Source organism: Theropithecus gelada, chromosome 2 (genome assembly GCF_003255815.1).
Source record: "Theropithecus gelada isolate Dixy chromosome 2, Tgel_1.0, whole genome shotgun sequence".
NCBI lineage: Eukaryota > Metazoa > Chordata > Mammalia > Primates > Cercopithecidae > Theropithecus > Theropithecus gelada.
The window spans coordinates 192,802,961-192,860,414 of record NC_037669.1 but is presented as its reverse complement, the minus strand read 5'-3'; the positions used below and the strand labels follow the sequence as shown (position 1 = coordinate 192,860,414).

General features: G+C 42.7%; 3 protein-coding genes, 1 non-coding gene and 1 pseudogene across 6 annotated transcripts in view; 2 read left to right on the top strand and 3 right to left on the bottom strand.

Moving 5' to 3' along the window:
- Positions 1–8,617: 8,617 nt before the first annotated feature.
- On the bottom strand, positions 8,618–14,859 carry CEP19 (centrosomal protein 19). Its single transcript, XM_025377273.1, has 3 exons — positions 14,533–14,859; positions 11,221–11,420; positions 8,618–10,314 (listed from the first exon to the last, which is right to left on the bottom strand). The coding sequence occupies exons 2-3, from the start codon at positions 11,360–11,362 to the stop codon at positions 9,953–9,955; spliced, it is 504 nt and encodes a 167-aa protein (XP_025233058.1). The 5' UTR covers positions 11,363–11,420; positions 14,533–14,859; the 3' UTR covers positions 8,618–9,952.
- On the bottom strand, positions 11,553–11,658 carry LOC112619817. The gene has a single exon (XR_003118319.1). It is a non-coding gene; the product is annotated as a U6 spliceosomal RNA (small nuclear RNA).
- A 151-nt stretch (positions 14,860–15,010) lies between the features above and the next one.
- PIGX (phosphatidylinositol glycan anchor biosynthesis class X) lies at positions 15,011–39,332 on the top strand. Of its 2 annotated transcripts, XM_025377271.1 has the most exons (7): positions 15,011–15,238; positions 20,416–20,479; positions 26,405–26,546; positions 32,857–33,070; positions 33,634–33,687; positions 36,149–36,249; positions 38,862–39,332. In XM_025377271.1, exons 2-7 carry the CDS (start codon positions 20,427–20,429, stop codon positions 39,003–39,005), a joined length of 708 nt encoding a protein of 235 aa, XP_025233056.1. In that variant the 5' UTR covers positions 15,011–15,238; positions 20,416–20,426; the 3' UTR covers positions 39,006–39,332. The 2 variants fall into 2 exon arrangements, with proteins under 2 accessions (XP_025233056.1, XP_025233057.1); XM_025377272.1 differs by lacking the exon at positions 33,634–33,687 and having other exon boundaries at positions 15,019–15,238.
- On the bottom strand, positions 18,461–18,497 carry LOC112619900 (annotated as a pseudogene).
- Positions 39,333–44,927: 5,595 nt separating the features above from the next.
- The window catches only part of PAK2 (p21 (RAC1) activated kinase 2), a 95,120-nt gene continuing 82,593 nt past the window's right edge, over positions 44,928–57,454 (top strand). Inside the window, exon 1 of one of the 2 annotated variants that reach the window (XM_025375607.1) lies at positions 44,928–45,223. The gene's annotated coding sequence lies outside the window, so the exon portion shown is untranslated. The remainder of the gene's footprint in view (positions 45,224–57,454) is intronic. The other variant, XM_025375608.1, reaches the window with a different exon arrangement.

Genomic DNA, 57,454 nt, shown 5'->3' with positions numbered 1-57,454 from the left:
TTCCAACTACATTGCAGTTCTCTCAGCTACCACTCACACACCCCAACCTTTCCAACTACATTGCAGTTCTCTCAGCTACCACTCACACACCCCAACCTTTCCAACTATGTTGCAATTCTCTCAGCTATCACCCACACACCCCAACCTTCCAACTAGGTTGCAATTCTCTCAACTACCACCCACACACCCCACCCTTCCAACNCCTTCCAACTAGGTTGCAATTCTCTCAACTACCACCCACACACCCCACCCTTCCAACTACATTGCAATTCTCTTAGCTACTACCCACACACCCCAACCTTCAAACTAGATTGCTGCCCCTGGCCTCTTTTTTTTTTTTTTTTTTTTTGAGACGGAGTTTCACTCTGTCGCCCAGGTTGAAGTGCAGTGGCGCAGTCTTGGCTTGCTGCAACCTCCGCCTCCCAAATTCAAGTGCTTCTCCTGCCTCAGCCTCCTGAGTAGCTGGGATTACAGGGGCGCACCACAATGCCCGGTTAATTTTGTAGTTTTAGTAGAGATGGGGTTTCACCATGTTGGTCAGGCTGGTCTCGAACTCCTGACTTCAGATGATCCGCTCGCCTCAGCCTCCCAAAGTGCTGGGATTACAGGCGTGAGCCACCGCACCTGGCCCTAGGCTCTCTTACATAGAAATTCTAGAACCCCACTGATTAACTTGGCAGTGCTAGTGTAGGCCTGTCCAGACGCAGTGTCAGGAAGATAGTGACACAGCTTGCTTACTTGTGCCAGCTGGGATCCAGAGGCAGGTAACCCCGTCTGGCTTCTCAACTTGACCTCTTCTTTTTTTTTGCCTCCAATTTGCTGCTCTTTCCTGCTTCCATTCTACCTGTCAGCTCCTCTCATAGGTAGAAATGTGGAAAATGTAAAATATGCTAGTCCGTTGCATCAATAGCATACCCCAAAAGGGGGGTTGGGTGTGGTATCTCATGCCTGTAATCTCAGCACTTTGGGAGACCAAAGCAGGTGGATTACCTGAGCTCAGGAGTTTGAGACCAGCCTGGCCAACTTGGTGAAACTCCATTTCTACTAAAAATACAAAAATTAGCTGGGCATGGTGGTGTGTGCCTGTAGTCCCAGCTCTTTGGGAGGCTAACCTTCCTAATCTTTTGGGAGGCTAACCTTCCTAATCTTTTATCACTTCTCTCCTCTGTATTTTTTCTTTCCTTTTTCCTAAACATCTACTATAATTCCATCTTTTTACATTTTCTTCTTCAAATTGTTGGTGCAGTTGCCAAAACCGTAGTAAGCATTTTGTACCCACCCAAGTGACATTAGGATCTGGCTGATTTTATTCTCCCTTTTGCCGCTCATCAATGTTTCCAGGATCTTTCAACATCTAAGCTGTTGCTCCTTTAGACTCCTTGATTTCACAAGACTCTATAACTTTCTTGATTTCCTTTACTTCCGTCTTTATCTTTCTTGGTTTGGAACGTGCAGAGGCCGGATCTCATTAGCACCAGGGCTTATAAACTTCCGAGATCTCTTAACTCAGCATTCCCCTTCTCTGACCCAATTGCTTTATCTGTTTTCTCCCAAGCAAACCTGACACAACTTGCTAAATCTGTCCTGGTGCAATGAGTCAGTCCCTATCATTTTACTCACTGCCTCCTGGCTCCACAGGACTCTATTCAGCTTTAGATTCCAAGGTCCACTGCTTTGCGCTGCCCTTGCCAGTTTCCTGGCCTTCCTCAATCCCTTATGCCTGCTCTGTCCACTGTATCAATCTCTTCCCAGAGGTCTCCGGGCCTATTCTTGAGACACAGTTGGTTCATATTGTGTCCAGAGATGGAAGAGGCTAATGGAAAAGGCTTATTCTCTTGTTAACGGAATTTTTTGCTGCAAGAAACAGAAAAATACCAATTTAAATTGTTTTTTATTTTATTTATTTGTTTATTTATTTATTTATTGGGACGTTCTTGCTCTGTCTCCACGCTGGAGTGCAATGGCACGATCTGGGATCACTGCAACTCCACCTCCCAGGTTCAAGCGATTCTCCTGCCTCAGTCTCCTGAGTAGGTGGGACTACAGGCATGCTCCAATATGTCCAGCCAATTTGTGTATTTTTAGTAGAGATGGGGTTTCACCATATTGGCCAAGCTGGTCTCGAACTCTTGACCTAAGGTGATCCGCCTGCCTTGGCCTCCCACAGTGCTGGGATTACAGGTGTGAGCCACTGTGTCTGGCCTAAATTGGTTTTTAAAATGTGAAATTTGACTGGTTGCAATGGCTCCTCGGGGTGAGCAGATCACAAGGTCAGGAGTTCCAGACCAACCAGGCCAACATAGTGAAATCCCGTCTCTACTAAAAATACAAAATTTCTGGGTGTGGCGGTGGGTGCCTATAATCCTAGCTACTTGGGAGGCTGAGGCAGGAGAATTGCTTGAGCCTGGGAGGCGGAGGTTGCAGTGAGCTGAGATTGTACTACTGCACTCCAGCCTGGGCAACAGAGCAAGACTCCGTCTCAATCAGTCAATCAATCAATCAGATGGGAAATTTGTTATTTCATATTACAAGGTAGGACAGCCTCCATGTGCAGTGCATCAGGGCTCTGTATCCTTCTTTCTGTGATTCTCTTTGTTCTGCCCTCATTAATAATGACTGTCATCCTCAGCTGGCAACAAAACGACCACAGTATTTCCCGATACCACATTCAGACACAATCACGTCTAGAGAAGAAGAGGGGCCTTTTCTTTTCTCCCACAAATACAGAACACCTTTCTACCATTGATCTCAGCCAGAAGGCAGAGAAGAAATCTAGAACATCTTTCTCACAAGTCCTTGTAGACGCTTTCACATCTCATTGGTCAGAACCAGGTAATGGGTCCATCTCTGAACAAATCATAGACAATGGAATGGGATCACTGGTATTTATGATTCATTTTTAAATTTTATTCTTTATTTCTTTTTTTTTTGAGACAGAGTTTCACTCTTGTTGCCCAGGCTGGAGTGCAATGGCACGATCTCGGCTCACTGCAACATCTGTCTCCTGGGTTCAAGCGATTCTCCTGCCTCAGCCTCCCGAGTATCTGGGATTACAGGCACCCGCCACCACGCCCGGCTAATTTTGTATTTTTAGTAGAGACGGGGTTTCTCCATGTTGGCCAGGCTGGTCTCGAACTCCCAACCTCAGGTGATCTGCCCACCTCAGCCTCCCAAAGTGCTAGGATTATAGGCGTGAGCCACGGCACCCGGCCTATTCTTTCTTTTAGAGACAGGGTCATTCTGTCACCCAGGCTGGAGTACAGTTGCATCATCATAGCTCACTGCGGCCTTGAACTCCTGGCTCAAGCAATTCCTCCTTCCCCAGCCTCCCAAGTAGTTGGAACTACAGGTGTGCACTACCATGCCTGGCTAATTTTTAAAAATTTCTGTAGAGATGGATGGGGGGCACCCTCACTATGTTGCCCAGGCTGGTCTTGAACTCCAGGTCCTCAAGCAATCCTCTTCCCTCGGTTTCTCAAAGTGCTGGGATTACAGGCATGAGCATACTACACCCAGAGATTTATTTAGATCAGTCAGGATTTGCCTCTGGATCTGAGACTTGTGTGAGAGGCTTATACTTGAACAACAAAATTGGATTTCTGCAGGCAATAAAGGAGATTAAGGATGTTGAGTAGGTAATCAGCAGTATCTGCTATAGTGTGAAATGGTGGACCATTGAGAGGAAGACTTCATAAATACTTTTGAGCTTGAAGGTCGCTAATTTAACCATTAACGGTCTCTTGTAAATGTGACCATGGGAAGTTCTTTTGTTAGTTTGTCAGTTGTTTTTTCAGGGGAGATGGTGAGGATGGGGGAGATTCTCTTTAATTTGTAACTCCTGGCCAGTTGCGGTGGCTCATGCCTGGAATCCCAGCCCTTTGGGAGGCCGAGGCGGGCGGATCACAAGGTCAGGAGTTTGAGATCAGCCTGACTAGTATGGTGAAACCACGTCTCTATTAAAAATACAAAATTAACTGGGCGCGGTGGTTCATGCCTGGAATCCCAGCACTTTGGGAGGCCCAGGCAGGTGAATCACTTGAGGTTAGGAGTTCGATACCAGCCTGACCAACATGGTGAAACCACATCTCTACTAAAAATACAAAAATTAGCCAGGCGTGGTGGCGGGTGCCTGTAATCAATTCCAGCTACTCGGGAGGCTGAGGCCGGAGAATCACTGAACCTGGGAGGTGGAGGTTGCAATGAGCCAAGATCTCACCACTGTACTCCAGCCTGGGTGACAAAGTTAGATTCCATCTCAAAAAAAAATTGTAACTCCTGGATTATCCATTTTTGTTTGACACCCCCAGAATATACTTTCTCCATCTATGTTGAACATATCCAATCTTAGCCTTCCATCTGAAAAAAGGTCCTCTGCTCACCTGCTCTTTTCATCCTAACTACTCCCTCTCTCCTATGCTTCTTCCCGTCTCGCTCTAATCCCATGGCTCTGGTTGCACCATTTAGGGGAAAACAGAAAACGTTTAACCTCAACCAGCTCTTCGCATCATAAACTGGCCTGACCATAACTACATCAGTCTTTTGTCTTGTTCTTCCTTCTCCTTGAAAGCTGTCTGTTTCCAGACATCCTGGGGAGTTTCCACAGAGTAAATACTCAAAAGTGTTTACTGAATAAATGCATTTATTCTGTCCCTTCTCCAGCCTTTTTCAACCTCCACCTTTGTGTGGGCGCAAGGAAGTTTTACATGTATCTTTGGTTCCCCTTGCTCAGTCTTAAAACAACGGTCTGCAGACATTTGTTTCCTATTTTTTAACAGCTTTATCGAGACATAATTTATATAGCTCAATATATGCCATAACATTTACCTGTTTTTAAGTGCACAAATCAATTACAGTTAATTTATAGAACTGTGAAAACAAGACACAATCCAGTTTTAAAGTGTTTGCATCAACTCCCAAAATATCATCTCCCATCCCCACCTGCAGTCAGTTCCCATCCTCAGCCCCAGGCAGCCATAATCAGGTCCCAGCCTCAGCCCCAGGCAGCCATAATCAATTCCCAGCCTCAGCCCCAGGCAGCCGTCATCTTCTTTCTGTCTCTATAGAGCTGCCTTAAAAAAAAAAAAAAAAAAAAAAAAAATTTCATGGCCGGGCGCGGTGGCTCACGCCTGTAATCCCTGCACTTTGGGAGGCTGAGGCAGGCGGATCACGAGGTCAGGCGATCGAGACCATCCTGGCTAACACGGTGAAACCCCGTCTCTACTAAAAATACAAAAATTAGCCGGGCGTGGTGGTGGGCGCCTGTAGTCCCAGCTACTCGGGAGGCTGAGGCAGGAGAATGGCGGGAACCCGGGAGGCGGAGCTTGCAGTGAGCCCAGATCGCGCCACCGCGCTCCAGCCTGGGTGACTGAGCCAGACTCGTCTCAAAAAGAAAAAACAAAACACGAATTGGGAAGTGTGGTGCAGATGATGATAACATCATTAAAAGGTAACTATTTGATGCATGTGGGAATTTAGTATATGAGAAAGATGATATTTCAAATCAATAATCTTGACAGGGAGCGGTGGCTGCCCTTTGGGGGGCCCAGGCCGAGGCGGGTGAATCACCTGAGGTCAGGAGTTTGAGACCAGCCTGGCCAACATGGCGAAACCGTCTCTTCCAAAAATACAGGCGTGGTGGCGGCGCCTGTAGTCCCAGCTACTGGAGAGGCTGAGGCAGGAGAATCGCTTGAACCTGGGAGGCAGAGCTTGCAGTGAGCCAAGATCGTGTCACTACACTCCAGCCTGGGCAACAGAGTGAGTCTCCATCTCAAAAAAAAAAAAAAAAAAAAAAAAAAATCTTGTGGGGAATGTTTTTCTACATATGACAAGAGGTGCAGATGTGTAGAGAAAAATATTCATACATTTTACTACATTAAAACATTCTAGGCCGGGCGCGGTGGCTCAAGCCTGTAATCCCAGCACTTTGGGAGGCCGAGGCGGGTGGATCACGAGGTCAGGAGATCGAGACCATCCTGGCTAACATGGTGAAACCCCGTCTCTACTAAAAATACAAAAAACTAGCCGGGCGTGGTGGCGGGCGCCTGTAGTCCCAGCTACTCTGAGGCTGAGGCGGGAGAATGGCGTGAACCCGGGAGGCGGAGCTTGCAGTGAGCTGAGATCCGGCCACTGCACTCCAGCCTGGGCGACACAGCGAGACTCCGTCTCAAAAAAAAAAAAACAAAAAAAAAAAAAAAAAAAAAAAAAAACATTCTACCTGGAAAAAATATCAAACTTTTTAAAATGACAAGGTGGAAATATTTGCAACTTATATCATAGACTAAGAACTAATTTCCTTAATAAACAACTTTAATAAACCTGTAAGGAAAAGACCAGCAACCCACCAAAAAAATGAACAAAGTACTTAAGTTATTTAATAAAAAATGGCTCTTGGCTGTGTGTGGTGGCTCACGCCTGTAATCCCAGCAATTTGGGAGTCCAAGGTGGGCAGATCATGAGGTCAAGAGATCGAGACCATCCTGGCCAACCAACATGATGAAGCCCCGTCTCTACTAAAAATACAAAAATTAGCCTGGCATGGTGGTGTATGCCTGTAGTCCCAGCTACTCAGGCAGCTGGGGTGGGAGAATTGCTTGAATCCAGGGCGTGGAGGTTGCAGGGAGCTGAGATTGTGCCACTGCACTCCGGCCTGGCGACAGAGACTCAGTCTTTAAAAAAAAAAAAAAAGGCTCTTAAATGTATGATACTCAGACCCCCTCAAAATAAGATAAATGCAAATCAAAACTATGAGATACCACTTTTATATTACAAAATTGGCAAAACTTGAAAAGTTTGTAACATTCTCCATTGATGAGTATATGGGGGAAATGGGGGTACTCAAATGTATTGCTGATAGTTTAAGTTGGTACAACCTTCATGGTAAGTACTACGCATTGGTAAAACGCACTCCAACCTCATCTCCTACCGTTTCTTCTCTTGCACAATTTGTATTAGCCACATTGGCCTCCTGCTCCTCCTCAAACATGCAAGGCACACTCCAGCCCCAGGGCTAGCGCACTTACCTTTCCCTGCTAATCCTGAAATGCATACCAATTTTCCCTTACCTCCTTCAGGCCTTTGCTCATCACATGATCTAAAACAGTGGCTCCCATCCCCTCTATCATTCTCCTTTTCACCCTGTTTTCTTTTGAGCACTTATCATCTGATGACACTATTCTATGCATTTATGTCTCTGCTCCCCAACTGTAAACCCAGGACTTTGTTGTATATACTGCTGTAACCCAAACTCCAGAACAGTACAGGCTTAGAATGTAGTAGGTGCTCATTATCTACAAATACTTAATGAATGAATGGATGAACATCCATTGAAGACAACTTAGTATCTATTAAAACTTAGAATGCACATACTTAGTAATTCCCCTTTAGGCATTTATCTAATAGCTATCCTTGCATATGTGCAAAACAGAGAATGTACAAGGTTATTTCCTGTAGCACTGTTTGTAGTCATGAAAGGAGAAAACAACGACAATTTTTTTTGGGGGGGGGATGGGATTTCACTCTTGTTGCTCAGGATGGAGTGAAATGGTGTGACCTTGGCTCACTGCAACCTCCACCTCCCGGGTTCAAGTGATTCTCCTGCCTCAGCCTCCCGAGTAGCTGGGATTACAGGCATGCACCACCACACCTGGCTAATTTTGCATTTTTAGTAGAGATGGGGTTTCTCCATGTTGGTCAGGCTGGTCTCGAACTCCTGACCTCAGGTGATCCGCCCGCCTTGGCCTCCCAAAGTCCTGGGATTATAGGTGTGAGCCACCGCACCCAGCAACCCAAGGACAAATTTTAAAATAAGTTACCTATAGCCAGGCGCAGTGGCTCGTCTGTAATCCTAGCACTTTGGTAGGCTGAGGCGGATCACTTGAGCCCAGGAGCTCGAGACCAGCCTGGGCAACATGGTGAAACTCTGTCTCTACAAAAAATACAGAAATTAGCCAGGTGTGGTGACAGGCACCTGTATTCTCAGCTACTTGGGAGGCTGAGGGGGGAGACTCACTTGAGCCCAGGAGGTTGAAGCTGTGGTGAGCCGTGATCATGCCACTGCACTCCAGCCTGGGTGAGAGTGAGACCCTGTCTCAAATAAAAAATAAACTACCGGCCGGGCGCGGTGGCTCAAGCCTGTAATCCCAGCACTTTGGGAGGCCGAGACGGGTGGATCACGAGGTCAGGAGATCGAGACCATCCTGGTGAACACGGTGAAACCCCGTCTCTACTGAAAAATATAAAAAACTAGCCGGGCGAGGTGGCGGGCGCCTGTGGTCCCAGCTACTCGGGAGGCTGAGGCAGGAGAATGGCCTAAGCCCGGGAGGCGGAGCTTGCAGTGAGCCGAGATCGCGCCACTGCACTCCAGCCTGGGCGACAGAGCGAGACTCCGCCTCAAAAAAAAAAAAAATAAATAAATAAACTACCTATATCTATACAACAGAATAAAGGAATACTATGTAGATATGGAAAAATCTCTAATTCAGAAAATTATTTGGCTCCCTTTGGCTACTATATGTATGAGATCTGACTATTTCAAAACTCTGGTGATATCACAAGAATGAGCTCCCTTTTAATGAAGCGCTTACTGGTAAGGAGAGTGGAAGTGAACAGGTAGAAACAGTGAGTAATTATTTTCAGTTTTATTTAATAAACATCAATTTCCTTGTAGAAAACAGAATTTCTACCAATTATACAATACTGTAATAAGGATAAACGTATCAAATCACAGACGTTGTTAAACGAAGATGCCCTCTTGCAGATCCAGTCATGAACAGACCTAAACTGGCAGTGCCTATTGTTCATTTATTATGGGTGGATTTCCCATTTTACAAACAAACCTTTTATTTAAGGGAAGAGGTTCAGCATTTCACAATGTCCTTAATATATAATTTCCTGATACCGGAGGGGCAGAATTCCCCTCTGTCCATCAAGTGACATCTGCTTGCAGCTGTAGGGAATTTTGCAGGGCACGCTTTTCCAGAGATAAATACATATAAAGATATAACACATACGAGGTAATGCCCTGGTAACCATATATGCCCCCCAATCTTGTCAAACTATAATTTGCTTATCATTCCTCAAAAAAAATTGTTTCTTGTCCCTTTACTACTTCCCCTCTCCTTCTTTTCAGTTGCTCTTATTAGGAATCCACACAAGCATATACCTAAACACTACTATGTCAAGGGCCAGGCCAACTCCTATCTCTTTACTAAAGGACAAAGCCTTCCCTTACTATTCTACTCTACAGTAATATACGCTCTGGCCTTCTTTAGCCTTTATCATGCATTTGGCTCTAATGTTTTTGTTGCTTAATACTGCTAATTAGTTTTTCACAAGTTTTGACATCTTCAGGTAGATTGTAAGCTCCTTTTTTTTTTTTTTTGAGACAGAGTTTTGCTCGTCGCCCAGGCTGGAGTAGAATGGCGCGATCTCAGCTCACTGCAACCTCCGCCTCCTGGGTTCAAGCGATTCTCCTGCCTCAGCCTCCCGAGTAGCTGGGATTACAGGCACCCGCCACCACGCCTGGCTAATTTTTGTATTTTTAGTAGAGACGAGGTTTCACCATGTCGGCCAGGCTGGTCTTGAACTCCTGACCTTAGGTGATCCACCCGCCTCAGCCTCCCAAAGTGCTGGGATTACAGGTGTGAGCCACCACACCCGGCATGATTGTAAACTCCTTAAAGGCAGATTCCTTTATTCTATTTTTCACACATTCCTCCTGCACCTACCTAGTAGATGCTTTAAATGTCCTGGTTTTGAAAAGTAACATGGTCAATCCCCTATAACCCCACATATGTATTTAGTATTCTTTAAAGCTTTTTCCAGAACCAGTCTGGTAATGAACATGGATATTCTGCTGGCCCGATGCATGTTTTGAGGGTTTGGTATCATAACTCATCGGCTGACTCTGACACGGATGTTCTGCTGGCCCGATGCATGTTTTGAGTGGTTGGTGTCAGAACTCATCGGTTGACTCTGTGTCCCAGCCACAGGACTGCAGTTGATCGTCCTGTGGGAATTCAACCTCAATGTCATAAACAAAATTTGGATCATCCTTCTTCTTCTGATTTTTCTCAAAAAGTTCATCCATGATGCTCTTCCTTTTGGCAAGCTCCTTGTCATCTAGTTTGTTCAGGTCTTCCTCAGGATCAATGGTTGTTTCCCTTTGAATTTGTTCCATTGTTTCTGCCAAACTCTGCCCTGACAAGTAACCTCGTAAAAAACTGAATAGCTTCTCTAGCTGCCTCAGGGATACTTGTTCTAGGTAACTCTTGTGTCGAGGATTATTCTTTAATTGTTCAGCAGCTCTGGTGCAATCTGGGAGAGAGAAGAAAACTATATACCACATACATCATATACGCCACAAACTACTGCAACAGCCAAAATAGAACAAAAACTCTGAACCCTGAAAGCATTATCTCCATATAGTCAAGTAGCTAAATGGCTTGATTGAAATGAATTATTTTGTAGAACTATTCTTTTTTTTTTTTTTTTTTTTGAGACGGAGTCTCGCTCTGTCGCCCAGGCTGGAGTGCAGTGGCGTGATCTCCACTCACTGCAAGCTCCGCCTCCCGGGTTCACGCCATTCTCCTGCCTCAGCCTCCCGTGTAGCTGGGACTACAGGCGCCCGCCACCACGCCTGGCTAATTTTTTGTATTTTCAGTAGAGACGGGGTTTCACTGTGTTAGCCAGGATGGTCTCGATCTCCTGACCTCGTGATCTGCCCATCTAGGCCTTCCAAAGTACTGGGATTACAGGCGTGAGCCACTGCGCCCGGCCGAACTATTCTTTTATATTGAGCTTTCAGTGTGGTGGGAGAAGGCGAGATATAGTTTCGACTTCTTTAACTTAAAAATCACTTTGTAGAGATACTAAACACTTTCAACTGGAGAATATGTCTGAGAAGAAAAGTGATATTATAACTTTTAGATAGCAGTAGTGGTATTAATAAAATATTAAGACTACAAATAAAAAACATTTGGAAGGAGAGAAGGGAATTAATATTATTGCATAATGCTATATCATTTAACCTAGGTAGCAATCCCAAAAAGATTATTAATTATCAAACTGGAAAAAAAATTCCCTTTTATAGATTAGGAAACTGAAGCTCATTGACACTAAGTAATTCATCCAGTGTCACACATCCAATCCCTGACAGAGTCATGATGTGAACCTGTATTTAGAGAATATTTGAGACAGGAGGCAAGATAAGACAAAAGTTACCTGAAAACTTTGAAAAGTTTCGAACTGGCATAATGCGCTGGCGAATTTTCCCCTTGATTTCACTCTCATAGATTAAGACAATAGCTGGAGGCTGAAACCTAATCCCACATTTCTTGGCAGTGCACATCATTCCCACGTACATGTCAGGGTAAGTCAGAGGAAATCTGATGAAAATGTGTAAGTTGCATAATGACTTCCTGCTACAGGGAAAAAACAACTAGGTGTTGGATAAATGTCATTCATTCCCCTCACCCCTTTGCCCCAGAAGATCCGATTCTAGTCCAGCTCTGGCCACAGATGCTCAGCCTGTGAAGCTCAATATTTTTTTAAAATTAAAATGTGGAATCTTCATGAATTTGTGTGTCATCCTTGCGCAGGGGCCATGCTAATCTTCTCTGTATCATCCCAATTGTGGTGTATGTGTGCTGAAGCGACCACAAAGAGAGCTTCCTATTTTGAGAGCTGCCCTGAAGGTTCAGTTTGGTCCTGGGTTAGTTTCAATCTGTTGGATCCCTAAGGCTCTCTGGTGTTCTCAAGGATATAGACTTGTTCATATGTGAATCTGGGGATGCAATCCAGTGTGAACCTCTTAGTGTACTGCACTCTTACCGAAGATTGAATATGAACCCCTAAGTCAGTCCAATAGCTGACCTATAGGGTCTTTACTATTTATCAATTAAAAAAGGGCATATCAAGCATCCTCGGTATCAAGGTACTATGAGTTTTTTAACCTTAATCATTTTGTCCTGAGAGGTTCACCAGTCCAGAGCTGTCTCCTTTGTACTTTCCCAATTATTTTACTAGAGTTTTTCGTTATTATTTATTTAATCATCTATCTTCCCTTCTAGTCAATATGGTATATGAGGGTGGGGGCATATTCATTTTTCACCACAATATCTCAGCATAATACCTGTAAAGTAGTAGGCATTCCATACATTGTTTAATGCTATGAATTAAAATGATGCTACCTGTACATTTTCGTAAGCATTTACAGTCTAGAAGCCTGATCAAAAAGCAGACCTGATGCAGAATCAGCTTCTTCATATACAAGTCAGTAACGTCTGCACGGCTTTTATTTTGGCCTACGTGTCTCACTATATGATATTCTTCTAGCTACAAGAAGCACAGCTATTAGTAGATGAATACTTACTATTCTCTCTTCCTTTCCCCACCCTCAATGCCCAAATAATACACTTAATCTCCTAAGCAGTGCTTTAGATGTGACTATGACATTCTCAGAAAGATTTGTAAATGTTAAGAAACATTGAGGTAAAGTGGCATAGGGTATGATATCTTCGTGAACTCAGTTCTGCTGAAGAATCACTATTAGGAACATACTTTTAATAAAATACTTAGCAGTGATTATACACCTTCATTGTAGAATACTGGGGGCAAAGGAGAGGGGAAACATATAGAAAATAATCACCCTTAATTGTGTCCAGTCTTTTTTCTAGGCATATAGTTTAAGTATGTTTCACACATGGTCGTACAAGCTATTTCCTGAAGTTCAAATTTAACAACATATGTTATTATTTTGTCATTAAATGTTTTACTACAATGTAACATTTTATACGACTGCTAAGTATTGTATTTTATGGATGTACTAAAATCATATTATTCACACTTATTGTTGGACATGAGAATTTTTACTCTTAGAAAATTAATCACGTATAAGCCCAGGCACAGTGGCTCACCCCAGTCAGCACTTTGGGAGGCTGAGGTGGGCAGATCACTTGAGGTCAGGAGTTCGAGACCAGCCTGGCCAACATGGTGAAACCACGTCCCTACTAAAAATCCAAAAATTAGCTGGGCATAGTGGCAGGTGCCTGTAATCCCAGCTACTTGAGAGGCCGAGGCAGGAGACTCACTTGAACCTGGGAGGTGGAGGTCACAGTGAGCCGAGACGGTACCACTGCATTCCAGCCTCAGTGACAGAGCAAGATTCCATCTCAAAAAGATGGAAGCAGGCATGGTGGCTCAGGCCTGTAATCCCAACACTTTGGGAGGCCAAGGAGGGAAGATCCCTTGAGGCCTGGAGTTTGAGACCAGCCTGGGCAACACAGTGAGACCATGACCATGTCTCTACAAAAAATTTAAAAATTGGCCAGGCATGGCAGCATGCACCTGTAGTCCCAGATACTCCAAAGGCCAAGGTGGGAGAATCGCTTGAACCCAGGAGTTTGAGGCTGCAGTGAGTTGAGATGGTGCCACTGCACAACAGCCTCTCCAAAGCGTGATAAGCCTATTCTAAAAAAAAAAAAAACCTTTAAAAAATTACTGTGCTCTACCTCTAATCTGATGCAATGATCCCACACCATTTTCTCCTTCTTTTCCTTCTCTTTTCTTTTTTTTTTTTTTTTCAACGAATACTACTCCCAATTCACCTGACTAAAATTTGATGTTAGTAAACTAGAACCTACTGGGCACAATATAAACTACACACACAGACGCAATGGCTGTACTCCTCAAAGATGTATGCAGTTGGTGCTCAAATAATGTAGTTTTTTTTACTAGACTCTTTTTAAAATTTAACTTTAATTTTTGCTAAAGTAATGTTTGTATTTGGAATATAAAATAATTCTGTAAGGCTTATAACAACAAACTATAGTCCTTGGCCCTACTCCTCTTCATACGGAGCCAGATTGAATTTTAAAAAGCATGCCTTCCAAAATTTCTCTCTCCATTTCTTAAGAAACATGCTTATACTACCATTTTCAGTTTTTATTTTTTTGAAACAAGTCTCGCTCTGTCGCCCAGGCTGCAGTGCAGTGGTGTGATCTTGGCTCACTGCAACCTCCACCTCCCGGGTTCAAGCGATTCTCGTGCCTCAGCCTCCCAAGTAGCTGGAATTACAGGTGCCTACCACCACGCCCAGCGAATTGTTGTATTTTCAGTAGCGACGCGGTTTCGCCATGTTGGCCAGGCTGGTCTCGAACTCCTGACCTCAGGTGATTCGCCCAAAGTGCTGAGACTATAGGCGTGAGCCACCTTGCCCGGCTATTTTCAGTTTTGGATAGTGTCTTTTGACATACATTGTTTCCCCTTTGAGACACCAGCTCTAGAGCCCTCTATTCCACTCCAAACCGCCTGTGCTCTCTTGGCCTGCTTACAGATTCCACTCTGTTCAGGAAGAAGAAGGCCACGTTTATACAATTATTCTTCCTGGACACGAATACTCCTCTCTCCGGAGATCAGGAACTGCCTACAATCTTGTTAGGAAGCCCCACAGCACCTAAGGGTACGGATGTCCCCAAACGGTAGACGATTCTCTCCCTACTCACGTCTCCACTAGTGCAAGGCTGGCTTTCTTACCCTTAGAGAAATACAGAAATGACATCTTCTGCAGGCCAACGTCTAAACACCCAGGAGTGGGTTTTTCCACCCAACCGCAGCGCACGGAAAGCACCTAAGTCGACTTTGAGGCCGGGCGGAGTCTGGCGCTGCAGGAAGAGGCCACAGCCACAGCCCTACTGACGAGCCCGAGGGGTGAACTCCCCGGCCGGAGGCCCGAACCCTCAAACACCGGGAAGCGGAGGTGGGGCCGGCCGGGGGCACCGTCCACCGGCTCCCACCTCGGCGTGCAGGGATTCCGGGGGGCGCTGGCCGAGCCGTTTCCACAGCAACAGGCCGGGCGCGCGTCCTCGCGCGTGCGCAGCTCCTCGCCCGCCCCCGGGTGGGCGGAGAGGGGAACGGCGGGGCCGGGACGGCCGCCTCACGCCGCGCGGGAACCTGTGGGGGACGGGGCTACAGGCCGCGGGGAACCGCGGGCGCCAGGGGCGCAGCCAGCCCTCTGTCCCGGTCGGTAAATCTGGGGCAGCGCGCGGTAGGAGCTGCGGGCGGCCAGGCCCCTTCCTGCGTCCGCACCTGGCCCCGCGCGCCCCTCTCGGGCGTCCGGCCTCCGGCGTCCTGGCGGCTCGGGTGGCGGCGGTTCGGGCGGTCGCCTGGCTGCTCCTCGGGGCGGCGACCGGGCTCACGCGCGGGCCCCCAGCGGCCCTCAGCGCCGCGCGCTCTGACGCGGGTAAGGGGCGGGGCTGCGGAATGCGGGCGGGGCTTGGGGGCCGGAGCGTGGGGAGCGGTCGCGGCTCCCCGGCCTCTCCGCGGGTTGCGGGGATGTGGGGACCCGGCGCGGGACTTAGATCAGCAGGGCCAGCCGGAGGAGGTCAAACACTAGAGCCGCGTGCCCTCCTCCCGCCCCCGGCGCTCCCGTGCGCTTTGCTCTGCGGCGGATCCCGGGTCTCCGGAGAGTGGGGCTCGGGCCCTGCGGTTCCCAGGCTGGACTGGCCGCCCTGTCACTAAGGTTCTGAGAAGGAAAGTCAGCCGTCAGGCGTCTTGGGACGCTCTTGGGTTGCACGAAGCTTCTGATCACCAAGGGGCCAGCAAGGCCTTAGCGCCCTGTGAGGCCTGAGAATGCCTAAACCGAATATAGGACTGCGTGCAAACTGCTAGTTGTTCGTGCAAGTGGTAGTTGGCAAACTGCTTGTACTACTGAGGCAGGCAAGTGCGGGAGTAATTACAGTAAAGTGGTAAGGTTTGACGGGAGGAAAGCACAAACCCGGCAAGTTTCTCCGTCTGTAAAATGAGGATGTTTCTGTCATCCTTGGTACCATTTAGATCCATTTAGTGTGTGTCAATCAGTGCAGTTCTGCTTGTGTGTTTCCATACTGGGTTTTCAAGTTTATCTAAACAAAGGATTATGAGGCCAAGAATTTCTTTTTTTTTTTTTGAGATGGAGTCTCACTTGCCCAGGCTGGAGTGCAATGGCGCGATCTCGGCTCACTGCAACCTCCGCCTCCCAAGTTCAAGCAATTCTTCTGCCTCAACCTCGCAAGTAGCTGGGATTATTACAGGCGCCCGCCACCATGCCCAGCTAATTTTTTGTATTTTTTTTTTTTTTTTTTTGAGACTGAGTCTGGCTCTGTCGCCCAGGCTGGAGTGCAGTGGCCGGATCTCAGCTCACTGCAAGCTCCGCCTCCCGGGTTTACGCCATTCTCCTGCCTCAGCCTCCCGAGTAGCTGGGACCACAGGCGCCCGCCACTTCGCCCGGCTAGTTTTTTTGTATTTTTTAGTAGAGACGGGGTTTCACCGTGTTAGCCAGGATGGTCTCGATCTCCTGACCTCGTGATCCACCCGTCTCGGCCTCCCAAAGTGCTGGGATTACAGGCTTGAGCCACCGCGCCCGGCCAATTTTTTGTATTTTTAGTAGAGACGGGGTTTTGCCATATTGGTCAGGCTGGTCTTGAACTCCTGACCTCAGGTGGTCCACCCTCCTCAGCCTCCCAAAGTGCCGGGATTACAGGCGTGAACCACCATGCCCGGCCAGAAGAATTTTTAAACAGTTGGATTTGGTCATCTCTAGAGGCTTCCAGAATTGGCATTTTATAATTTAAAAGGGGTCAAAATTAGCCGGGCCTGATGGCGTGGGCCTGTAATCCCAGCTACTCGGGAGGCTAAGACAGGAGAATCGCTTGAACTAGGGAGGCCAAGGTTGCAGTGAGCTGAGATCGCGCCGTTGCACTCCAGTCTGGGTGACAGAAGGAGACTCTGTCTCAAAAAGAAAAAAAGTAAAAAGGAGTCAATTGGCCGGGCGCGGTGGCTCAAGCCTGTAATCCCAGCACTTTGGGAGGCCGAGACGGGCGGATCACGAGGTCAGGAGATTGAGACCATCCTGGCTAACCCGGTGAAACCCCGTCTCTACTAAAAAATACAGAAAACTAGCCGGGCGCCTGTAGTCCCAGCTACTTGGGAGGCTGAGGCAGGAGAATGGCGGGAACCCGGGAGGCGGAGCTTGCAGTGAGCTGAGATCCGGCCACTGCACTCCAGCCTGGGCGACAGAGTGAGACTCCGTCTCAAAAAAAAAAAAAAAAAAAAGAGTCAATTTCCAGAGCCAGTTCACCACAACCAAAGTAATATTTAAGAGGAAAAATGTTGAAGGTAAATTCATATCCAACAAATTCTTTTTAAAAGTGGTACTTTTGCCTTTAAAGTCATAATATTCTAGTATTTGCTATACTATTTGTAAATTAGCCTTTCTCCGGTCCCAGTGATCAACTGCTGTCTGGTGTACATACCGATAGAATTTAAACCTGTTAATAATTTTTCTTCTAATTTAATTTATAGTTGGATAGTAGCCCTCACTTCCCACCCTACCCCTGTTAAAATTAAATATGATGAAGAAAAATCTGGATTTGTGCTGGGTACAGCGACTCACACCTGAAATTCTAACACATTGGGAGGCTGAGGTGGGAGGATTGCTTGAGGCCAAGAGTTCAAGACCAGCCTGGAAAACATAGCAAGACCCTGTCTCTACAAAAAAATGTAAAAGTAGCCAGGTGTGGTGGCGTGGGCCTGTAATCCTAGCTACTTGGGAGGCTGACATAGGAGGATTGCTTGAGCCCAGAGGTTCAAGGCTGCAGTGAGCTGTGATCATGCCACTGCACTCCAGCTTGTGTGACAGAGTAAGGCCCTGTCTCTCTTTTTTTTTTTTTTTTTGAGACGGAGTCTCGCTCTGTCGCCAGGCTGGAGTGCGGTGGCATGATATCAGCTCATTACAACCTCCACCTCCCAGGTTCAAGTGATTCTTCTGCCTCAGCCCTCCAAGTAGCTGGGACTACAGGTGCACACCACCACACCTGGCTAATTTTTTGTATTTTGGTAAAGACAGAGTTTCACCATGTTGGCCAGCATGGTCTCAAACTCTTGACCTTGTGATCTGTCCACCTCGCCCTCCCAGAGTGCTGGGATTGCGGGCATAAGTCACGACGCCTGGGCTCTTTGTTCTTTTTTTTAAGAGGTAGAGCCTTGGCTGGGTGCTGTTGCCCACGCCTGTAATCCTGGCATTTGGGAGGCCGAGGCGGGCAGATCACCAGGTCAAGAGATCGAGACCAGCCTGGCTAACACGGTGAAACCCCATCTCTACTAAAAATACAAGAATTAGCTGGGCGTGATGGTGGGTGCCCGTAGTCCCAGCTACTCCTGAGGCTGAGGCAGGAGAATCACTTGAACCCGGGAGGCAGAGGTTACAGTGAGCCGAGATCGTGCCACTGCACTGCAGCCTGGCGACAAAGTGAGACTCCGTCTCAAAAAAATAAAATAAAAATAAAAATAAAAAAAGAACAAATAAAAATCTGGATTAGTATAAGATACATATGGGATTTGGGGATTTGTTTATTTGGGAAAAGATCATATGCTTCTCCAAAGCAAATACAATTTCTTTTTTGAGGGTTGGAGGTTTTCCAGTGAAATGTAACTAGACAAATTCTAAAAGAGCTGTAACACTAAAATCTCTTTCAATTTTAGTGTTGAAAGTGGAAGTATTTTAGGCTTTAAAAGTCAGGCATACCTTTCTTCTATTCGGTCAGGTAGTTAGTTGTATGACCCAGGGCCATTTACTAATGCTTTAGAAGTTCAAGTTTCCTTCTGCAAACAAATGGCAGTAATTTTGCTTATTTTGCTATAGATTGTGAAAGTTAAAACACATACGAAAGCATCAAGTAGAGGATCTCTAGCACGTTAGATGTTATTTTAAAAATGTTATTTTTTTCTATTCTTTTCTCATTCCTTCAGATAGTTTCACCTTCGCATCGTTTTTCTTAATATATCTTTTCAGAAATACATCGAATGGATTCAGCAATATGCAACGATAATAACAGGATTATGCAAATAATATATAGTAATATATAGTTTTCTCTGTGTGTGTGTGTTTTGTTGGTTTTGTTTTGTTTTGTTTTGAGACAAGATCTGGCTTTGTCACCCAGGCTGGAGTGAAGTGGTACAGTCTCTGCTCACTGCAGCCTCCCTCTGCCTCCTGGCCTTAAGCCATCCTCCCACCTAAGCCTCCTAAGTAGCTAATTTTTGTATTTTTCTTAATGGAGATGGAGTCTTGCTATGTTGTCCAGGCTTGTGTGTTTTTTAAATGTTCTTCCCACAGATTTACAGCTTTTAAAATGGGACAAAGTTCCATAGCAAATGCCTGGCAGAGTTGCTGGTCAATAGTAACTGAATTTTGAGTTTTAAGATGCTTACATTGAGTAATAGTTTTCTTTTTTTGTGTTTAGAGACAAGGTCTCTCTCTGTCACCCAGGCTTGAGTGCAGTGGTATAATCGTAGCTCACTGCAGTCCCCATCCCGTGGGTTCAAGCAATCCTCCCACCTCAGGTGCAAGCTGGCACACCTGGCTGTGAGTAACAGCTTGAATGTCTGGAGTCTGGATGAAGTCAGTGTACTGAGATTTCTGGTTATTCTGAGTTTACAGTGGAACCCATTGAAGCTTTAAGTGCCTCCAGCTTTCTTTCTTTCTTTTTTTTTTAAACCTTCCAGCATCTCCACAAGGCATAAATGTACCATTTTCCTGGTTTTGTAGGCATGGATGTTAGAATATAGAAGTTGCCAGTATGTATCTATCTGATACACAGTTTCGGTGAACTAGGGCCAAAATGGAGATTTCCTGGCTCTTTAGCCGTCCTGTTCCTTTTTGGCATCTTGGGATCACCTGAATAAAGTAATATTAATAACAAACACTTATATAGAACACTTAATATGTATTCTTACTGCTGTTCTAAGTGCTTCTACATATATATTAAATTCTTATGACAGCTAGTAGAGAGATAAACTATCTTGCCCAAAGTTGACACGGCTATTAAGTTGCAGACTGGGATTTGAAATCAGGCAATCTAACTTCAGAGTCATTGTTCTTTTTTTTTTTTTTTTTTTTTGGAGACGGAGTCTCGCTCTGTCGCCCAGGCTGGAGTGCAGTGGCCGGATCTCAGCTCACTGCACGCTCCGCCTCCTGGGTTTACGCCATTCTCCTGCCTCAGCCTCCCGAGTAGCTGGGACTACAGGCGCCCGCCACCTCGCCCGGCTAGTTTTTTTGTATTTTTTAGTAGAGACGGGGTTTCACTGTGTTAGCCAGGATGGTCTCGATCTCCTGACCTCGTGATCCACCCGTCTCGGCCTCCCAAAGTGCTAGGATTACAGGCTTGAGCCACCGCGCCCGGCCAAGAGAGTCATTGTTCTTAACCACAGTGCTATATTGCAAGTATATATATCTCAAATTGCTTAAATTTTAGAAGTTTTTTTTTTAGGTTGGTTAGATTTTCTAGGCAAGTAAAGCCTACTAAAATAACTCTTTTCTAATTATTTAAATATTATTTTATTCAGTGCTTTTATTTTTTAAAAAATATCTTTTGGCTCTTATAGGCACAAGGGCCATGTGCTCTGAAATTATTTTGAGGCAAGAAGTTTTGAAAGATGGTTTCCACAGGTAAGTTGCCCATTGATTTCTATTTCTATTAAAATAATGTCTCATATAATTGAGAGCAAAAAATCGATGGTTGAAATATGTATAAGTTGAAAAATCAGGCCGGATGCGGTGGCTCTCATCTGTAATCCCAACACTTTGGGAGGCCGAGGTGGGCAGATCACAAGGTCAGGAGTTCGAGACCAGCCTGGCCAACATAGTGAAACCCTGTGTCTACTAAAAATACAAAAATTAGTTGGGCATGGTGGTGCACACACCTGTAGTCCCAGCTACTCCGGAGGCTGAGGCAGGAGAATCGCTTGAACCCAGGAGGTGGAGGTTGTGGTGAGCTGAAATCATGCCACTGTACTCCAGCCTGGGCAACAGAGCAAGACTCTGTCTCAAAAAGAAAAGAGAAAAATCACTTGCTTCCTCACAGTTACTCAGTGATGGCATATGTGGTCCACATTTTGAAATAATGATTAATTGAGTGGAGCAAAGAAGAAAACAAATATGTATTGTTTACCACGTGCAATTGTCCCTTGGTATCTGAGGGGATTGGTTCCTCCTGGACCTCCCCCGAGGACACCAAAATCCTCAGATGCTTAAGTACCCTATATCAAATAGCATAGTATTTGTTTTTTTTTTTTGAGACGGAGTCTCACTCTGTCGCCCAGGCTGGAGTGCAGTGGCCGGATCTCAGCTCACTGCAAGCTCCGCCTCCCGGGTTCCCGCCATTCTCCTGCCTCAGCCTCCCGAGTAGCTGGGACTACAGGCGCGCGCCACCTCGCCCGGCTAGTTTTTTGTATTTTTTAGTAGAGACGGGGTTTCACCGTGTTAGCCAGGATGGTCTCGATCTCCTGACCTCGTGATCCACCCGTCTCGGCCTCCCAAAGTGCTGGGATTACAGGCTTGAGCCACCGCGCCCGGCCTCAAATAGCATAGTATTTGTATAGAACCTACACACACCGTCTCATATACAGTATATTTTTATATATACAACCAGTGCCTATGTATACAATATTCCATTTAATCTTCACAATGGCATGAGATAGATGATTTTTTCTTATTTTTCAGATGAGGGAGGTAGAGCTCAAAGAATTTAAATAATTTGGTAGAAATTAGGGTGATAGAGCTCTGACTCAGATTTAGTACTAGTATACTTCAAAGCCATCTCAAGTACTATGATACACTACTCTAAGTCACTATTTCTTCCTACTGTTGATTCTAAATGACCAAGCTGTTTCCAAAAAAGAAACTATCTTCAAAAGATGAATATTTGCCTATATTGAAGATCTTTAAAAGTCTGGCAAAAGGGTGTGGAAACCATTTCTCAAGAAAACTTCCCCAAACTGAAGCTTCTCAAGGTGATTATTTTGAAATGATTCTCAGATACTTGATATATAAATTCTGATTCATTTATTTTTTTTTTAAATTTTTTTTATGCCGGGTGCAGTGGCTCACGCCTGTAATCCCAGCACTTTGGGAGGCCGAGGCCGGCAGATCACGAGATCGGGAGTTCAAGACCAACCTGGCCAACATGGTGAAACCCCATCTCTACTAAAAATACAAAACATTAGCCGAGTGTGGTGGCGGCGCCTGTAATCCCAGCTACTCAGGAGGCTGAGGCCGGAGAATCACTTGAACCCGGGAGGCGGAGGCTGCAGTGAGCCGAGATTGTGCCACTACACAGAGTGAGACTCTGTCTAAAAAAAAAAAAGGGGGAAGGGTATAGTTATTTCACCATGAAGTATATTTGGGTTAGGTTTTTTGTAGATAGCTTTTTATGAGTTGAGGACTTTCTCTTAAGTTTCTGGTTTCCTGAGAGTTTTTTTTTTTTTTTTTTTCTCTTTTCCCATGATTGGGTGTTAAATTTTGTCAGATACTTCTTCTTCCTCTGTTTTGAGAGGATCATACAATTCTTATATTTTATTCTGTTAATATGATGAAGTACATTGATGTTTCCAATAGTGAACCTACTCCTTGGTCATGCGATATTATCTTCTTGAAATAGATCTGGATTTGTTTTGCTAATAACTTGCTGGGTATTTTCACTTGTATGTTCACGAAGGCTGCTGGCCCATGACTCTGTTGTGGTGCCTTATTCTGGTTTCGCTGTCAGGGCATTGCTGGCCTTATCAATGGGGAAACATTTTCTTCTTCTCTAGTTTCTGCTTGTGTAGCATTGGTATTATTTATTCCTTTAATGTTTAATAGAATTTAACAATGACTATGTGAAGCTGTTTTTGGGTGTGTATGCTACACTTAGGATTGTTCTTGATGCTCTTGATATGTTCTTGATGAACTGGATGAATTGACCCCTTTATCTTTGTGTAATGTCTTTCTTTACGACTGACAATATTCCTTGTTCTGGAGTCTCCTCATTCTACTATTAATATAGCCATCCCATATTTATTATTAATATTTGCATATCTTTTTTATCCTTTTACTTGTATCGCCTTTATCGTCAGTGTGTTTTCTGTAGATAGCATATAGTTAAGGGTGGCCTTTTTTTTCTTTCCAAATCCCAAGAGCCTGTGAAAGGAGTTGCTGTTTTATCCATCTGTCAGTCTCTGCATTCTAACTGGAGTGATTAGAACATTTATTTTTAATGTAAATATTAATGTGATTGGTTTGGTTTAAATATATCTAGCTACTTTTTTTTTCTATTTGTTTTTCTCTTTGTTGCATCTAGTCTTCTTTTTTTCTTGCCTTATTTTGGATACATTGAGTATTTATTAAGCATTCTGTTTTATCTCAAGTGTTGGCTAATTAGCCATCTCTCTCTGGTTTTAATTTGCTGCTTTAGGGTTTACAATGTGCAATCATTACCTATCACAGTCTACCTTCAAATAATTTTATTCCATGTCACAGATACTGTTTTATCAGGACAGTTTCATCTCCTTCTCTTTTCTATGCTGTTGTTATCACATATTTTACTTTATTTTTTACTTGCATTATGAGCCCCACAATATATTGTTATTGGTTTTTCTTTAAGCAGTCACTTTTTACATTATTTATTTTAATTGTGATAAAATACCCATAACATAAAATTGACAATTTTAACTTTTTTTATTTTTTATTTTTTGAGATGGAGTCTCGCTCTGTCGCCCAGGCTAGAGTGCAGTGGCGCGATCTCGGCTCACTGCAACCTCTGACTCCCACGTTCAAGCGATTCTCCTGCCTCAGCCCCCGGATTACAGGCACATGCCAGCACGCCTAGATAATTTTTGTGGGACAGGGTTTCACCATGTTGGCCAGGATGGTCTCCATCTCCTGACCACATGATCCGCCTGCTTCAGCCTCCCAAAGTACTGGGATTACAGGCGTGAGCCACCACGCCCAGCCTAATTTTAACTATTTTTAAGTGTACAATTCAGTGGCATCAAGTACATTCACATTATTGTGCTACCATCACCACCATTCATTTGCAGAACTGTTTATTTTGTACAACTGAAATTCTTTGCCTATTAAGCAATAACTACTCATTTCTCCTTCTCCCAGCTCCTGGCAACCAGCATTCTTGTCGCTGTGAATTTGACTCCTCTGGGTACCTCATATAAGTAGAATCATATAATATTTGTGACTAGCTTATTTCACTGAGCATAATGTTCTCACCGTTCCTTCGTGTTTTAGGGTATGTCAGAGTTTCCCTTCTTTTTAAAGCTGAATACATTCCATTGTATGTTGATACCACATTCTGCTTGTCCGTTCATTGTTGACGGGCACTTTGGTGGCTCCTGCCTTTTGGCTGTTGCCTCTTTTTTTTTTTTTTTTTGAGACGGAGTCTCGCTCTGTCACCCAGGCTGGAGTGCAGTGGCGTGATCTCAGCTCACTGCAAGCTCCGCCTCCCGGGTTCACGCCATTCTCCTGCCTCAGCCTCCCGGGTAGCTGGGACTACAGGCGCCCGCCGCCACGCCCGGCTAAGTTTTTGTATTTTTAGTAGAGACGGGGTTTCACCGTGTTAGCCAGGATGGTCTCGATCTCCTGACCTCGTGATCCGCCCGTCTCGGCCTCCCAAAGTGCTGGGATTACAGGCTTGAGCCACCGCGCCCGGCCTGGCTGTTGCCTCTTAAATGCCTGCTTTCATGTACCCAGAAGTGGAATTGCTGGATCATATGATAATTCTGTGTTTTTGAAAAATTGTCATAGAGTTTTCCATAGTGGCCATATCATTTTACATTCCCACCAGCAATGCTCAAGGGCTCCAATTTGTCTAGCAATCATATTTGAAAGCAATTAAAACATGAGAAAAAAGTATTTTATATTCCCCCACATAGTTACCATTTCAGGTCTCTTCTTTCTTATAGATTTATGTTTCTATTTAGTATCATTTACTTTCTGTCATTTCTTGCAGTGACAAATTCTCTTAGTTTTGTTTGTCTGAATCTTTATTTTGCCTTTATTTTTGAAAGATTTTCCTCCTGGATATAAAATTTCTAGATTGACAGCCGCTTTTCTTTTACTACTTTAAATAAGTTGCTCCATTATCTTCTAGCTTATTCTTATCTTTGTTAATCTCTACATAATTATTGATAACTTTTAAGATTGTTTTCCGTTGACTGGATAATAATATGCCTTGATGTGATTTTCTTTGTATTTATCCTGCTTGGAGTTGGTTGGGCTTCTTAGATTTGTAGACTCACAATTTTTATGAAATTCAGAAAGTGTTCAGCCATTCTATCTTCATTTTTTTTTTCTGTTACCTTCTCTTCTCTGTTTTAGGAGCTCCAAATCTATGTACTAGACTCTACCTGACACTGTTTAAAGGCCTCGGAGGCTGTTCTTGTTTTCTCCCTGGTCTTTTTCTTCTCTGGGTTTCAGCGTGGATAGTTTCTGTTGCTCTGTCTCCAAGTCACTGGTCTTTTCTTCTTCAGCATCTAATGGCTTTTAATTACGTCTGAGTAAGTTTTTATTTCAGAAATTATATTCTTCATCTCTTAAAGTTGCATTTAGCTTTTTAAAAATATGTATCTTCTCTCTCTGTCTCTCTCTCTTTTTTTTTTTTTCTTGAGACAGGGTCTTGTTTCTGTCCCCCAAGTGCTATCAGAGCTCACTGCAGCCTTGACCTCCAGGGCTCAAAAGATTCTCCTACCACACCCTCCCTTGTAGTTGGGACTGTAGGCACACATCACCACGCCTGGCTAATTTTTAAACTTCTTTTAGTGACGGGTCTCTCCATATTGCTTAGGCTGGTCTCAAACTCCTGGCTTCAAACAATCCTCCTGCATCAGCCTCCCAAAGTGCTGGGATTACAGGCATGAGCCACCATCCTCGGCCTATTTTTTTCTTTTTTCTTTTTTTTAGGTGGGGATTTGCTCTGTCACCCAGGCTGGAGTACAGGGGCATGATCTTGGTTCACTGCACCCTCTACCTCCCAGGCTCAAGAGATTCTCCTGCCTCAGCCTCCTGAGTAGCTGGACCACAGGCATGTGCCACCATGCCCGGCTAATTTTTGTATTTTTGGTAGAGACTGGGTCTCGCCATGTTACCCAGGCTGGTCTCAAACTCCTGAGATCAGGCAGTACACCTGCCTCAGCCTTCCAAAGTGCTAGGATTATAGGCATGAACCACCATGCCTGCCTTGTGGCCTATTTTTTTCTATGTAAATATCCAGTTGTTTCAGTACCATTTGTTGAAAAGACTATCCTTTCCCCATTAAATTACGTTGGTAACCTTTATTGAAAATTGTGTGAGTGTTACTGGATTCCATTCCTTTCCATTGATCTTTGTCTATTTTTACAATAATGCTATAGTGGCTTATGACATGAATTATGAAAGATCTAATGGATGATTCTGACATGTTATAAATATTTCATTTGACCTTATGATCTACTTTTGGAAAATGAATTTTGAAATACAGTGTTTTCACTAATAGGAATACAGTGTTATGTTATCTCATTTAACAGTTGAATGAAGAGATTTACTTTAAATGTACTTGTCTTACAGAGACCTTTTAATCAAAGTGAAGTTTGGAGAAAGCATTGAGGACTTACAGACCTGCCGACTCTTAATTAAACAGGACATTCCTGCAGGACTTTTTGTGGATCCATATGAGTTGGCTTCATTACGAGAGAGAAACATAACAGAGGTACAGTTATTAGGGGATTTTTTGGGAGAGAAATTAATTTAGGGGTGCTATAGTTTGGACTAAGGAAAAATAGCAGGTTTCCTTTTCATTTTCTTAAAGTGTGTAAAGTGACATTTTTAGAGATAGAATGGGCATAGTCTTTGTCAAGTGAGTGACTCTTATCAGGAATAAGCCAACTAAACTGAGCTAGTTAAATGCTTTTTAGCAAGGTGGTTCACAGCTCAGTGACTAAGCAAATTATCTGTGTGTATGTGTATGTCTTGAGAAAATTAATGATTAATAAATAGTGCCTCAACAGTAACTTTGTTAATGAGAATGACATATACCCCAACATCTGGGTAAGTGTTGCATCATTGCATTCCAGCCTGGGCGTCAGAATGAGATTTTGTCTCAAAAAAAAAAAAAACAAAAAAAAAAAACTGAGGCACAAGGAGGCCAAGTAACTTATCCAAAATCATATAGGTAAATGGAAGAGCCAATAAATGCATCCAGGATTGTCTGATTGCAATATTGTTGCCCTTGCTGGGCCTAAATCTTACCCCTTAGTTAGAAGAGTTTCCCTGACTTTGTTCTTTTTTTTTTTTTTGAGACGGAGTCTTGCTCTGTCGCCCAGGCTGGGGTGCAGTGGCCGGATCTCAGCTCACTGCAAGCTCCGCCTCCCAGGTTTACGCCATTCTCCTGCCTCAGCCTCCCGAGTAGCTGGGACTACAGGCGCCCGCCACCTCGCCCGGCTAAGTTTTTGTATTTTTAGTAGAGACGGGGTTTCACCGTGTTAGCCAGGATGGTCTCAATCTCCTGACCTCGGGATCCGCCCGCCTCGGCCTCCCAAAGTGCTGGGATTACAGGCGTGAGCCACCGCGCCCGGCCAGCAGTTTGTTTATTTCTAATCGTGGTTTAGGCCAGTTTCTTTACCCGTTTATTGTATTTTAATTTTTTTTGAATAAGTAATTGCATTCTCAAGGGTTCATTGAGTAGATACAGAAAGGTATGCAATGATAGCATTCTACCTATGTCAACCCCAATCACCAAGTGTGTTCTCAGTTTTTTGTGTATGTATCACAGTTCACATACACATACAATGACGGAAGGACCTCATTTTTTAAAATTTAATTAATTTTTTTTTTTTTTTTTGAGATAGACTCTGTGGCCTAGGCTGGAGTGTATTGGCACAATCTCGGCTCACTGCAACCTCTGCCTCCCAGGTTCGAGTGCTCCTGCGTCAGCCTCCCAAGTAGCTAGGATTACAGGTGCATGCCACCATGCCCGGCTAATTTTTGTATTTTTAGTAGAGTGGGGGTTTCACCATGTTGGCCTGGCTGATCTCGATCTCCCGACCTCAGGTGATCCGCTTGCCTTGGCTTCCCAAAGTGCTGGGATTATAGGCGGGAGCCACCGGCCAGAAGGATCTCATTTATTTTTTTTCTTCAATGAATTATGAATTCTAAGTGAGGCTTTTCAAATTTAAAATAATGGATTTCAAATTTCAACACAGTTTTTGGCTTGTAAGGACATGGATTGGAATCATATTTAAATCTACTTAATAAAATCACTTACCGTGTTCTAAGAAAATGGAAGTTTTTTGGATGGGGATTCCCAAAAAGTCATACCTTTGGATGGGGATGAGATTTGGATGTTTGAAGGTTGACTGTTACAAGGGTACAGGTAGAGAGTGCCATTATAGATTGATTAACAAGTTTATCTTGATCTTGATTTTCTGCTTTCTAATCTTCTAATCCCTAATTGTAAGCCTTGTAAGTGTAGGTACTTCTTTATTTTGGAAACTTCTAGAAAAATAGATGTTACATTTGTGACATTTAAATATATGGAATTTGATGCCTGACATATTAGATGCTGCTTGCTTCTGCCTAGTTGAGATTGTGGCCCAATTCCTTGTACAGAAAAACTTTGTTATGCTGAGTGTTATTATATAATAAGTGTAACTGGGTAGAAGGAACTTATATGTAGGGACTGACTGATGCTTGTATACCTGGATTAATGTCTTGACTCTGCTCCAGGAAATAAAATTTTGGGCTGCAGCAAATGGAACTGTGGGCCCAAACTAAATGAGTGATGTGCCAGCAAAATGCTTTGTAAGGAGCTTGTGATGGTTTGTGAATAATTTGAAAATAAATGCAAGCCTTAAGTAGGTTCACCAAGGATAAGGCAGATCAAATAAACCTCATTTCACTTTTTTAGGTAGGGTTATTAAATGTATTTTTTCATCAAAATCCTTAGATTCTTTGAAAACAGTATAATATTAGATTGAAACATATAAAATTGCTGTTTTATAGGTCAAAATGGAAACACTTTCTGAAACCGTAAGTTTTACTCAAAGTATGTAGTATTAAGGCTTATGCTTAATAAGTGGACAAGTGGAGAACAGGTAACAGATTTAGTCTCTCACTTGAAACAAGCAAGAAATAAACAAAATATATGAAATAATGAGAAAAGTCATTGGATATCAGGCAATGAAGGGCAGAGATATCCAAGAGAAGGGAAATAAGTAAGGTGAGCCCTACTGTCATCCAGCTTATTTCCTTGAGAATGTTTTCAGGCTTAATGCAGGGAAGAGAAACTCAAGCAGAGCCTAGTGGACTTTTTGAGTTGAGGAGATAAAGCTGAGATTCTGGGCAGACAGAGGTCACTAGAATTCGCAAGCCAGTGTACCAGAGAGGAGAGAACTTCATGGAGGCAGAACTCCAGAAATAACAGAAGGTTCCTTTCAAGTATGTAGCTGAGTATTTTTCAGTGTGTATATGTTAGGAAACTACCTGATGCCAGGGAAAGAACCATCTAATAAAATGAGCGGTAACAGTGTCTCTCTGTTGAGTAACTGCACTCACACAGGGACGGGAGTAGTACCTCGTCCCAACAACCAAACTGAGAAAAGTCTTATAATTTCTTGAACAACGGATAAACAGAGAACTTTTACTCAGTAGCAGGGAATACTTAGCCGCAAACTGAACATTGCTTTAGTCCTGCATAACAAATCTTAAAAGCAAAACCTTAAAAAAAAAATCAAACTGTTTCTAAGTAAACTACCTGCATTGCAAACAAAGCTCAAGAATATGTATAGGAGTACAGACATATCCAGCAAGATCAAATCAGCAGTTTCTTAACTCTAATAAAAAATTAGCAGCTAAGCAAGGATGTGGGGGAAAAAAATGACCTATAATGAGGAGGTGAATCAATCAGTTAAAACCAATCCAGAATTGCCCCAGATGTTAGAAGTAACAGGCCATAGACCGGGGTTGGTGGTTCACGCCTATAATCCCAGCACTTTGGGAGGCTGAGGCAGGTGGATCACTTGAGGTCAGGAGTTCGAGACCAGCCTGGCCAACATGGTGAAACCCCGTCTCTACGAAAAATACAAAAAATTAGCCAGGCGTGGTGGTGGGCACCACCAGCTACTCGGCGGCTGAGGCAGGAGAATCACTTGAATCCCTGAGGCGGAGGTTGCAATGAGTTGAGATCGCGCCATTGCACTCCAGCCTGGGCAACAAGAGCGAAACTACAACTCCGTCTAAAAAAAAAAAGAATTAACAGGCCATTAAAACAGTTACTGTAACTGCATCCCATGTGTTCAGAATTTAACTAGAAACATGGAAGATATTTTTAAAAGTCAGCATTGAACTTCTAAAGATTAAGACTGCAGTGTGTGAGATGAAAAATACACTGAATGAGTTAGTGGCAGATCAAATATTGCAGGAAAAAAGATAAATGAACTTGAAGATACTGCAATAGAAACTACCAAAAATATAAAACAGATAAGAAACAAATTTACAAGGTGAGCAGAGCATTAATGAACTGTGTAACAACTAAGTGGCTTGCCCTACATGCCACTGGAGTCCCCAAAGGGTAAAGTGAGAGGCAGATATGGAAAAAATATTTGAAGAAAAATTGACTGAAAACTTTCTGAATGTAATGAAAACTATAAACTCAAATATGAAAGATGCTGAAGTACAAGAACATGAAGAAAACTATATAAAGGTACATGATAATCAAATAGCTTAAAACAATGATAAAGAAAATCTTTAAAGTAGTAAGAGAAAAAAAGATGTTACAGAGGAGCAAAGATGATAAGATGATGACAGTGGTAACTACAGGGTAAATATGTAAGACTTCCCCTTTTTTTTTTTTTTTTTTTTTTTTTACTATTTCAATCTCTTTACAAGATAATAGACAAAAATAATAACAATGTAGCATAGCATTGATACCATATGTAAAAGTAAGATGTGTGACAGAAATATCACAGACGGCTGGGCTCAGTGACTCATTCATACCTGTAATCCAAGCACTTTGGGAGACCGAGGTAGGAAGATTGCTTGAGGCCAAGGAGTTTGAACCAACCCAGGCAACGCAGTGAGAACCTCTACCAAAAACTTTAAAAATTAGTTAACTGTCAGGCGTGGTGGCTCACGCCTGTAATCCCAACACTTCAGGAGGCCAAGGCGGGAGGATCATGAGGTCAGGAGTTCGAGACCAGCCTGGCCAACATGGTGAAACCTCATCTCTACTAAAAATACAAAAAGTTAGCTGGGCGTGGTGGCTTGTGTCTATAGTCTCAGCTACTTGGGAGGCTGAGGTGTAAGGATTGCTTGAGCCTGGATGACTTCAGTGAGCTGTGATCACGCCAGTGCACTCCAGCCAGAGTGACAGAGTGAGACCTTGTCTTGAAAAAAGAAGAGGCTAGGTATGGTGGCTCATGCCTATTATCCCAGCTCTTTGGAAGGATAAGGCAGGAGAATCGCTTGAGCCCAGGAGATCAAGGCTGCAGTGCACCATGATTGTGCCACTGCACTCCAGCCTGGGTGACAGAGTGAGACTCCGTCTCAAAAAATAAGATAGTAGTGCATATAAAGCATAGTGAGATAATGCTGCCAAAAAGCTAATGCAAGTTTTGCCTAAAGAAGATAATACTGCTACTGTACTCTATGAGTATTTCAAAGGCAGCTAACATGAGGAATGATTTGGAAACCATGTCATGAGAACCCAGGAGAACTGTGAACATTTCACTTGTCAGGAGAAGACTTCGTGGCGGCAGCTATGGTTGCCTTTTGATGATTGAAGGATCCCTAGTGGAATAAGGAATGAATTTATTGTAGACATTGTAAGCAAGAACAACTGATAAATGTTACAGGCTAGTACAGAAAGTTTCTACTCATGAAAAAGAAATAACCTTATAACGGTAGATAGATCGAGATGACTCATAATAATGAGCTTCCTTCCAGTCACTGGAAGTACTCAAGCAGTGGCGGTATACCTGAAAAATACCTTTGTTGGTACAGTGGTTTAATTTTATTACTTCTAAGGTCCCCTATGACTCATGAGATGATACAATTCCTTGACTTTTGCCAAGGAGTTCTGTCCCTGCTGTGATTAACTGAAAAGGCACAACATGAAAAGAAAACATAGCACTTGGTGTCACTGTCAGAGGACAGTTAGGATGCTTGATGTGATGGGAAGGAGTTAATGCTGTTTGTTTCTTTAAGTTATGCCCAGGTTTTGCATGGACAATCTAAAGAGAAGTTATGTGTGTGTGTACATCCATACATGTACACATAGGTCATGTGTATAATGCCTGTGTGTGTATGTGGATATATGTGTGTGTGTACATAAATATGTATGTATGCGTGGATATATATATGTGTGTAATAAATAAATATACATGTTATAACTCAGGCCTAATTTCTGCCATGTGTACACTTTCACTTTTGGTGAATACTATACTTTTCTATAAAATAGTTTTTACCATATTATTTTAAGAAATCATTTACTATTTTTTCCATTAACTTTTTATACCCTCTCTAGAAAGAGTGCTGGCCTTTGCTTTGACTTCCTGACCGCAGTGCTCATACTCACTGCCCTCACTTGCTTCTCTGAAGAACAGGAAATTGTCAGAATGATACCAGTCATTTTAACTCAATACAGGTTTTACCCTTTGTCATCATTTTTGTGCTTATTGAATAATGCTGTATTCACAAAATTTCTCAGTTCTTAGGTACCTGTTTTGTCACCTAAACACAGACTAATAAGAAAATATTACAGGAATAATTTTTATTACGGGGAAATTTGGTACCCTAGAATATAATTCCCCCAGTTTATTTTTAGTAAGCAAACTTTTATTAACCATAAATTGTCTTCTGTTTCTCTCCTTAAAATTGAGGATGGAAGGGGAATGGAAATTGTTTGTAAAGGGGGCAAACTTGACACTGCTCTGTGTGTCTGAATATAGTCTTCCGGTTTTCACTTTTAAAAAATCTTCCTCATTCATTTCTTCTTGATTAATATTTATTTTCTTTTTGAACAGGCAGTGATGGTTTCAGAAAATTTTGATCTAGAGGCCCCTAACTATTTGTCCAAGGAATCTGAAGTTCTCATTTATGCCAGACAAGATTCACAGTGCGTTGACTGTTTTCAAGCCTTTTTGCCTGTGCACTACCGCTATCATCGGCCACACAGTCACGATGGAGAAACCTCGATTGTGGTCAATCACCCAGATTTGTTGATGTTTTGTGACCAAGGTGAGGGCTGCAGGTGTTTTCTAAGGGTCAGAAAATAAGAATAAAGGTATGGTGGCAAGTTCTCCTTCTGCTAGGGTGGCTGGCAAAGTTCTATTTCTTGACCTAAGTGGTAGTTAGAAGGGTATTTGCCTTATAATAATTCACTAAACTATGTATTTGAGTAGATTTTTATGTGTGTGCTTTATTTTACAATCAAAAAGTTAAAAAGAAACATGCATTTGCCATCCCTGTCCTTGACACCGCTGCCCCAACTGTCGTCTCCTTCCCTCTACGACTAACCCACCACCCTGACTTTCAAATACTTCCTTATGTTTCTTTATATGTTTATCATCCAGATGTGCATTCCAAGATACTATACCAAGACTAAGGTCTTGTCCATTTATAAAAATCTACTATTTCCCTCCAGTCTCTTAATTTACAGGTTTCTCTCTATCCCTTTCCTTTCTTCCAAACTGAACTGTTGAAAGAACCTGGGCCATTTGACCTGCAGAGTTGGTCATAGCTGGGGTTTTGCTAATTGTACTCATGTTCCTCCTACTTCTTTACTTACTGGAAATTGGCAGCTGGCTCCAGAGGAATGATCAGATTCAGGTTTGATTCCTTTGACAAAACTATAGGTAGTGCTGTGTTCTCTTCTCAGTAGCCATTTAATCTTAGTAGGCATGTACATGTGTTTATTTTTGCAGCCTTTGGTCCACATTGCCCCTCTGTTGCTTTTTGTTTCTTCGTACCAGTCTTGCAGGACTCTGTGGCTTTTGATGTTTTGTTTCCACTTGCATGTATTTTGATGTTTGGGAAGATACTTTATCACCTAGTTTTGTTGTAAATTTTGTCTGTGAGTTTTTTATTTTGCTGCATGATTGTTGTTTCTGTTTTTATGTGAGAATTTGGGTAAATTGAAAAATTAGCTGGGCGAGGTAGCTCACAATCCCAGCACTTTGGGAGGCTGAGGCGGGTGGATCAGAGGTCAGGAGTTTGAGACCTGCCTGACCAACATGGTGAAACCCCATCTCTACTAATCTCTACTAAAAATACAAAAAATTAGCTGGGCATGGTGGCAGGGGCCTGTAATCCCAGCTACTTGGGAGGCTGAGGAAGGAAAATCACTTGAACCCAGGAGGCGGAGATTGCAGTGAGCCAGGATCGCACCAGTGCACTCTAGCCTTTGCAGTCTTCTCAAGAACGTTTTCTTTCTTCCTTTTTTTTTTTTTTTTTTTTTTTGAGGCGGAGTCTCACTTTGTTTCCCAGGCTGAAGTGTAGTGGCGTGATCTTGGCTCACCACAATCTCCGCCTCTCCTGCCTCAGCCTCCTGAGTAGCTGGGACTACAGGTGTGTGCCACCACGCCCAGCTAATTTTTGTATTTTTGGTAGAGATGGGGTTTCACTGTGTTGGCCAGGCTGGTCTCGAACTCCTGACCTCGTGATCCGCCCACCTTGGCCTCCCAAAGTGTTGGGATTACAGGCTTGAGCCACCGCGCCCGGCGAAGATGTTTTCTTTAGTGTAAGAAGTTCCTTTCAGTTTTTGGTTCTTTGTGTCTTCAAATTTGGGTTGATTTAGAATGTTTATAAAAGTTAGTAGCACTGAGGCTAGGTACAGTGTATCACACCTGTAATCCCAACACTTTGGGAGGCCGAGGCGGGCAGATCAGTTGAGGTCAAGAGTTCGAAACCAGCCTAGATAACATGGTGAAACCCCATCTCTACTAAAAATATAAAAATTAGCCAGGTGTTGTGGTGTGTGTCTGTAATCCCAGCTACTCGGGAGGCTGAGGCACAGGAATCGCTTGAACCCGGGAGGCAGAGGTTTCAGTGAGCTGAGATCGTGTCACTGCACTCCAGCCTGGGAGACAGAGCAAGACTGTCTCAAAAAAAAAAAAAAAAAAAAAAAAAGGTTAATAGCACTGTTACTAAAAACCGACAGATGGGAGGTTTTTAATGCTACATTTGTTACCATCGTACCTTTCATGTTGAGAAAATTTAAAAGTGTTCAGTTATATTAGCTTTGTTCATCCAACCTTGTTTTCTGTTTCCATTAAAGGTACCTCTTAGCATAAATAAAGTTTGGAAAAGTTCCTCTCCTGAGAGAACTGGATTCTGGTATTCTGTCTTTTTATCTGAATGCTCTTTTATGGGTGTGTTTCATATGGAAATTTATCGAGTTTTGCACTTACAATACGTTTACTTTTCTGAGTGATGCTTCAAAAAGAAGTTTACATTAAATTTTTAAGAGCAGCCCCAAATTTGAGTACAATGAAGATTCATTAAGAAGTCATGTTTGGCCGGGCATGGTGGCTCACGCTTGTAATCCCAGCACTTTGGGAGGCCAAGGTGGGTGGATCACGAGGTTACGAGTTTAAGACCATCCTAGCCAAGATGGTGAAACCCCATCTCTACTAAAAATACAAAAATTAGCTGGGTGCAATGGCAGGTACCTGTAATCCCAGCTACTCTGGAGGCTGAGGTAGGAGAATCGCAAGGTGGAGGGTGCAGTGAGCCGAAATTGCACCACTGCACTCCAGCCTGGGTGACAGAGTGAGACTCCGTCTCAAAAAAAGAAGTCATGTTCAACTTCAATACTTTTGTAATTTTCTAATTTCTTAGGCAGTCACATAAAAAAGGATGCTAAAAGGCCAGGCGCAGTGGCTCACGCCTGTAATCCCAGCACTTTGGGAGGCTGAGGCGGGTGGATCACGAGGTCAGGAGATTGAGACCATCCTGGCTAACATGGTGAAACTCCGTCTCTACTAATAATAAAAAAAAAATTAGTTGGGCGTGGTGGTGGGCACCTGTAGTCCCAGCTACTCGGGAGGCTGAGACAGGAGAATGGCGTGAACCCAGGAGGCGGAACTTGCAGTGAGCCGAGATCGTGCCACTGCACTCCAGCCTTGGCAACAGAGCAAGACTCTGTCTCAAAAAAAAAAAAAGAATGCTAAAATAACAGAATGTGATAGATGGGTCCAGATCATATACATAATGTATTAAAATGTTTGACTACTTCTATCTGTTGAGGTTTAATACAACCCTAGCTTTGAGTCCAAATACAGGTTTTCTGACATCATTTTCTACAACTTTTCTCAGAGTTCCCAATTTTGAAATGCTGGGCTCACTCAAAAGTGGAGGCTCCTTGTGCTTTGGAGAACGAGGATATCTGCCAGTGGAACAAGATGAAGTATAAATCAGTAAGCTAATATTTTATGTTGTTTTTTAGATCATGTGCCTCATTTAAAGCTCTTTCTGTAATGTTTCTGCCATATTTAAGAGATTAGCACTTTTTTTTTTTTTTTTTTTTTTGAGACAGTCTCGCTCTGTTGCCCAGGCTGGAGTGCAGTGGCACAATCTCGGCTCACTGCCACCTCCGCCTACCAGGTTCAAGTGATTCTCCTGCCTCAGCCTCCCAAGTAGCTGGGACTACAGGCATACACCACCACATCCAGCTAATTTTTGTATTTTTGGTAGAGACGGCGTTTCACCCTGTTGGCCAGGCTGGTCTCAAACTCCTGACCTTAGGTGATCCGCCCACCTTGGTCTCCCAAAGTGCTGGGATTACAGGTGTGAGCCACCGTGCCCAGCTGGGATTAGCATTTTCTAATATAGGAAGCTGTTTTCTCTTACAGCAAAGGGTTACTACAAAGCACTGCTGTTTTTGGTTGGGGAACTTTCATTGAACATACAGTTGGGAAGATGGATGACTCTGTGATCTTATGCAGTATAGATTTGTTTTCAAGTAGCTTACCATTGCCATATGGTACCTGGAAATTTTTCTCAAACTCTAAAATACATCTGGAGACCTGCATTTGATTGATTATGTCAATGAAGAGTATGCTTAGTGTTTTTGATTTATTGATTTAGTGCATTGCTACAAGGTAAGTGGTGACCCTATTAAAACATTTTGAATTCAGTTGTCTTTATTTTTTTTTGAGACGGAGTCTTGCTCTGTCGCCCAGGCTGGAGTGCAGTGGCGTAATCTCGGCTCACCACAACCTTTGCCTCCTGGGTTCAGGCAGTTCTCCTGTCTTAGCCTCCCAAGTAGCTGGGACTGCAGGTGCCTGCCATCATGCCTGGCTAATTTTTGTATTTTTGGTTGAGACGGGGTTTCACCTTGTTGGTCAGGCTGATCTCAAACTCCTGACCTCAGGTGATCCATCCCCCTAGCTTCCCAAAGTGCTGGGATTACTGGCGTAAGCCACCGCATCTGACCTCAGTTGTCTTTAAAATTCTGTAACTTGCCATAAGAGGTCATAATTTAACACTTTAAATATAATTTTTAAATATATATATATATATATATATATATATTTTTTTTTTTTTCCCCGAGATGGAGTCTCGCTCTGTTACCCAGGCTGGAGTGCAGTGGCGCAATCTCGGCTCACCACAACCTCCGCCTCCCAGGTTCCAGTGATTCTCCTGTCTCAGCCTCCCTAATAGCTGGGACTATAGGTGCCCGCCAACACGCCCGGCTAATTTTTGTATTTTTAGTAGAGACAGGGTTTCACTGTGTTGGCCAGGCTGGTCTCAAACTCCTGACCTCGTGATCTGCCCGCTTCAGCCTCCCAAAGTGCTGGGATTATGGGCGTGAGCCACCGCACCCGGCCAACTTTGTATATATTTCATCTTTATATATACCAGAAAAAACAGGGTGGCCATTACTAAGGTGATATTCCATCCCAAGGTTTGTTGAAGATGTCATTTTTTGAATGATGGTTTTCAGATAGCACTTTGTTACGGATTGGGTTGGTTACTTGTATTTTTGGGGGTGTAAAATCATAATTCAGGTATTTACAAAAAGAAAACAAAAAGTATTCCCAAGTTACCTAAATTTTAATGTTTTGTAAAACTTATTATAAGTGTAAACTTTCCCAGTGTTTTTCACGGAACTCCTTTATCTTCAAAATCAAATAGAAAATAGAACCGAGTTGAATGTAGGAACTTTTGCGTTGCTGGTCACAGCAAAGGTCACATTCCGTTGCACAATATATGAATAACAAGGTTTTAAAGCTATCTGGGGTGAGAAAGGCAAATGGGAATGAAAGGATAATTTAGTTTTTGTTGTTTTAATGGTTTCCTATACATCTTCAATTTAGAGAGAATTCTGTATTCTAATTTGAAACATGTTAAGAGGAAGTAAATGTTTATATTGATTACAGAGGTGACACTGGGATATAGCTTTTCTTAAAAGAATATACTTTATGTAAAAAGCAGAAAAATCAGAACTAATGAGATTTAGCAACTTATTGTGGGAAGTGAGTCTGATTCTGTAACATTAAATGAAATGTTAGATTCAAAAGTCATTCAAACCAGTAATATTACATGTAGTGTAGCACTGGCTGAAAGATATTTAAAACAAAAAGGAAAGAAAAAGATCCAATTAAAAATCAAAGAAATAGTGGTCTCACCTTATGACATGCATTTTGTTTTACTATTTTTATTTATTTATTTATTTATTTAATTTGTTTGAGATGGAGTCTTCCTCTGTCGCCCAGGCTGGCGTACAGTGGTGCGATCTCAGCTCACTGCAAACCTCCGCCTCCCGGGTTCAAGTGGTTGTTCTGCCTCAGCCTCCCTAGTAGCTGAGATTACAGGCACCTGCCACCACACCTGAATAATTTTTGTATTATTAGTAGAGACGGTTTAGTAGAGATGTTGGCCAGGCTGTGTTCGAACTCCTGACCTCAAGCGATCTGCCTGCCTTGGCTTCCCAAAGTGCTGGGATTACAGGCATGAGCCACCACACTGGGCCCATGACATGCATTTTAAATGTCTAACTTCTCTCTCTCTCTCTCTCTCTCCATAGGTATATAAGAATGTGACTCTACAGGTTCCAGTGGGACTGACTATACATACCTCTTTAGTATGTTCTGTGACTCTGTTCGTTACAATCCTGTGCTCTACGTTGATCCTAGTAGCAATTTTCAAATATGGCCATTTTTCCCTATAAGTTTTATGTAGTTAAATGCTTCCTAGAAACCTAAATAAGATCTATTAATTTCTGACGAGAGGTGTTCTCCTAGAATTTAGTTAATTACTTTTATCTTTTGTCTTCATTTGTGGCCAAAATTATGTTTACTAGAGGAAATCTGGGATAATTCTCAACTAATTCCAAAATTTAGTGCTCTATTGCATAGATCCTTGGTAATCCTCAAGCATCAAAGGCCATAAGAGGAAACTTAATTCTGCTAAATTAATGTTTATTTTGTGAGAAGTGACTTTATCTTCATTTGAGAGAGAAAAATTATTTCTTTTTTTTGAGATGGAGTCTCGGTCTGTCGCCCAGGCTGGAGTGCAGTGGCGCAATCTCAGCTCACTGCAAGCTCCGCCTCTTGGGTTCACGCCATTCTCCTGCCTCAGCCTCCCGAGTAGCTGGGACTACCGGCGCTGCCACCACGCCCGACTGATTTTTTTGTATTTTTAGTAGAGATGGGGTTTCACCGTGTTAGCCAGGATGGTCTTGATCTCCTGACCTGGTGATCTGCCCGCCTCGGCCTCCCAAAGTGCTGGGATTATAGGTGTGAGCCACTGCGCCCGGCTGAAAAATTACTTCTTTATGTAGTAGAGACAAATTATTGTCATTTTGCGAATACTTTCAATTTAAGCTACAAATTGAGAAAACCATTATAAATAAGAATAAAATAGGCCAGGCGCAGTGGCTCACACCTGTAATCCCAGCACTTTGGGAGGCCAAGGTGGGCGGATCACCAGAGGTCAGGAGTTTGAGACCAGCTTGGTGAAACCCTGTCTCTACTAAAAATACAAAAATTAGCTAAGGGTGGTTGTGGGCGTCTGTAGTCCCAACTAATTGGGAGGGTGAGGCGGGAGGATCGCTTGAACCTGGGAGGTGGAGGTTCCAGAGAGCCAAGATCGCACCACTGCACTCCAGCCTGGGTGACAGAATGAGACCCTGTCTCCAAAGGAAAAAAAAAAAGAATAAAATAATTTGGATGAAAATCATGTTTATTTAAATATTAATGTTATGAGACTATTAAAGACATTTGCCAGAGTTTCAATGAAAATCATTAAAGTAGGACAGCTAAGAAATTAATATTAATATCAAAATTATTGGTAATCTTAAATTATTGATTATTCCTTAACGTCCTCCATTCTCCTTTTACATTTTATAATGTTTCTTTTGAATATATGAATTGGCAAAGGACTTGATGAAACTGAGTACTAAGATTTAGTACAGAGTGTGTCAGGAAGACACCTCAGATTGCCATTTTAAATAAAGTTGTACATGAACAATAATTGGAATCATCAGGTAATTTTTTTAAACAAAGTTTCTTCATTTACTGTTATGTTTGGAAAAAAATTAGAAAATAAAGTAAGTGCCATAGGCTAATGAAAAAATAAAACCTTAGGGCAAGTGTGTTCCAAAACAGAAGCCATCAAACCAGGGTGTGTGGGCATTATTTGTTTTATATAGAGTATTGAGATGTGATAAACCTTTATATATGCCATCACTGCTCCATTTCCTAAAATATTTTGGTGTTTTCATGGGACTACATCTTGTATAATTTGACATGTATGACTTGACTAGTCATAACCGTTCTTTTTAAATGTGTATTTGAGACTTAAATATTGGAAAAGGCAACCCAGTGCCATAAAGCAGAAACGGTGACCTTTCAAATGACTAAAATTTCAACCCAGTTGAGTTTCAGACTGATTTCGTGCTTTCTCATAAGAAAGAATTTCATGTTTTAGAAATATTTCTTTCACTATGGCATTAATAATGTGACACTGAAATGAAATTATATGTCAGTTACAATTCAGTAACATTGACAGGCAACGTTTTGGAATACGGTTAGACAGGGAGGGAACATGGTACTGTTTCACATCGAGAGTGAGTATGTGGGGGTATGTGTATACAGAATGTTTTTGTTTTTGCTCATCACAACCAGGTTTCATCAGTATTTAAAATATTTAAGATTGTGGCTTGGAATGTGGTTCAGCCATTTACTCACTTACGCAAATATTCAGAAGTGTAATAAAAATGTGAATGAAGAAAACTTTGATATGACTCTTCTTGCCTGGATAAATGGTTGCAGATGACATCACTTTTAGTATAACAGAACATTTCTGGTTTTGTTTATATTATCTTGTAAACATGGCCAACATGGTGAAACCCCGTCTCTACTAAAAATACAAAAAATTAGCCGGGAGTGGTGGCGTGCGGCTGTAATCCCAGCTACTTGGGAGGCTGAGGCAGGAGAATCACTTGAACCCGAGAGGCAGAGGTTGCAGTGAGCTGAGATTGTGCCACTGCTCTCCAGCCTGGGTGACCGAGTGAGACTCCGTCTCAAAAGAAAAAAAAGAAAAAGAAATATTCCTTTAAAGGAGTTCCTTTAGTATGTCTCTGTGGGTAGCTTATTTATGTTTGATGATATATTTATTTCACCCTCATTCATCTGATGGATAATTTAGGTAGTTGTACACTTCTTTTTTTTTTTTTTTTTGAGACAGAGTCTCGCTCTGTCGTCCAGGCTGGAGTGCAGTGGCATGGTCCCTGCTCACTGCAACCTCCACTTCCCGGGTTCAAGTGATTCTCCTGCCTCAGCCTACTGAGTAGTTGGGACTACAGACACGCACTACCACACCCTGCTATTTTTTGTATTTTTAGCAGAGACAGGGTTTTGCCATTGTTGGCCAGGCTGTTCTCGAACTCCTGATCTCAGGTGATCTGCCCCCCTCAGCCTCTCAAAGTGCTGGGATTACAGGTGTGAGCCACTGTGCCCAGCTGGTAGTTGTACACTTCTAAGCTTGGTTATTTTCTCTTGGTACTTTGAAAATATATCATTATTGACTGGAACCCATTTTGCTGTTGTGAAATCTGCTGTGAATGTAATAGTTGTTTGTGCAGAATGCCTTTTCTCTCTGGTTGCTTTATCTCTGGTATTCTGCAATTTAATTTTCATGTGTTTGAAATTTCTTTTACTTACCCTGCTTGCTGTTCAGTTTGCTTCCTGAATCTGAAGATTCTTGTCTTTAATCAATTCCGGAAATTTTTCAGCCATTATCTCATTATTATCTGTGTCTTTTGGTTTTTCTCTTTTCTCTCCTGGAATTCTCATTAGGAGTATGGTAGACCTTAACAATCTATCCCCATGTCTCTTAAGCTTGCTTTCATTTTTCCTGTCTCTAGGCTGTTCTCAGTAATTTCTTTTGATCTGTCTTTCAGTTTACTAATTTTCTCTTCAATTGTGTGTAATCTGCTATTTAACCAAACATTGACTTTGGTTTCAATTATTCTTTGTTTCTAGAACTTCTACTTAATTCTTTTGTTGTTGTTTTTGTTTTGAGACGGAGTTTTGCTCTTGTTGCCCAGGCTGGAGTACAATGGCACAATCTTGTCCCACTGCAACCTCCACCTCCCAGGTTCAAGTGATTCTCCTGCCTCAGCCTCCTGAGTAGCTGGGACTACAGGCGCCCACCACCACGCCCAGCTAATTTTTGCATTTTTAGTACAAACGGGGGTTTCACCAAGTTGGCCAGGCTGGTCTTGAACTCCTGACCTCAGGTGATCCGCCCACCTTGGCTTCCGAAAGTGCTGGGATTACAGGTGTGAGCCACCATGCCTGACCTACTTAATTCATTTTCAAAGCTGTTTGGTCATTAACAAAATAATAATAAAATAAATTTTAAAAAGCATCTTGTTTCTTGCTCATGTTTTCTAGCTCCTGTCTTATTTTCTTTAATCATTTAAATAGGCGTATTTTATATTCTGTAGCCATTAATTCTAGCAGCTAAAGTCTGTATGGGTTTTCTTATATTCTTTGTAGTTTCTATTGACTCACTCATTGTTGCTTATTTCCTCAGGTATATTGTATTTTGGGTGCTCATGTTTGGCTTTGGAAATCCTGTTTAATCTGTGAAATCCTTTGAGACCCAGGTTGAGGGTACACCTGTGCAGTCAGGATTTGTATTTGTCTCTTCCAGGCCCCCCAGAACTCCAGCCTGGGACCACTTTCTTGACAAATTTGAACTTTAAAACCTTAGTGAGGGAAAATTCTAAAAGGTTATTAATTCTAAAGGAAAATTTTCTTTTTCCCTCCAAGCCCACTGCAGGCCAAAGTAAACAAATGTCCTGTACGTCTCCCTGGGCTAGTACAGGGTCTTTTTCCCCCAGTCAGTTCTTGAAGGGTATAGCGCTTTGAATTTCCAGTCCTATGCAGGATCACAGTCCTGATTTCTTGTATAGGCCCAAGTCCTTGTCTTTAGTTTCCTGTGCACCTGTTAAAACCCTAGAGATTTCTTAGATAAGTAGGTGCCCTCAACACAGCCATGGCTTCACTGCCCTGCTTACCACTCTGGTTTCCTGCCCCTTCTTCAGGTTGAGTGTGAAGTTTGGAAGACTGTCAGAAGCATTCTGTTTTCATTCTTGCAAGCTATGCCTTTGAAACAATGTCCTGTTTATGAGTGTTTCTGTGTGTTTATTAAACACACATAATCAGAGCATTTTTCAGGTTATCTCTTACTGTGCCATGTTGCTCCTTGATTCCTTTCTCTCCTGTACCCTCTGCATCAATTGAGTTTTCTGCTCTACATTGATAGAGAAGCACAATCCCTCTTTCTTTCTACTGCCTTCCTACTTTATTTCCCTTCTGTTCTTGCATCTCTATACTCCATTATCCACACTGCAGTCTAGTGATCTTGAAGTGTAAGCCAGGTAACATAACTTCCCTGCTTAAAAGCCTTTTAATAAAGTATAGGCTTTTTACCATGGCATTCAGGATCTTTCATGACCTGAGTCTTGTCTGCTCTAGTGTTTTCTTGATAGTACTGCCTTCTTGTTCTAGGCCCCAGCTACACAGGGCTTCTTACTGACTGTAGCAAGCCCTTTTCTTTCTTTTCCTGCCTGTATTGCTTTTCACCTCTGGGTGCTTCTCTGGGTGCTGTCTCTTTCTGTTCTTGCCTTAAATATCACCTCCTTAATGAGGCCTTCTCCAACTACCCTATCCAAAGTAACCTCACCAAGTTTTTTCTTATACCAGGTGTGACCACTTTGATTACTATGTCTTCATATAAGCTCCACAAAGACTTGGTGAATCGTGTTCAACCTTGCATTTCTTTTGTGCTTTTTGTTTTGTTTTTGAGACGGAGTCTGGCTCTGTCACCCACGCTGGAGTGCAGTGGCCCGATCTTGGCTCACTGCAACCTCCTCCTTCCTGGGTTCAAGTGATTCTCCTGCCTCAGCCTCCCGAGTAGCTGGGACTACAGATGCGCGCCACCATGCCCAGCTAATTTTTGTATTTTTAGTAGAAACGGGGTTTCATTGTGTTGGCCAGGCTGGTCTCGAACTCCTGACCCCAGGTGATCCGCCCACCTCAGCTTCCCAAAGTGCTGGGATTACAGGCGTGAACCACTGCACCTGGCCCACCCATGTATTTCTGATGCTTAACAGTGTCTAGTCCATATTAGACACTCAAATATTTGTAGAATAAGTGAAACATTGATGAACTCCTCCGTGGATAAAATAGGGAAGTCTTAATTTGCAAGAAGGTGGGACTTAATTTAGCAGCAAAATTTAAGAATTTGTAAGCAAAAAAGCAAAATGGATAACGGATGAATTCCCAGAAACAAATGTCGCGGAGCAGATGTGTATAACGGCAATCGTCTGTCAGCGTCTTCCGTCGGCAGAAATCTGCTTGGAGACAGTGCTGAATTAAATGAGGGACTGGCTGCTCCTCTCAATACAAAGACTACCAAAGGAATAAAAGCAACGTCTATCACCGAACTACGACTCCCAGCGGCCCCCGCGCGGGCCTGCCCATGGGAGGTGGCGCTCGTCTCCACCCCGGGGAGCTCCGGCTTCTGGCGGGAGGGGTGCTGAGTTCTGGCCCCGCCCCGCTCCGCTCCCCGCCGTCGCCCTCCTCCAGGGTTGTGGCCACGCGCAGCGGCGGCGGTTGTTCCGCTTCCCCTCCGGCCCGGGCCGTCGCCATTGCCGAAGGCACCCTCCCCTCCCCTCCCTGGCGGCCGCAGGGCTCCGCCGCCGCCGGGCCTAGCGGTAGCAGCGGCTGCTCCAGCGCGGCGTCTCTTCCCGCCCCGCTTCCCCTTCCCTCCCCTCCCCTTCCCGCGCCGCGCGCTGGCCCGGGGCGGCTCCGCAGCCCGCCGGGAGCTCTGACGGAGGCGCCTCGCTGGGGCGGGGACCTTCCCTCGCCTGGGGTAAGTGCACCTAGGCCGGCCGGCGCGGAACGCGGGCCGGCTCTCTTCCTCCTCCGTCCTCCTGCGCGGCCTGGCGGGCGGGAGTGGCCCGGGACGGCCGACCTGCCCCGCGCGGGGCCGGGGAGCCGCCACCTGCGTGCCGGGAGCCGCGGCTCTTGGGGCGGTGGCTCATTGTCTGCTCCCCAGGGCCGTTTTCTTCGCTGGCTTTAGCCCGAAATGGGAAGCTTGCTGGGCTGCCGGGGTCTGACTCTTCCTGGACCCAGCCCTGCCCTGAACCGCGCGGCCCCACGGGCGCTGCCGACTCTCGGTCTTCCCTGCCCTCCCGTTTCACCCTCTTCCTTTGCCCCGTTTTCTTAATGCTGGACCAGACTCTCCGGTTTTGTTCGTTGGTGTTTCCTCTCTCGCTGGCTCTCAGCCCCTCCTTGCTCGCTCTCTGTTCACCCCAGTTTCACTGCTCGGGAACATTGTCGCCAGGAGCTTGGCTGTTTTCTCCGCTCCAGCCTGGAGCCTCTTCCACATTCCACACCGGTGGAAACGCAGAGCGTCCCGGGCGCTGGAGGCCCCGCTGACGGGCGGAACTCTCGGAGCTTCTCGCTCCTGTCTGAGCTTCAGCCTAGGGGTGGAATTAGCTGCTTTAGATAACTTAGGTGAAGTTAAGATTGGTTTTTCGCCATGTTTGGCTTTCTTGGAAACGCACGCACAAACACAAAACGATGCCACAGATTTCTCTGTGGACTCAACCTTTTGACTAATTCTTTAAAGATAAGTCATCCAAGAACAGAAGCGTGTCATCGTCAGTGGGTGTGAGGTTGTACCCATCCTTGTATCTTAATTTTAATAGTACTATTCTCTGGACAGTGTGAGCGGGATTTGTCTTCCCTGGATACCTAAGGAACTCCCGTTGAAATCATTATCTCACTTCTGCGTTACAGGTGATGTGTCGTTTCTTTGTTTTCTTTTTTAAGCTTTCTGGAAAGACAGAATGGTTAGGCCTAAAATTAGACTACGAAGAGCTGTGTTTTGGATCAAGGTTGTGCGCGTCACGTTTTTTTCCCCTGCTGTGTTCGACTCTTCCGCTCTTATAAGTAGGCAGGATATTGAAATGTACAAGAATTTGCTCTGGGGGTTTTGTTTTTGTAGGGTTGTCCAATAGAATAACACTCAATAAAGTTAGATTGGGATGAAGGCAGTGAACAGTAATTTTTAAAGCAGGTTAAAACTTGTCCACTTCGCCAGAAGGTCTTTGGCTTTTGTAAAACCCACTCATGCTCGTGTATATAGAAGGGCCTTTTTCATGTTCTGTTAGGAGTATGGATTTCGGGCAACTTTTTCACTCTGTCATCCTCGGCTATTAAATCTTTTCGAGCTATTTATTAGCCAAGCACACTGATTGACCCTTATTACGGAAAGTGAACCTGTGATGATGTAGGTCTTAAACCAACTTTCCGATTTGGTAACAGAGGTTGACCTAAATTCAGTGTATTTTGTGTTTTCACTAAATAGCCCATTGTTACCTTTCTCTCCAGCAAGGCTCTGAAAAAAATGACTCCAATACTCAACTTCAATACTGTCATCATTTCTTAAATAGTAGTATCAGTTGTCCTTAACTTAATGGGTGTTTTATTAGCCTGAGGGATTAAGGTGTAGAAAGGTTGGAGTTTTGTTGGAGTTTGAAACTTGGTCTGTAGGTGTTGGCTTCTCTGCTAGTTTCTTCTTATCAGCAGATATTTTTATGAAGGAAGAGTTCCTGGGTATGTCACTTCCTTTAGGGCCTTGGTTTATGGTTTACTATCATTCAGAGAGATAACTGGACTCCGTGCTATTTAATACTAACCTTGCAAACCCAAATTCAAAATTAAGTTTGTAGTTCGAGTATACAAGTGATAGGGCTCTCTGATCTTTATGTTAGACAGGTTCCGAAGTAGATGCGGCTAACAATATTTCTTTCTTTTTTTTTTTTTTTTTTTGAGACGGAGTTTCAGTTGCCCAGGCAGGAGTGCAATGGTGCGATTGCAACCTCCGCTTCCCGGGCTTAAGCGATTCTTCTGCCTCAGCCTGCCGAGTAGCTGGGATTACAGGCATGAGCCACCACGCCCGGCTAATTTTGTATTTTTAGTAGAGATGGGGTTTCTCCATGTTGGTCAGGCTGGTCTCAAACTCCCGACCTCAGGTGGTCTGCCCGCCTCAGCCTCCCAAAATGCTGGGATTACAGGCGTGAGCCACTGCACCCCACCAACAGTTTCTATTTCTTTTCAATTATACTTTTTAAGAGAGACGACTTAGAATTTGTTCAGGTAGCTAAAGATAATCTTTCAATTATACTTTTCTAATATCTAAGAACTTTGTCAAGTAGCCAAGGATAAAATAAGTAGGTATTGTTAGATTCTTCCTATCTTTTATCTATCAAAATTGATTATTATAATAATACTTGAGATAGCATTTTGTTTGGCCTTCTGACTTTTCCACTTTTGATTAAAATTTGAAACTGGGTCATCTTCAAGACTTTAAGTCATAAGGGTTTTGATCAGTTTGTTAGTTAAGTTTCCAGACTAATCAGAGGGAGCGTATTAATTGCAAATTGTGTGTCCGAGCTCTTTCTGGGATCCTTTTTGTGCCGTAACAGAACAGAATAGGAAAGGAAAAAAAAACCCTCATTGCGCCCCAAAAATAAAATGCTGGTTGTTTTCTTCTGTGATCAGAGTTGAGTTTGATCGCTTCTTCCCTTCTAGGGTCACTTGCCTGGTTAAGGGTAGTCAGTCTGAACACTGATTCAGGATTTCAGTGCTCCAGCCTCCTCTCCCTGAGTGACTTCAGAACGTACTCCATGTATCCCATGTGGTTTGGAGCTAGAGTCCTGCGTTTGAATTCTTACTGTTCTGCTTTACCCTGGGCAAGATAACACATTCCTTTCAAGACTTTTCTCATCTGTAAGATGGGGATAATAAAAATAATAATACCAATTTCATAGGCACATTTAGATCAAATGAAGGAATGCAGGTATTCTGTAAGTGTAGTTCTTAATAAACGTTAGTTAATAGCCTATTCTTATATGCTGTAGAGTTGATACTCCTAAATTTAGATTTAATACTGCCTTGTAGGCCGGGTGTGTTGGCTCACACCTGTAATCCCAGCGTTTTGGGAGGCTGCAGCGGGCGGATCACTTGGAACTAGAAGTTCGAGACCAGCCTGGCCAGCATGGTAAAACCTATATTCTCTACTATTCTTTAGTAGAGAATTTAGTATTCTCTACTAAAAATAAAAATACTAGCCGGATGTGATGGCAGGCGCCTGTAACCCCAGCTACTCGGGAGGCTGAGGCGGGAGAATTGCTTGAACCCAGGAGGCAGAGGCTGCAGTGAGCTGAGATTGTGCCACTGCACTTCAGCCTGGGTGACAGTGAGGGTCCGTCTCAAAAACAAAAATAAAACTGCCATCTAAAAGAACGAAGTTTCTGAGACCATAACTAAAAAATAAAAAATTTTTTTGGTGAATAAAATATAATTTTTCAGAAGAAAAAACATAAAATTGTTTCACCACTGAAATAAAACATAGGGTTTTCGAACACAGATTTCTCAGATTTAAAAATATGCATATTTCCTGTAGAGAAGTTGGGAAGTGGGCAGTGGCTGGTGGTGCCTGTAGTCCCAGCTGCTCGGGAGGCTGAGGATCCTTTGAGTCCAGGAATTTGAGGTCAGCCTGGAACATAGGGGGACCCCATCTCTTAAATGAGTCAAAAATAAAAGCAGAAAACAATATTAAATAAGAAATTTGGAAAGTAGTAAAAACTATTAAGACAAAAATCACCTTAGTCTCAGCTGGCAGAGAGAACCATTGTAACAAACTGGAACAGTGGTTTTGTTCCTTATTTTACATTTAAATTCTAAAAGCAGTCCATGTTTGTTATAAAAGGTTCCAACAAGTCGATTAAATATTTAAAGGGTGAAAATGCCAGCACCTTGGGAGACTGAGGCAGAAGGATTGCCTGAGTCCAAGAGTTGGAGGTCCAGTGAGCTGTGATTGCACCGTTGCATTTCAGCCTGAGTGACAGACACAGCCCTGTCTTATAAAATTCTTAAAAAGTGAAAATTGCTCTCGCTCCACTTTTTAGTCCCACTCCTTAGAAGTGCCTACCCACTGTTAATAGTTTTACTTACTAAGTTAGAAATAAGTCCCTGTTGTGTGTCGGATACTTTTTATGTTGATTTTAAAATAAAAAATCTGATCGTTAACCATATCATTACATATAGTGGCACCTCTACTTTTTAAGTCAAAAGATAGTACACTACAGGTAGTACCTTAATTATTTGTGGTCATTTATGTTATTTCTGACTTTGAGTTACTAAAACTAGAGCCTGAATGAACTTCTTTATACGTATGTCTTTGTGCACATGCATATGTATGTATTTCCATTAAAACGACTTGTAAGTGTACATTTAAATTTCTTTTTTCCTGTTGAATTGCATTCCAAAAAGACGTTACCAATCTATATTTCCTTACTGAATTGTAGAAGCTCTTCACATGTCATAGATATTAATCTTTTGCCTTCTGTTTAAGATCTTCCTCATTCCACCTTTACAAAAACATTCTTATGTGTTTTCTTCTGGTACTTTTAATAATTGTTGTGTTGGCCGGGGGCGGTGGCTCAAGCCTGTAATCCCAGCACTTTGGGAGGCCAAGACGGGCGGATCACGAGGTCAGGAGATCGAGACCATCCTGGCTAACCCGGTGAAACCCCGTCTCTACAAAAAATACAAAAAACTAGCCGGGCGAGGTGGCAGGCGCCTGTAGTCCCAGCTACTCGGGAGGCTGAGGCAGGAGAATGGCGTAAACCCAGGAGGCGGAGCTTGCAGTGAGCCGAGATCTGGCTCCAGCCTGGGCGACAGAGCGAGACTCCGTCTCAAAAAAATAATAATAATGATAATAATAATTGTTGTCTTTCTTTTTTTTTTTTTTTGACACGGAGTCTTGCTCTGTCACCTAGGCTGGAGTGCAGTGTTGGATCTCAGCTCACTGCAACCTCTGCCTCCCAGGTTCAAGCGATTCCTCTGCCTCAGCCTCCCAAGTAGCTGGGATCACACCCCGCTGATTTTTTTTTTTTTTTTTTTTTTTTTTTTTAGCAGAGATAGGGTTTTGCCATGTTGGTCAGGCTGGTCTCAAACTCCTGACCTCAGGTGATCTGCCCACCTTGGCTTCCCAAAATGTTGGGATTATAGGCGTGAGCCACCGTGCCCGGCCCATTGTGTTTCAATCTTAATCTTTCTGGAATTTTTTCATGCCTCTTTCATAAAAGAGTTTTAAAATAGTTTTGCTACAGAAATAAAATATAGGTATAAAAATATTTGGCCGAGTGCAGTGGCTCATGCCTGTAATCCCAGCACTTTGGGAGGCCTAGGTGGGTGGATCACCTGATATCAGGAGTTGGGGACAGCTAACCAACGTGGTGAAACCCTGTGTCTACTAAAAACACAAAAAATTGGCCGGGTGTGGTGATGCACACCTGTAGTTCCAGCTACTTGGGAGGCTGAGGCAGGAGAATCGTCTGAGCCCTGGAGGCGGAGGTTGCAGTGAGCGGAGATCCAGCCACTGCACTCCAGCCTGGGTGACAGAATGAGACTCTGTCTCCAAGTTAAAAAAAAAAAAAAATAGAGGAAGAAGTAACTAGATTGTTTCTGTTCATTGGTGTTTTTATTATCTTACTGGACTTCAGTAAAAGTCTGTTTATTTTGTTTTCCAGGTTCATTGTTTTATCTGAGAATAATAGTAACTTCAGCCACTTTTTTATGGTTACAATATTTAACCTTGTTTTTTGTTTGTTTGTTTTTGTTTTTGTTTTTGTTTTCCTGTTTTTTAAAGATGGGGTTTCACCATGTTAGCCAGGATGGTCTTGGTCTCCTGACCTTGTGATCCGCCTGTCTCAGCCTCCCAAAGTGTTGGAATTAAAGGCATGAGCCACTGTGCCCAGCCGTTAACCCTGTTTTAGGTCTTTCTTACATTGGCCTGAAATTCCAAGACTGGTTAAATAAGAGAGGTGTCATTGTCTTGAAATGACTTTGGTATTAATATATTTTCAGTTAGGGATGATGGCCGCTGTTGGATTTAGAGAAAGATTATTATTTTATTCTGTTTCGGCTTTACAAAAAATAGGAATGGCTTCTGAATTTTATCAGATGTTATTGTAACATTTAGATGATGATATGGTTTTCTTCTTTTACCTATCGCTGAAGATATGTAATAGTAAATTTGCTATTAACCAAAGGTATCATAAGGCATATATCATGAATAACCAAAATCCCACTCACATTAGTCATGCATACACAGTTTTATGAAAGGTTAGAGGAGAATCTCAAAAATTTAGTTTGATAAGAATAGGCCGGGCATGGTGGCTCACGCCAGTAATCCCAGCACTTTGGGAGGCCAAGGTGGGCAGATAGCCTGAGGTTCGGAGTTCGAGACTAGCCTGACCAACATATGGAGAAACCCTGTGTCTACTAAAAATGCAAAATTAGCTGGATGTGGTGGCTTGTGCCTGTAATCCCAGCTACTCAGGAGGCTGAGGCAGGAGAATTGCCTGAACCCAGGAGGTGGAGGTTGCGGTGAGCCAAGATCGTGCCATTGCACTCCAGCCTGGGCAACAAGAGTGAAAAAAACTCCATCTCATAAGAAAAAAAAAAAAGGCCTTTATTTAAACTTCTGTAGTTAACTTCTATAACCTATTCAGGAATCCTTATTCGTGAGTCACTTTTGATAATTTTTATTTCCTAGATTGTTTCTTTTAGATTTTCAAATCTGTTACTGTATAGGTGTGCATAATCTTTTAAGATCTGTGGTATTCATTTCCATCTTTTATTAGTGATTTCGTTATTTTTCTGAATTTGCCAAATGTTTGTCTACTTAGTGGTTTTTTTTTTTACTAACCAGCTTTGAGATTTATTTATTCTATTTTTTTGTTTGTTTGTTTTCTGAATCCCCGTTTCTACTTTTGTCTTTGTTTTGCTCTCCTGCTTTTTTTGTTGTTGTTAATACTTTAACTAACTTAATGAATTAAGTTCATTAATTCATAATTATTGCTAATTGAAAATAATCGCAATAATCGCACCTGGAATAGCCCTCATTGGCTACGATACTGCCACTGTGCAAAGCTAGTTCCTTTTAATGTCTTTTAGTAGTAAAAATGTTTAATGTTCTTAATTTGCTTCTGAATGCAGCATTGGCTGCACATTCTAATTTACATGAATGATGTTCTTCTGCTCAGTATTTTCCAAATAGTTGGTGGTTCTGTTTTGATTCCTCTTTGACTCAGGAGGTATTTAGGATAATTCTATTCACTCTTATATTTTCTTTCATTGTTGTCAGCTTCTATAATCTTTTAAAATATCTTTTAAACTTATTGAGGATTTCTTTGTGACTTAAAACATAATCCATTTTAGAAAATGTTCTATGAAAACTTAAAAAGAACATTTTCTGTTGGTAATATACAGTTTTATACATACCTGTTAATTAATGACTAAGATTATTTGTATTACCAATTTTTATAAATAGTTCATGTTAAATATAGGACTTAGTCTTTGTTAGTGCTAGTAAGAGCTATAGTCGTTATTAGTAATTTTTATTAATTTAAGAATCTTCCTAATCTGTCAAAGACAAAGAGGTAGCATTGTTTCTGAGAAGCTTGTTTTCACGTTGGGACCTTTGAATTTTTATTTCTTCTGCCTGAATGTCACTAAGGCCATATTTGAAAGAGATCTTTCATGATCACCTCTGCCTGCCCCCACTGCATCTAACTTCCTGCCCCTCTGTGTGTTTATTTTCCTTTATAGCACTTCCATCTGAAGTTTCTTTTTCATTTATTTGTTTTTTTTTTTAATATTTTACAGAGCTTTGAACAAACAGGTATAAAATAAAATAAGGTATAAAATAAGTATGTGGTGGTTGAGTTTACAGTATTGTACATTCAGTGGGTTTTGACAAATGTGTAACAACACGTATCCACCAGTATTATACAGAATGATTTCCCCACCTTAAAACTCTCTGCTCCACCTGTTCCTCTCCCCTTTACCGCAACCCCTGGCAACACTGATCCTTTTCCTGTCTCCATGGCAATGCCTTTCCCAGAATGTCGCACAGTTGGAGTTATAAGTGTGAAGCCTCTTCAGCTTGGCATCTTTCACTTAGCTGTATGCATCTGAGGTTCTTCCCTGTCATTTCATGGCTTGATGGCTCATTTCATTTTAGTGCTGAATAATATTCCATTGTCTGGATGTACATTCACCTATCAAAGGACCAGGTTTGGTGATTATGAATAAAGCTGCTGTAAGCATCGATGTGTGGAATTTTTGATTGTGGTGTAAAATACATGTAACAGAATTTACTATATTAACCATTTTGAAGTATACAGTTCAGTGGTACTAAATACATTTATAATGTGCAGTTATCACCACCATCCGTCTCTGAAACTCTCCATCCTGCAAAACTGAAATTCTATACCCATTAAACCATCTCTTCTCATTCTCCTTTCTGTCTGCATGATTTTGACTACTCTTAAGTACCTTATGTAAGTGGAATAATATTTTGTGTTTTTATGACTTATTTCACTAATTCTGAAGGTTCATCTGTGTTGTCGCACGTCAGAATTTCTTTTCTTTGGCCAGGTGCAGTGGCTCACGCCTGTAATCCCAGCACTTTGGGAGGCCGAGGTGGGCGGATCATGAGGTCAGGAGATCGAGACCATCCTGGCTAACACAGTGAAACCCCGTCTCTACTAAAAATACAAAAAATTAGCTGGGCGTGGTGGCAGGCGCCTATAGTCCCAGCTACTCAGGAGGCTGAGGCAGGAGAATGGCGTGAACCCGGGAGGCGGAGCTTGCAGTGAGCCGAGATTGCGCCACTGCACTCCAGCCTGGGCAACAGAGCGAGACTCTGTCTTAAAAAAAAAAAAAAAGAATGTCTTTTCTTTTTTTTAGGGTGAGGAGTATTCCTGTGTATGTGTTTACCTGATTTTGCTTGTCCATTGATGCATCAGTAGACGCTTGGGTTGCTTCCATATTTTAGGTACTGCGAATAATGCTACTATGAACGTGGGTGTATAGACACCTCTTTGAGACCTTGTTTTCCGTTCTTTTGGGGACATACCCAGAATGGAGTTGCTGGGTCATATGATAATGCCATGTTTCATTTTTTGAGGAACCACTGTATTGCTTTCCACAGTGCCTGTATCACTTTACGTTTCCACCAGCAGTGCATAGCAGTTCCAATTTCTCTACATACTTTTTAACACAACTGTTGTTTTTAATAGTAGCCATCCTAATGGGTATAAGGTGGTATCACATTAATTTTGATTTGCATTTCCCCAGCAATTAGTGACGTTGAGCATTTTTTCATGCACTTAGTGACCATTTGTATATCTTTGAAACAATGTGTGTTCAAGTGCTCATGTGTAGGTTTTCGGGTGGACGTAAGTTTTCAGCTGATTTGGGTGAATACGAAGGAGCCTGATTGTTGGAGTGTATGGTAAGAATGTATTTCATTTTGTAAGAAACTGTTCAGCTGTCTTCCAAAGTGGCTGTACCATTTTGCATTCCTGCCAGCAGTGGATGTGAGGGTTCCTGTTGCTTCATATCCTTTCCAGCGTGTAATGTTATCATTGTTTTGGATTTTACCCATTCCAATAGGTAGTAGTGTCTCATTGTTTTTTGTTTGTTTTTTGAGGTAGAGTCTTGCTCTGTTGCCCAGGCTGGAATGCAGTGGTGCGATCAGAACTCACTGCAGCCTCGAGCTCCTGGGCTTAAGCAATCGTCTCACCTCAGCCTCCAGAGTAGCCAGGACTACAGGTACGCTACCCTACCTGGCTATTTTTTTTTTTTTTAATGGAGTTTCGCTCTTGACACCCAGGCTGGGGTGCAATGACGCGATCTTAGCTCACTGCAACCTCCGCTTCCTGGGTTCAAGTGATTCTTGTGCCTTAAACCTCCCAAGTAGCTGGGATTATAGGTGCCTGCCACCACGCCCAGCTAATTTTTTGTGTTTTTTTGTAGAGATGGGGTTTCACCGTGTTGGCCAGGCTGGTCTCAAACTCCTGACCTCAGGTGATCCATCCACCTCAGCCTCCCAAAGTGCTGGGATTACAGGCGTGAGCCACTGTGCCTGGCCTATACCTGGCTAATTTTTAAAGTCCTTTTGTAGAGACAGTTCACTCTGTTGCCCAGGCTGGTAGATACTTCTTATGCAGATATTTTTTTCCTAAGTCTATGGCTTAAGTTCTCATTCTCCCAACTCTGATAATTTTTGTCATGTTTTGATTCAGTATTATTTGGTACATGTGTAAATTCTACACCTCTCAAGATCTTCATTATGAATTATACCTCATCCATTCAAATGATTGTCCTATTTAACATTTTTGCATCTTATATTTTGCTTGTCTTAAATTCCTGTGTGTACTTTTTTTGTTCAATAAATTATTCAGCATTATCTTTCTTTACTGTTTTTTGTTGTGTCTTTAAAATTGCATGTAGTTTATTTTTGCTTTATTCCAAAATGAATGCTTAAAACATATTAATGCTTGAAGCATTAAAAATGAATGCTTAAAACGTAAAATAAAGTGTGTTTTTTTTTTTAATCCCGAAACATGTTTATTTTAATAAATGCTTTCTGGTATGTTTCTGTTATTTTATTTAATGCTTTCTGTTTTTTAATGATTCATTGTTGCTTTTTAAAAATTGTTGTAAAATATATGTAACATAAAATTACCATCTTAAACATTCTTAAGTGTACAGTTCTTTGGCATTAAGCACTCACATTGTGGTAAAACTTTCCCCACCATCTACAGAATTTTTTTCATCTTCCCCAACTGAAACCCGGTACTCATTAAACACTGAACTCCTCATTCCCTACCTCCAACCCCTAGTAGCCTATCTGTAATCTATTTTCTGTCTCAATGAACTTGCCTCTTTTAGGTATTTCATATAACTGGAATCATGCAATGTTTGTCCTTTTGTGTCTCGCTCTTATTTCATGTGGCACGGTATTTTCAGGGTTCATCCATTTTGTAGCATATAGTATAGGTTCAGCATCCCTAATCTGAAAATCCAAAATGTGAAATGCTCCAAAATCCAACAGTTTCTGAGTGCTGACATGACATCACAAATGGTAAATGCCATATATAAGTACTTAATGCAAACTGTGTTTCATGCACAAAATTACTTAAAATATTGGCCAAGTGCAGTGGCTCACTTCTGTAATCCTAGCACTTTGGGAGGGCAAGATGGGTAGATTGCTTGAGGCCAGGAATTCAAGACCAGCCTGGCCAACATGGTAAAACCCCGTTTTCTACTAAAAATAGAAAAGTGAGCAGGGTGTGGTGGTGTGCACCTGTAATCCCAGCTACTTGGAAGGCTGAGGCATGAGAATCTCTTGAACCCAGAAAGCAGAGGTTGCAGTGAACCCAGATCACGCCACTGCACTCCAGCCTGGGTGACAGAGCAAGACTGTCCCCCAAAAAAACACAAAAATTTATATACATATACATAATTACTTTTAGGCTATATATATATAAGGCATTTATGGAACACAAATGAATTTCTTTTTTTTTTTTTAAAGACACAGTTTCAGTCTTGTTGACGGAAACTGTCAGCAAGACAGTTCGCTCTTGACCTCAGGTGATCTGCCTGCCTCGGCCTCCCACAGTGCTGGGATTACAGGTGTGAGCCACCACACCCAGTCACAAATGAATTTCATAGTTAGACTTAGGTCTCATCCCCAAGATATCTCATTATATATATGCAAATATTCCAGTATTAGAAATCTGAAACAGTTCTAGCCCCAAGCATTTTGCGTTTTGGATAAGGGATACTCAACCTGTAGTACTTAATTCCTTTTTAAGGGTGAATAATATTCCATTCTACATATTATACCACTTTCGTTTATCTGTTCACCTATCAATGTTTTCTTTTTTTTTGCTTTGTAAATTGTATTTAGTTTGCTTTTATCTCAGATAGTTGGAATGTATACGTTCTGTTTTTTGTTTTTTGTTTTTGTTTTGAGACAGAAGTCTCTGTTGCCCAGGCTGGAGTGCGGTGGCGCGATCTCGGCTCACTGCAAGCTCCACCTCCCTGGTTCACACCATTCTACTGCCTCAGCCTCCCGAGTAGTTGAGACTATAGGCACCCACCACCGCGCCTGGCTAATTTTTTTTTTTTTTTTTTTTTTTTTTTTTTTTTTTATGGGGTCATGGACTGT

Coding starts and splice junctions, on each gene's coding strand:
- CEP19 (XM_025377273.1), bottom strand. CDS start 11,362: ATGTACGTGGGAATGATGTGCACTGCCAAGAAATGTGGGATTAGGTTT. Junction 10,315..11,220: donor AAACTTTTCAAAGTTTTCAG/GTAACTTTTGTC, acceptor TCTCTCTCCCAG/ATTGCACCAGAGCTGCTGAA.
- PIGX (XM_025377271.1), top strand. CDS start 20,427: ATGTGCTCTGAAATTATTTTGAGGCAAGAAGTTTTGAAAGATGGTTTC. Junction 20,480..26,404: donor TTGAAAGATGGTTTCCACAG/GTAAGTTGCCCA, acceptor CTTGTCTTACAG/AGACCTTTTAATCAAAGTGA. Junction 36,250..38,861: donor ACAAGATGAAGTATAAATCA/GTAAGCTAATAT, acceptor CTCTCTCCATAG/GTATATAAGAATGTGACTCT.